Source organism: Nesoenas mayeri, assembly GCF_963082525.1.
Source record: "Nesoenas mayeri genome assembly, chromosome: 1".
Taxonomy (NCBI): Eukaryota; Metazoa; Chordata; class Aves; order Columbiformes; family Columbidae; genus Nesoenas; species Nesoenas mayeri.
The window spans coordinates 49,375,386-49,447,474 of NC_137541.1; the positions used below are offsets into that span (position 1 = coordinate 49,375,386).

A 72,089-nucleotide genomic window follows, 5' to 3' on the forward strand; every position below is an offset into this window, starting at 1 on the left:
CAAAACCATGACCTCTCTGAAGATGGATCACCCAGTTTCCTGCCTTTTAGCCAGTTATAATCCCAGCACTGGCTCTATTGGAACATTTAGTCTAGTGTCTTATGTTCCTGTACCTGGCTGCACTTAAAGCAGACGCTAATATTTATGGTGATTTAAAACAAGGGAGGTACTAGAAGCAGTCTATGCGTAGTAATCTAGAGCAAAGAACAGGCAATTTATCCTTTCCTAAGATAATTTTTGCTGCTTCCATTGAGCTGCTCACTGCTGCAGCCAGAGTGAAGTTACACAAGGTGGCTGAGCTGATCCAGCTGCTCAGGGCTGCTCAGACGGGACATCTTCTTCCCACATCTCTCTGCCCACACTCTTGACCACATGGTTCCGTTTCTCTCCTCACATGCCAGTCCTGTCAATTGTCTGGCACCTCAATAAGCCAATTTAAATAGTTAGCCCAATAAAAAGATTGTTTATTCACTTTCCTGTGTCAGGTCAGGTTTCTATCCATTTAAAAAGTTGAATGGTGTGAGCACAAAGCCTGTTGACAGCCAGACCTGGCACAAGGAAAGGATCTGGAGTCTGTGGCCAGTGGGAGAGGAATGAGACCTCCCCACTTTTAAGGACAGCAAATCGTTAGATTGGATGAAGTAATTTCATGTAAACCCACTCTCAAAATAGGCTTAATTGAGCTGCCAAGCTGCCCTACAACACAGCCAAAGGTCGTCTTGCTCCCTTCCCCTATTTCCAAGTCTTCCTTTCACTTTGCTTTCTCTCTTTTCGTTCTCTTAGTCCTGCTTGTAGTACAAGTCCTCCCTTGCATCAATTCTGGAAATCACACTGTCTGACTGATCTTGTCTGATCCCAAGGTAAGCCAACTCACCTCAGCATTCAGCTCAAAACAGAAGGAACAAACTTTTGTTACTGGGTTGGAATTTCAATGAGGTACATCATCTTACTAGGAGATCGAATGAGATCCCAGAGACCTTGTAAGATAGGCACTAGAACCAGTGGTGGGTAAAAGATGTAAGAAAGGGAAGGAGAGAGCAGTAGCACACCCGCTCCTTGTTACCTGTAAGAAATTAATTTGAAACTATAGCCGTAGACTGATATGGTTAAAGCTGGTTTTTAAAGCTGGGTTTTAAATCATTGTTATGCTGCAGTGTTTTTGCCAAAGAGATATCTAGAACTTTCAGTGTGAGCTGCTTTGGAAGACTGTAAATGAAACATTTCAATTTATTAACCTTAAGCTTTCTGATCAAGCACCCAAGATATGCATCCAGATCTATTGTTCAGTAAGCATACCAATGTGGCAGGTGAAACTCTAGTGTCTATAATTCTCTTTCATTCTCCTTTAAATACTAGAGTGGACTGTTGACGTCTTACTGATGATTTCAAGTTCAGTGTATATGTATTTTATGGAATGTTTTCAAAAAACAAGTCCTTCAAATTGATCTATCTGCCTTTCATTCATTACTTCTCCTGGGGGGAAGATACTGCATAAGAGAACAATTTGACTGAGCTTAACAGCTCATGGGTGAAAGACAGGATATTACCAGCTATTCACCTTTTACATTTTTTGCATGAAGAAAGCATGATTAGAAGGTGATCATACTCAAGATTTGAGCAGTGATTGCTTTTTGTGCCCACGTGGCACGCTTGGAAGTGCCAGGGCCCTGGTCTGGAATGTTGGCCCAATATTCCTGGAAGATCAGAGCTGGAGTTTAAAGAAAACTAAGGACATGTACATACAGATACAGATAGTTTGAGGCACTTTGGAAGTTTATGGCCAAGCTAACTGAACTGTTATGTCAACAGTGCCTGCAAAATTAACCTGTCCCCCTGAAATGTTTTGCTACTATTTGTACGCTATTCAGAGACTGGTTTATGTGCAGAGGAATGGAATTTCATGTCCCTTCTATTACCAAGAGAAATATCCATGTATTTTTATGTTTTTGTGTATGTATTTGTATAAACTCGGTAAGCCTTTTTGCCCTCCGTGAAACATTTGTTTGGGTTCTGCGGATTAACTTAATACAAACTGAAACAGCATGTATTCACTTCTTTATGGAATACTAAATGTCCTTTAGTCTTGCTTTTAGTAAAGAGCAATGTTCCCCTTTCTTAGGATTCTTTTCTTTATTACTTTGTAAAACTTTATTATATGTCCACTTACTTTCTTCCTGGCTTTGGTTAGCCTAATAGTAAAAGTGCATAGACTGAAAGGTTTCTCTTCTCCCTCAGCTGTGGGGAAAATGTCTGCTTACTATACTGGAATCCTTCCAACAATTTTTTGCATAGCTACATGAATGTAAGAAGCATTTTGATTTACTTACATACAGGTATCTAGTTCCCACACTACATATCTTTGGTTGAAAATTATTTTGCATTTGCTAGTAAAAGAGGAACAATTTACATGGTATTTTAGTATTTGAATTAATTAAAAATGTGAGATGACTATTCAGAATAAAAACAGCTACACATATCGTTGAGTTCCCATTTATTTTCATAATGAAAACTGAATATTATTCTGTAGATAAAGCTATTTTATTTTACCGCTGCCAATAAAAATAGTTATTTGAATAGGAAATTTTACATTAATCTATTTTTTATGTCAAATACCCCTTGAAATATACTGAAAATTTTCCTGGTCCTTTAGATATGAGAAAATTCCCTCTTTGTGGTATGTATTAAACTGATTCAAAGCAAAAGGAAAGAATTCTATGGTCTTAACATGTTTGGGTTTATGTTCATAATGTCAAAATCAGACTGCTTAAAATATCCCCTGGCATCAGGATAAGAAATCTGAAACTTGTTTCATTTCAGCTTCCCTATTTTTGTGTTATTTGGATGATTACCCAAACAAGGCTTTTAAGAGGCTCCGGTCTCTCTCTTTGTAGTTACAGCTCAGAGAATTTAGAGGCGTGGGACTGAACTGAAAATATGTGGGGTATTCCCAGAGCTGCCAGTAATAGGTAACCCATGGAATGGGCCTTTGCTTTGGTTTCTTGAGGCTGCTGTGACTATCTTGACTAAGGGACAAAAAGGGAATTTCAGAAAAAGAAAAAGCCTTTTTTTCAGATAAGTTCTTACTCTAGTAAACTTGTATTTAATCATCCCCCCCTGGTTAATAAAACAGTTCCTTATTGTGCTGCACCTTTAGGTGGCCACATAAAGAATCTGGCCTATAATATGTGAGAAACAAACAAACTAACAACAAAAGCAACAAAAAAAAATATATATATAAAAAAAAGAAGTGTTTTTCATCCAATATGTACCTGTTGAAATAACTAAATAGAGGGGTAGTGTGGATGAGGGCCATGCTAGGGACTTCTCCCATCTGCCCCTGAACATTGATCCACCAGCATCAGCCTTTGGGATGTAATGGGTCCACTTTCCCTTGCTCAGGTCCACCTTGGAGCATAGGGGAGGATTTAAAAAAAAATAAATAAATTTTAAAAAACCTTCTGAAGCTTTAAAAAGTTTTTCCTTCTGAAGCTTTACTCTGAATCTCTCATTCCCACGGGGTTCCAGCAAACAGGAACTGTGGTGTGTGTTCATTTCCTTTCTGGTGAAGCCAGCTTAAAATAATAGCAAAAAAAAAGGTCCTGCAACATTGCAGCACCAAGTGAGATTTTCGTGTTGCTGCCTCACTCTGCTAGGCCACGCTTAAGAGGTTTTCAGAGGTGCTTTTAGTCTGTGGAGGCTTTAATGCAAATAGCTCATTTACTTACAAATCCAGGGAGGGCAGAGGGGCTACAGCGGTCTGATTTTTCCCTTCATCTTCCCATTACTTGTTCAACACCTTGTAAAGAAGTACTGCAAAGGCAGGTTATTATGCACTGAGAACTGGTGTGGCAACTGTTGCTTGCCCTTCATTAATGCTAGTGTTTAGTTGAACGACTTGACCTAAAGTAGCTGGAGCCTGCCGGGAAAAGTTTTCAGCCCTTTTGTTGTGTGTTTTTACAAAGTTCCCCACCAGAGCAAAACCCCTTTCTTTCCCATTTGCTGGCTGATGCCCTGAGGGTGACGAGACTGAAAGTTTAGCAAGTTTTGTGCATAACTTCACATCACAGGAGCAAGTGCGTATTTCTCCCCTCCTTTCTTTTTCCTGCTCCTAAAACGCCTCCTTCAAGTTTGTAGCTGGGCAGGACTCCAAAGGTGCAGCAGCAGCAGCAGCTGCAACGAGCCGGAGTTCAAAGTTAGCAGTAAATTGCACAACTTCCAGCTCATCGCTACGCTCAGTGACTATTAACAAGCTGGAAGGCGGTCAGGGAAAAAATAGGAGAGAAGGGAACACCCTCGAATTGTTTGGGGATCGCTGATGTTATGCTTTTGCCTCTGGAATCATGGCTCCCTTTGGAAGGAATTTATTAAAAACCCGGCATAAAAACAGGTAAAGTGCGTGGGTACGTGGAGGAAAAGGGAGGGAGATACGGGATGGATGTCTTTTATACTTTTTTTTTTTGGTTCTGGAGGAAGGATGTGTTGCTCTGGACCCATGCCGCTCCCAGGAGCTGTAACTTCGGGGCTCACCTGCGAGTGGGATTCGGGGAGGAGGGAGAGGGTCGGCGTGTGCGGAGGGAAGGGGCGCTTCTCCCCCTCCCTTTCCCCTCTGGACCTGGCTCTCACTTCTTCGATCTGGCTCTTATGACTCCTGGGCAATATTTTCAGTGAGGGGAAGATAACTCCCCCTGACTTTGAACCTGCCCCGTCTAAACCGAGGCGAACATTGGAAATCCCCCGTGTTAACAAGGTGAGACTCGGCCGGGGCTGGGAGGAAAAGCTGGTGGCCCCCGTGTGCGGGTCCTGCCTGCGGCGGCCAGTGCCGACGGCCGGGGGGGACCTGGAGTCCCTCACCCGCGCTGGGGAAAAACTCCCCGAGGTTCTCACGGGGGCTGCGGCGGACCGAGCCGCGCCGGGCCGGGCCCCTCCGGGCCCCTCCGCTTTCCCCCCGTTTGTCTGGGAGGGAGAGCCGCAGCCTGCAAGCACTTAGGGTCGATCCTGTTCCTTACCCCGTCCGCTGGCTATTAACCTGGCAGGTAGGAGAGCACCGATCTTCCAGCGTGGGCAGAAGGGGATGCTTTTTTTTTTGGTTAGACTTTAGCTTCAGCTGAACTTGAGTGTTTTGGTTTTGTTTTTTCCTAGAAATATGTTCAGGGTGGCAGCGGTGGTCCCCTGGTTGGTCCCTGCAAAGTTTCTTTGTGGGGACTTTGCCCCTCATGTCATGCATGCTTCCACATGCCATGCACGCCAGCTGTAAAAAGAAAAAGAGTTATGTAATAATTTTAAGTGCTAGGATGGCATTAGTTTGGTTTTTGTTTTGTTTTGTTTTGTTTTGTCTTGGTTTTTTTTAAGAGTAAATTTGCTTGGAGTGTAGCAAATTTGCTTGTACACTATGGAATTTACAGTGGCCGAACCCAACTAGCTGAGACTGAACTTGAAGCAGATCACTGAAATTTTGGCTCAGTGAGAAACTCAAAAATAATTTGTAATCTCTTCCACACTTTTACTGGTGCTTTCCACTGAAGTTTACTTCGTATTTAAGGAAATACAAGGGAAAAATCTTTTTCAGAGGGATTCCCTAAAAAGTCAAGTAAAAATGTCCTGATTTTTTTTTTTTTTTGGGGGGGGTTTCCCATTTGATATACTGAAAGTTTTTCTGGAGGAACTGCATTTGTTGGGATTGTGTGAAAATATTAATTTAGCAAATTCTATGGAAGAGAAATTGGAAAGACAGTTACAGTCAAGGTTTAAAAAAATAGGATACTATTTTAGAGTTGTTAATGCTGTAGGTTACTGGTTAAGCAACGTGTTTTGCTAACATATCTGGAAACAAAAACTTTGATGTACTTCTCATGTGGCCATTTTATGTTCAGAAGATCTAGAAAGATGAGCATGAACTTTTACATGAAGTTACTTTTACATAGAGCTGTAAATTTATTACTGTTAAAATAGAAGCTTTGCTACTGCCATCAGTTAGCTGAATAGCTGTATTAAATCACAAAGCACAAGTTTCACTCCATTCAATACTGAAACTGTTTCTCTTTTGGATGTTTCATACTAACTGCAATCAATCTCACTGTGCTTGCTGATGTGAAATTTTATTCCTCGGGAAAAGCAAGTCATAATCCAAAGCTTTAAATAGCCAATAAAAATTAAAATACTAAAGGAGCCATTACTGTGAACATCTAGCACTTTCATTTCACCCTCTCTCCCTCCTCTCATGACCCCACCCCCACCAAAAAAATAAATTAATACCTTTAATGGCAGAAACATATTGTGACAGTAAGAAGGGGCTGAAAGTCTTGTGACTACAGAAATGGAGATGGGGGGATCGTCAAGAACAAAGCAAACTACAGAATTCTTAAGATGCATTATAATATATTCAAATATTTTACTTTCTGTGTATTTAACATTAGCTTTTGATATTGAATTTTGAGAATTAAATTCTGCTCATGCAGTTAGTAAAAGGGTCTTGTAGTATGTTTGAAGAACTATGTAATAACTTTTTTTTTCATTATAATTGTATCTTTGTTAATTAATTTGAAACCTTGAAAAGGAAGTCATGTGAGTTTAAAATCCTTGACTGTGTTTAGAGCAGTAGCTGAGGAGTCAGAACTTGTAGCTCATTACCCTGTTTTAGTTTGCCTACCTGTAAAGTGGAACCAAAAAGGGACAAACGTACATGTATATATTTAATCAGCTGCTTTGTTTATTAGGTCTACTGTTTCTCTTTGAGAAACTCAGTTTTGAAACAGAAAAAGTATTGCGTAAAGGTGGAGTACAAGAGGAGCAAGCACTCTCCTTCCCTCTCTTCACATGTTGCTTTTCCACTGGAAGTTATTTAATGACCATTAACTACATGCAAATATAACTCTTGAGAGTTATCAGATAAGCAAATGAGGAATAAAATCTATGTTTGCAGGAGGAAGGCATAAAGCTAAGGTAGCTGGAAGAACAGCCACAAGGAAAATGAAGGCATTATAGTCGTTCACACAGATAAAAAGAGGATGCCTCTATAATTAGTGCTTGTCTTGTAGCATTGCCCAGAGGTCCCAGATTAAGGCCCTGTTTTATAGTAGACTCTTCACATCCAGATCACAAAATGTCAGTCTCTACCCCTAAGACCTCAGAGTTTATACAAAGATGCTATTCTAACTGTATCTGTCTGCATGAGGTATTCGAGTGAGAGGTGGGGGATTTTGGCTGGGGTGCCATGAGCCTTCAGAGAAAGAAGCTGACATTAAACCTCTGGAAAACAAACTCTGTACTGAACTGCTTCTAGTAATTGAAAGATCTTCAGCAGGTATTGCTCACTTGGGCTGCTGAAATCTTGCTCATGCAGAGAGACAGCACAAGACCTGCGTAACCATTGGTTCATTGTAAGCCCTGATTTGATTTCAGAGAAGCAGCCACTAGGAATGTGGCCCAAACGTATTTTTATTGGCCAGAAAGAGAGTGATATCTCAATATCTTTTTCAAGAGTTATGAGGAGTTTTTATACTATTCTTTGACCTCCTGTGACAAGCAGAACTAATTGTATTTCCTAGAGCGTGTATGTGCTTGTCAGGGTGTCCCCTGGAGAACAATGCATCCAAAAGGTAGCAAGGCCATGCCCCACCCTGCTACAAATCCAAATGTGCTCAGCAGGGACAAGCTGTACCCTTTAAGGCAATAAAGGAAAAGGGACAGTTTCCTGAAAGACTAAGTCTCTGCAACATGAATAAACTCAAGGGGATATATTTTTATTCATATCTCTTAAAGATGCTGTTCTCTGGAAGTGTGAGGAATGCTCAGCTGACATCACACTTTGGATGTGTGTTAATATGAGGAAATGCTCAGCCAAAGAAAGAGAAAGGGCGCTCAGTTCCTTGCAGATAAGGTCTAGTATTGATCTAACACATTGCACTGCACAGAGACAAAACAGCTCTCTATCCAAATATCAACAACAAATACAGAGTGTATATACTTGCAGTTTTTATGTACCGGGGTTCCACATTGTATAAAATTTCCTGGTTACTAGGTAGAACAGGAATTTACACCCCTTTGATTTTCTGCAAGTTTAGGACTTCTCTGCTCGTGCTAGATTTGGTCCCTTCTGACAATCAGTCTTCTGGTTCATTTAAATGCTTCAAAATCTACTCGTCATTTCAAGGATATCTGGATCTGTCATTGTCTTATCTGCCCAGTGATCTCACATTAACGAAGCTGACTTCATTGCTATTTCTCTTTCATTGAGGCCACTTCCTGGGTTTTTCACATAAACCTTACCCAAACTTATCAACTGTTCCATGCAAGTTATAACCAGGGAAGTAGCAATCTGAAAGGAAGAAGATACAGAAAGTCTGTCATCTTCACATAGTTGTCCTTGGTGCTGTCGTGCTGTCCTGTTAGTCACAAATAATTTGAGAAATATTTTTTATCAGAGTAATTCATGTTGTTTCTAGGTTTACCACAATCATTTGTATGCTCTGTTGAAATACAACACATCTGAATGCAGAGTGCTGATTGATGATGAAACAGTTGTGTTACAAATATATTATTATTTAATTGTATTTATGGTTTTTGCGTTTCCTTTTTTTTTTTTTTTTTTGACTCCCCTCCATTTACTGTCCATGTCTCAGTGCCATAGCAGTTAGCAGAGTGTTTCTGTATAGGAAGCAATGATTTTCTTTGCCTACACTTTGCCTACTCTTTATGTCTGCTTCTTTTTCATCAGCTCATCCCTGGTTCGCAGGTAGAAAGACCATGTATACACATTAATTTGTACAGATATAGAGAGAGTTCTTCCTGTCCTGACAGTCAGAGGCCCCTTCCCAGTGAGAGAAACATTCAATTATTCTCTCAGTTTTTATATTACAAGCCCAGGTTAATGAATTAGATTAGAGACTTCATCTATCTGATACTGACTTTTCATTACCATGTTCCCTCCCTTCTTCCCTCCCTCCAGTAGTTTCTCATCATACCTAGTTAGCACACTGATTTGAGTATTACTCTGAACATCTCTACTACTCTACGGTTGAGTACACTGCTGTGCATTTAAAGCCTTGCCGAAGCAAAACTGCAAATACTCAGCATTTAGGTTTGGACTGGAAAATCTCTTGGAGATCAGCTGCTTATGTGAATGAACTGTGTATGACCCATACTGTGAGTCTCATGGGATCATGTGAGTTGTCCAATACTTCTCCTCTTGGATGAGCATACCTGGAGGAAAGTCTATATGAAGCTATAAAGGTCCTTTTGATTCAAGACTACTAGGCATTTGGTATGTATGTTGGAGTGGGTAGATAAGAGCTTATTTAGAAGTAGTGTTGCTATCTGTGTTAAATTTTTAGATTGAAAAGATGATGCTTGTTCAGTAATGGTGGAACATATTCTCTTTATTTTTGCTTTTCTTTGACTGTGAGATGTATTAGTGAACTATCAAAGAAGGAGTTTCTTTTTGAGCCAGAGATCATACACTGTAATTTCTTTTCTGGTCTGGCTTGTTAGCTTTGTCTCAGGGGTCAAAATGGTTGCATACATTTTCTAATAATCTTTGTACATATTTGTTCACTTCATTTTCAGGAAGAGCTTTTCATCTAACAAAACACTAACCTTATTTCTAAAGAGTTAATTATCTACTCTTCCAGGAGGGCATACATCAATTTCATTCCAAAGGAGTAAATAAAATAAGTAATAGATGTGTGTAATACTACACCATCTAAGGAAATAGCGGTGCTCAGGTTACGTTGAAGTTACTCTAAAACACTAATACAAGGTAGAGTCAGGCTGAGAAGATACACTTCAGACTTTTTAGTATTGTGGAAGAAAACTCTTGCTAGTGTTGATTCCCTGTTTTACTGATGAAAAAACAGCATTTTACGTGCAGAATAAAGACACACGTTGCTAAATGTGTAATGATTTCTATAGAGAGATATAAGTTTTCAGAGACGGAGACTTTTTTAAAAGTCAGTGATAATCACAGAGGGGTACCTCCTGATCAGCCTGCAAAGGTACACCCTTACGCTCAGAAAATATTATTTTGTTTGTTGGTTTGTTTTATATGATGAATAATAACAACTTAAAAGAATGTTCTTAAACATTATTATTTGCAAGCATTACCATCACACATGCTGTACAAGCCTTAATTAGTTCATCCAACTTCTATATTTAGTATGTAGATAAATCCTTATTAATGGTGACAGTATGGATGATGCAAGATAAAGTTTTTGTTTAACACCACACACTAAGTGAAGCCTAGAACTAAATGTTGGACATGTTGGTACCCAGTTGTCTACATAGGTGACTGAGCTGTTATTGTCACTTCTGTTGTTTCTCTTACTTGTTATGATGGTCTCAACATGGTGACTTTCTGTTTTCTTCTGCAGTGTTATCATGCTAGCAGTTACACAATATCACATAAGACACAACAGATAAGAGACAAATGGTTTCAGGATGAGCAGAAAGAGTGTTCAGCCAAATGGAATTAGACGGCAAAATAGATGACTAAATTTACTTATGCAACAAGGGCCAGAACCATCCTCTAAGGAATGTAGGCACTTTGTATTGGACATTAGGAAAATGTTCTTCCCCCAGAGGGTGGTGGAGCACTGGAACAGGCTACCCAGCGAGGCAGTCATGGCCTCAAGCCTGACAGTGTTCAAGAAGAGACTGGACAATGCCCTCAGACACATGGTGTGAACTGTGGGGTTGTCATATGCAGGGATAGGAGTCGGACTCGATGATCCTTGTGGGTCCCTTCCAACTCACGACATTCTATGGTTCTAAACAAATACAGCTCAGTGTAATTTTCAGGTAGGTAAGATACTCTGTTACAGACAAATGCCATGCAGAGTTCTCTGAAAATTTCTATCAGATTAGTTCGTGTCTGGTCTGTGTTTTAATCAACTATTCCATGCTTACATCTCCCAGCAGAAAAAAATTACTTAGAACTGAGTGTGGTATAGTTCTCATGCAAATTCCGGTGATGGCATTTTACCTTCAAGGGTTGTCAATTTTCCATGGACTTGCAAAATTCTTGCAATAAAAATGAGAATTTTTCATAAATAATTTCTCATGCATATGTGTTAAACATCAGTATAAAATGCAAGAGCTAATTAGTGATTTTGGAAGGTGCATTTTTTGGGGAGCCTTGCCCAAAAGAAACATTTTTTAGCACCTTACTGGAACTTGCCTTGAAAAGGCATCAGAACCATCCACTAGTCACTTTTTCCTGTCTCGACCTATCCAGAAATGCATTTAAGGTTCACGTGTTGTAATAGTGATAATGATACCAACTTGTTTGTGACCTCAGACAACTGATAAGCATACTTAGTTTTCCTTAGCTGTAATATGGGTGATAATATAACATGCCTCAGGAAAATAAATAGGGAATGACTAGACAGTGTAAAATCTACAGAAGTGCAGAGTGCGATAGCCAGTTAGTGGGAGAGGTATGAATAAAATCTGGGAGTTGCTTGTTTCTAATTCTTGTACAGTCCACTAGAGCTGGCTGCCACACAGAGAAATGAGAATATACTGCGGTTTGTTTAGGTTTGATTTCACATGATTCACTGAGGAATTTTCAACGGTCTGAAACATTTCATAATGTTAAAAATGGCTTCTGAGAAGGGTTGTAACGTCAGAGAAAGAAAGTAAGTTAAAAAATATCACGTGTGTCTTAACAGATTTTTTAGGTGTTTTTGTGTGGTGAAGATAAGGAAAGAAAGTTAACTTTTGAAACCAAAAACCAGAAAGGAAGGTTTGAAGTTTTTCACTGATAATGATAATAAGGCTGTTATGTAACTATATTTTTAATGCTATGATACCTAAGTCCTGATATCATGTGGAGAGTAATAAAAAACACTAAACGTGAAAGAAAATTTTTCCAGTGCAAGTTTGGCACACCTCTCAAATACACTTTATTTAAATACATGTTTATCTTTCACTGACTTTTTCCTATTTCACTCTCTCGCCTGTCTGCCTGAGTACATATTTGCATCTGCCAATTTGAACCATTTCATTTGTAGTCTGGATGGTTGCTAGACATACATTTTTGAGCATTAGCATTAGAAGAAGCCAGACTTCTGACTTGTTTCTCATGTTGTAATCTTGGAGGTGATGTAAATCTCTGTTTTCCTGGGTTGGGACTTTGTTGTTTTGTTTTGGGGTTGTTTTTTTTTTTTTTTCCCTATATTTATTAGTCAGCTACAGTGTAATGATAAGAGGAAAATATCTTTATACAGAGGTAGGTATTTGCTGTGAATGAAATTAATAAATATATTTTGATTTTGAGGGTCAAAACTGTCAATGTGATTTTCTTTCTTAATTTGCCACCCCTGTTTGCATTCATTGATATAAAGAATTTTGAGTTGTGAAATTGCCATCATGACAGCAAATAAAATCAGCCACCTTGAAAAGCATAAGATATTTATTTTGTTCTCCTTTTAATAATACAAAACTAACAAAGCTTAAATATATAAAAACATAACACTCTCTCATTTGGGGACAAAATCAAATTTATTAAAATGTAATAATCTATTAGACCAAGTTTTGTTTTGGTCAGGTATAAATAAGTTTACTTTAACTTGTAAGGATGCATGGCCTCAGTGGAATAAGGTAGTTGAGGGAAGACTACTAATTTTTAAGAGAGTCTGCCTTTGGATCTTGAACCTGTAATTTGCTCTGTGTTAATAGATTCCTTCATCCATGTGGAACACCTTGGTTTGCTTTCCCCAACCTCCTCTGTATTCAAAAGGATTATTTCTACAGAGCACAGTTTCCATTGTGAAAGCACTCTTAAACCACAAAATTTCTCAGGGCATCAGTTGGGGCACTGTTTTGATGACATAAAGTGTGTCTCATTTGTCATATGAAGTTATCAGATTCACTAATCAAAGAGTGGGTTAGTGATATTTATAAATCCAGGATCAGATTCTGACTTTCAGGTGCTTTTGTTTCTGTTGGCTTCATAATTGGTGAATTGGTGTTCTGAACTCTTGTTTCACTTGGACGTTACCTGTTGACAGACTTCCTCTGCACTGATTGCTAAGGCACTTACTATACTCGTTTAACTTGATTATTGCCTATATCTCTCAGGGCTACTTTGTTGTTAGCATCCTGTTTTACCGAAAAGCTCTGTACAAAGCCAGTTTTCTAACAAAAGTTTAGGATTGATATTGACTTTACTGCATTTTCCCAGACTTTTGGTAGTTTAAGGTCTAGGCAGGCATCTAATCATCTTGACAAAAGTCAAGCTTCATTTTACTCAACTTGAGCTATTGAAAATTTAGGTATCTAGTCATCTCAGTAGTCTTTGTAGTTAATGGGTACATCTAAACACTTCCAGAGGGCAATTCATTCAGCCTTAGACAGGTTTTCAGTATGGGATTAGTCACCCTTTTGGAGGTGCCTATCTTATGCCACTGATTACAGAGTAAGGTCAGAAAATTATCTTTGACAACACATCTACATTTTAAATAGCTTAAGGTAGATTACATGAGCTCCACCCCGATCACTTTCAAAGGGAAGGTCTTCATGGAGCATGCTCAGACTTTGTAGACCATCTAATTAACCATCTTTTGTACCATTCATTTTATAAATTAAAAAGGGAATAGTGAATGGAGAGGTGAATTACAGGTGGATAATATATGATTAAGGTAGAACTATCCTAATGGCGTGGATGTCTTCCCTGCCCCTGCCACGAAATTCCTACGTGATGTTGGGCAAGTCACATAAACCATAGTTTACAAAAGTAGTTACTCAGTGCATGTTCCTCATTTGCTAATACAGTGTCCTGTAACCTGTTTTGCACAAGGGCTGAGCAAAGGATGTTTATGGGTACCCTGCTTTGGACATCTCTATAGATACTGAATTCAGTTAGCCAGGATAAGAACTTAAAGAAGAGGATAGCTTTGGCATAAATCTTTTTGAACTTTGGTTTGTAAAAGGAAGTTCTGTTCCCTCAGCTTGTGAAGCAATTGCATATCTGGTGATAAAATATATATAGCAAAAGATTAAATTTAAAAAAATGTGTCTTCTGTAAGGGGTAGTACTATACATGGGAGAGAAGATATAAAATGGACACATATTGAACAAATATAAGTAATAAGGGCTGGATTTATGAAGGAGACTTTGGTATCTAGATGTCATGGTAGTCACTAAGATAAGCTTTAAGAACTTCTGATGTTCACAAAATTATGATTAAATCCTGAAGTAGTAACATTTTGATTGGCAGCACTCACCAGTTACCTATACTCCCATCATGTCTCACAGTGGTCTTGAAAACCCTGCAGTTACGTGCCTCCCTCACACTCTACCAAAATTAAGAAAAAGGCCATCTTTTTGCTTTTTCAACCATAAGATCCCATCTAATAGCCCTGTTCAGAGCATGTGCAACAACAGAAAAAGTGTAGCCAGACATCCTGATGGCCAGAACACCCCTGTGAGATGCCCACAGTGGCATCCTCAACATGTATTTGTCAGGACAGTTCTGTCAAGTTATTTTAAATTGAAAAACAATATTTCCTTTTGAAGCTGTTCCGTTTTTTTACAGTAACCCAGAGAAAGACAAGGATTGTGTTGGAAGGCTTCAGTGGGAAAAGGGGATCAGTCTTTTGGTTACTGTTCTAATTCATATTGTGTTTTTTATGCAGTGAACATCTAAATCTAGTCTAACAGTACCTAAGACCTGCCCTTTTGTTCATGTTTCTGACTACTATAGGTCAGTTCCTGCTGAACTTGCTGGTGTCAGCAAACCCCATTTTTAGGAGTTGAACTCTTCCATAGTACTTTTTTTTGTGGAAGTTTAGGTGTCCAAGAGGGAATTCTGAATTTCAGCAGTGGGGAAGACACCTGAAAGTTGTAACAGTCATTGTCTGCAATGCTTAAGTATCTTCTGTGGCTCTAGCAAAACTGAATATTGTCTCTTGAATGCATTCAAGCGAGGCAGGGGTTCGATGTAATGGAAAGCATTCATCTCGCTGTGGATATGCTTAATCTAATTCATTTTTGTTGAATTAAGTAGCATGGAAAATATTAACACCAATGTTTGGAATTTTTGAGTGCTTAACTGCAACTTGAGCATATTTTTTAATGCTAAAGCATTTGTGCATGGTAAGCATATATTCAGTATATAAATGCAGATATGACAGTTTGTGTTGTATGTGATCATGTAATGAATATGTATAGCACATGAGATATACTTTCACATATCTTATTATAGATCTACCCTGTATCATCTACATCCAACATACAATAAAACATATTACAACCCCCAAATCATTATATATATAAACAATATGTGCCAAAATAGCCACTTCTGTAGATTGCATACATATTCATCTACATATTACAAAACTGGGTGTGTACAAGAGTTCTTTAAAAGTCAGAAGTGACAAACAGAATGTGAACATGCCATAGAAGAATGATAAATATGTATATTTCTCCAAACATCACAGAGTTGTTCGCATGGCAGAAGGAAGAATGCCTTCATTCAGCTGTCACCACAGTATCCATTGAGCTTATGAAGTTCCCTGTTAGAAGTAAACTGCCTTTTTATCCTCCCTGAGCTATGAAGTCATCTGAATTGCTCATATGTTGAAAGGATCCCCACCTGCAAAGACATTTGGATATGTGAAATAAAAAAACATTGGATTAATTTGAATGTTGAGTCAGTCTGACTTTCTGTGAACTGAAGACAACAAGTAGTTTGCAGTGTCTTTCTGGTGTCACAGCCCTCTTGGCATAATTGCTATCCTGCCATAGATGTGTCTCGCAAAACTAACCCAATCATTTCTTGGGCCTGCCTAGGTCTTTGGCCACAGACACCTCTTTGAAGCCTTGTTTGTCTTCAACTGAGCCCAATGCAGGTTTTTGGACCACACCTGCTCTCACTGTTCATCACAAATCCTCTATCAGGGTTACCATCTTTTCAGCTGCATCAAATTTGTGAATGATTTCTCCTTAAACTGTTCAATCACATTCAGGTGGGTTATCTTAGATGGCTTAACAAGGCCTTTATCTTTATGATCTATTTCATCATGACTCATATGGTTTGGAGGTCAGACAAGCAGCTCAGCTCCAGTGAGAGGGTTGTGATAGGCAACTGAGAAGGCTATGAGCCTCTTCAGGTGGCCCCAGCTGGAAACTCACTATCTGTACTCATTATCCCTGTTCTGGAACAGTTTTGGGGCTTAAACCATGATCATTCAAATATTTTAGGATTCACATGGCTTTTTATCTGAATCAGGGAACATCTTTCCTCTGCAGTCAGTTTCCTTTATCTTCTCACACCTGAAAGTATTGAGTGTGTGCTACGGAATACCATTCTCTGTTTCTCTTTCTTGCCTACTCTTTCTTTTTTACATCAGTCCAGTGGATTTCCCATCACTCTTGATCTTTGTGGTCCAGCATTAATCTCGCTTCCAGACAGCAATTCCTTCCTTCTTACCTTCCCTACCTCTGTTGCTCAGCTGGCTGGAACTAGTTTTGCAAGCTCCTGTGCCTTCTTTAGCATATCCATGGCTAGGGCAGAGCACAGCTGGTTAACAATTTATTTCATTTGTTCAGTAGCTTCTTCAGAGAGGATGTGGTGATATTTCAGAAGCCAAATCAGCCTGTGTCTGACTAACTATGTATTGAAGCATTCATTGATAAGCAAATTTAGAAAATTACTTGAAAGCACAAGCTGCATAAATCTCTCAGATTGTCAATTCACAGTGAAATGCTTCAGATTTCTTTTTTCAAAATTTATGTCCACTCTTCTTGTTAGCATAATTACGTATCTTGTACTTAATTTAGCTCTTCAGGGTGAAGATTTTTGTAAGGGTCCACTTCAACATCTCATCTTCTTTTCCTTTCAGCTCTTCAGATACTGTAAGTAATAGAACACATTTGTCATTGAATTATCTTTTAGAAAGTTTGAGAAAGAAATTAGGAAAAAAAATTGATTGTAAATTAGGTCTTGATAGAACCCCATTTGAGATGACATCTTCAATATAACTTAATGAAAGCAAATGAAACTGGGAAGATCATACAGTATCATTTCAAATTGGGATGGTTCACTCTCTGCAAAATTTCTTGCAGTAAATACAGAAGAAAATTAAACCAAATCCTTCCTTTCTCACTCCTGGCAAACTGTAAAAAGATACTCAAAGCAGGTTTTATGCTACAAAAACCCAATATTTTGAAAAATCACTGGATACCAATACGTTAAGAAAGAGTGAAGTTTGGTGAGGTGGCTGAACATATCTAAAGGCTTGTTGTTGCACAAAGGGAAGTCCCAAGTCCGCTTTCCAGGCTCCTGGTCACTTTACTGTTTTCTTTGCACTGGTAATATTCACCTGACACCATGGAACCCAATGCAAGGAGCACTACTCAAAAAAAACCAAAAACAAAAACAAAAAGAAAACCAAAACCAAACAAAACAAGTGTCTTATTTATTTATTTATTTATTTCTTTATTTATTTATTTTCTGCCAGTTTATCTAGGTGGAAATCCTTTGGTTGAGCTAGCAGAGCTGGCACGTGCAAGGAGATAGGAATGTCAGGGAGACATCAAATTGCCTAAATTACTTCAAGATAATTTAAATAATACAATTGCTAATCTATAAGATTAGATACAGCAATAAAATATTATTTAGGACAATAACTTTCCTAGGATAGTTATTTTGTAAATAATTTTCTATAATTTGGGGATGGGTCTGCAGAGTGTTGGGGTTTTTAAAAAAAAGTTAAAAATAGTGATTCCTACAATGTTCCTTTTCAGAATCAAGAAGTAGAGTGTCCAGACTCTGAAACTCACCACAGGCTGCTGCTACAGCAGCTGCAGAAGTAGTTAGAGTAGGTAGCCATCAGGAAAAGACTATAAGAAAAAGCAGAGATGCTTTGCTGAGCCTGACCTCAGCTTGAGGACTGGTGAAAAGAAACCTGGTCCATCTGGACTTTATTTCTTCCCTTTGTGAATGAGGTTCGCATCTGCCTCACATGGTGCTAGCAGGAGTAGAGAAGTACACTGAGCTGTTTGAGCCACGCAGTGTGTATAATTGTTCATAAGAAGGTAACCATCCCAGCCTCCTTTGGCCCAGGGAGTACTGGAAAGCTGGCACAAAATCTTATTATTTCCTTGTCTTTATCTTACTCCTTTATTCAGCTTACCTTATTGTCACTGGTCTCCCTATAGTGTGCTTTGTTCATGTTTTGGCAGTCCAGACCCAGCCTCAGAATGCTTTCTGTTTATTTCTTTACTGAGCAAGATGTCAACAAACCCAAGGGAGGGCAATAGTATATGTTTGCCTTTCAACAGAAGCTAAACTGAACTCATGGAATGACAACAACCACAAAACTCCTGCTTTTAACCCTTGGAATTCCCCATGCTTCTTTGATGTCAAAAGCTTGTAAACAACTAGGCAGCTTCTAAAAGGCAGTAATAAAAGTTGTAATGAAGAAGCAGATAAAAAAAAATCTGTTAGCTGTAATAGCAGCTGTGACTTTGTCATTTAGAACCATGTGTTCTAAATGAGGTATAAATTTTTCTAGTTCTTATGTATTATTTAAAGTGATGGAATTTTAGACACATTCTGTACATTATTAATAGGAGGCCCATAAAGCTTGTATGGTTTAATCAATGCTTGAATATGCATAGGCACTTAGACACTGAAACAAAATAGAGAATTATATTTTTACAATGTAGCAAAATTCTTTTGGTAGATGTAAAACAGCAGTGACATCTTCATTTATCAACTAGTGAGAACTACCCACTGCACAAAACCAAGATGTAGCATTTGCAGTGTTGATATTCCTAAATTTTGAATCTTGCTTACTAACACTGAGGAATTTGAAAATGCCCATCTTTGCATTGTCCCCATCAGCGTCTAAATAATTATTACCGATGAATATACCAGTGTTTGTTTTGGCTCTGGAGTTTTTCCTGGATCTTCCATTCCTGTGTCACAGCTGCTTCCTTGGTAGCAGTTGCAATATACACATCAAAGCATGTTTTCCTAGTAAAGCAAATTGTTAATGTTATTGTTGCTCATCTTGGAAAATATTTTGGTGGACAGCTAGCTCTCCTCTGTTCTCAAACCTCCACAGTTTCAGGCCACCAAAAACACAGACCTGAAACAGTGAACATGTTACCTGTCATGTCATTTTGTGTATACAGCACACTTGCTGATATTACTCATCACAATTCCAACCATTTTTTTTGCCTAATATCCACTTACCAACCTTTTGACTTTGAATATACAGTGGAGAAATGATGATTTGTCTGACAGGAAGGCAGATTTAAAGTGTAGATGTAGTTCATAGAGAATGTATACCCTTAGGGGGAGAGTAGTAATTTCAGAGGTAAGACAGGAGAAAAGGGCAGGGGCAGATGCAGACTTCATCTGAATGGAGACTGCAGCCTTTTCATTTGCTTGTAGGTTAAGTGGTTGGGAGCATAAGCATGGTACAGGGCAGATGTAATAATTGAAGGATAGGACTTGGTAACCTTTTAGTCACCTCTGCTGAAAATCTACACTAGAACTTTGCCAATGAGATTTTGCAAAACAGTATCTGCCACTGCAGCAATGACAGAGAGTTATGTCATTATTAAATGAAGGGGTGGCAGGAGGATGTTCAGGATAATCAGCCATAATTATCACTCTTATCTACTGAGCAAAATGTATAATTCCTCTTACAATGTCTTTCATTTCTTTCTAGAAGTGCAACATGCTGTGTTAGTGCAATCTCTTGGATTATTTTCTACCTAGTATAAACTCTGCTGTCTATCTTCTTATCAGATGATGGAATTATTACTGTCAGTCCTCCTTGGTTCTTCTTGTTGTATAATTTTATTTCTTTTATATCTATTTTAAGTAGTGCCATTTGTTGGTTTGTGTTTTATGTTTTTTTCTTAAATATTGGAACCTGTTCAGGCACCTCTGTGCAAGCAGTACCATTATTAGAATGAAACACACAGTTTCCCATGGGATTTTTACTGAAGTCTGACATTTTAAGTCAACAAAAAAATGGTGTGACTGACTTATTTACCATAAAATAATTATCATAGAGATTTTTTTTTCTAAAACTGATATACTTTTAATGATATTTATTCTACGACAGAATAGCACTATCGCATTCCAATTAAAAGTATTTTACTGAAATATGTCATAGAGCACTAATAAAGTGTAAAATGGTTGGATGTACAAAAATTTTCACCATAGGTCATTGCTGAGTTATAATATATGCAATATTGTACAGTAGCTAACTGAGGTGATGGTATTCCTCTGCAGAAGGGATTAAGAAACTAGTTATATTTTTAAGTGCACAAATGATAATTGATATAGGACATAATTGTCAACAGCTGCTGCTAATTAAAATGTTTCATAAAGGCTTCCTGACAGTATGGGAGTCTTGCTGAGTTAAAAATTTATTCATTTAAAAAGGAATTACAGCAAGAACTCAAACTTAGACTAGGGGAAATGTGTTGTACATAGCTAGTTAACATAGCCTTTGTTTAAATTGTTTTTTTTTTTTCCAAATATTTGAAATATTTCAATTAGAACAACCAAACCACTGTGTATATGTGTATGTTTGAAAAATGTCACATGAACATTTAGATGCCTAATTTTTTTTATTATTTTTAATGAGTGCCTAAGTACATTTCTTTAAAGGAGGAAGCTTTATTATAGAGCAACATTAAACGGATGCAGAACCAGATGGCTGAGAGAAATTTAAGTTATTTGTTTTGAAATAATTGTTTTGTTTTCACAAGTTCTATGGTGTTCTTTAGAAGTCTTCCTGCAGTATCAGGACTACTCTGCTTACCTATGTCGAGGCGTTTTATTCCTATTAAAGTACGAGTCTTCCCTTGCCATGATACTTTTTAGCTAGACATTACCCTGACTTTCATGTGATGCAGAATGGAAGAAGGACCAAGTTTCTGACACATCATATATGGAATTTCTATCTCCTGTATGATATGGACATTAACTGTGATTCCATTAATATTGTATTTTAGGCATAGGTGAAGGAGAATGGGAATGCAGTTAGTAGGCTGTCTTGAACCCTAAGGCTTTGGAGTAATTCCAGCTTCAGTGGGTGGTGAGAGCGAAGATACTTCCTCATTGCTGCCCTTAGGAAACTCAGAGCATGTAATCTGCTTAGGCAGGAGGCATACTGAGTAAGAGATTTGGCCTTTATTGCCTTCTGAATAACTTTACAGCAGGTGACAGAACATTGAGAAAAAAAGATGGATTAAATGTGGATAGTTTGAATAAACTTGGTGTGAACTTTTAATATGATCCATTTGTGCCTGAAAGGTTGAGATACCTCTGACCTCAGCTTTCATATGGGCTGTGTATTCTTTATAGCTTTAATGTTTAAACTCACTGTCAAAAATCCATTTGGATCACATTAAGTTAGAGTTTCTTCCAAACAAGGGCTGCAACACATGGCACCAATAGCTTTACGTTTTTCCAAATTTCACAGATAAAAATCCCACAGAGCCAGAATATGTTTTGATCTTTTCTTTTGAGAATGTTCTCCCACTTTCATATATGCTTTTATATATATATATGTATATGTATATATGGTAACATGCTAAGATTTTGAAAAATAAGTAATAAAAGCAATATTATATTATCATTTCTAAATGGAATGTGCTGACTGATAAATTAATCGGCCCTTATATACCCTGACATGTAAATATCACTAGTATCAGAAGGTCTCAAACGACATGGACCATGCGTCCTATGCTACAAATGCAGATTGTTTGTATCAAGCACATGTACCTGTAATTTTGTCCTCTCCTTGTTTCCAGCAAGTAAATATAATTAAAAGCCATCAGATTTACTTGATAAGTAGTTATGTCTTGGATCTGAGACACAGAGACACAGAGGTTATTATCTCTGTGCTTAAACAAGGCATGTGCTGTCTGGGCCTTTGCACATGAAAAAAAAAAACACACAAAACCAACACATTTATGGATGCTGAACAAAGAGAAGACCATAGCACCAATACATACTTACCGAAATCCAAGCGTGCAGATTAGAGTGCCCCAGCAATGTGTTTAAAGACCATCCCCCTTGAAAACACTAGATTATTAAATGCTTTTGTGGCAGACGTCTCTTGTTTTCCTAGGATCTTTTACGCCATTGTGTCACACCAGTTTCAAACAAAAGTGGCTCAGCAACTGAGTGTGCATGGCTGGGGGACTGTGCAACTTGGTAGGAAGCAGATGAAGGTCTCAGTGAGGAGCTGTGAGTGAGCAGCCTGAGAAAGGGCCAGCCTGCTGGGAGCTGCAGGCAGCACAGACCCTGCCGGCTTCTGCCTGGGAGTTTCATCCTTCTTAATGGACTCCAGGAAAGCACTGAGATGGCAGACACTGAAGCTCTAGGCAAGGCCTTCACTGCAAGGGTACAGTAGACAGCAGGAGAGCCGTCTCTTAAAGTTTTGGTTTGTTTTGGTTTTTTCTCTGTTTTCTTGCTTTTGGTTTCTCTACTGAAGAAGTGAATTGTTCTGGGTAGTATCTTGACATAATGTCAGGGTTTGTTTCTTAGAAGTTTAGGAGCAGTTTGGCCTTCCTCTGGGAAGGTCATGGCAACAGCATATCTACCTGAGAGCTGCGGTCAACTGAGGACCCCGTCATGGCAGCTGGTCAATCATAAACCACAATTATCATCTGATGTGCTGCAGATTAGACTATATGTTCAAATGTGCTATTGAAAGGGTTTATGCTGTCAATAGGAGACTGTTTATAAGTTGCTGTTCTGTTTCCTTTCTTTTGCATTGCAAATTATAGCTGTGATGGGTGGCTTTCTGGGTCCTATATATGCTGAAATGTATTTATGCAAGCACAGCATCAAAACAAACAAACAAATAACAGATGAAGAGAATAAAATATCTCAAAAGTAGAAAATTTGGTTCATTTTCTACATTAAAATGGAATAAATTAGTTATATCATCTGCTAGCACAAAACTAGGAGCACTCCTTACATAAAACATAATTAATTACAGACTATGTGCCATTTGCAAATGCAATGATGAAAGAAAAAAAGGTGATGTTACACTAAGAAGTATAAGAATATTCCAACCCACAAACACTTGTACTCTCTAACAGATGCAGCTATATAAAAACTATTTAACAGCAATTTAATTAATATATAGTAAAATCTCTTCCACTTCTGAAAATTAAGATTATAAAATATGATTTCCCCTATAAATTGGTGAAAAAATGACTAAGCTATTTCACATAAATGGCTTTCCAGCATAAAATCTTTATGTCAAACTTGTAAGCTATTAAGTTGTATGCATTTTCAAACAAAGGATTGATATATTGCTTTGTGTGCCATTTATTTTCACCTGCAGATTTTTTTACTCTGTATAAATTATTTCAGTCACTGGGAGGAGACGATTAATACAATTTTTGATCATGAACACAATCTATCCCTTTCTGAACACAGAAACATTAATAGTTGTGTTGACTTCATATTGGTTCAATTGGTCATGCTGACTTAAAATAAACGAAGCGGTACACAATAGTGCTAGTAAGGGTTGACAAAAATGTCTTTGTTATGAAACTTCTAGCTGTTATCTAGGTATTTTTCAGTTACTGAGTTTGATTAGTTCCTTGGGGAGAGTACATCAAGAAATATGGGAATGTTGAGAAAGGAATTCCATTTTATTTTTCTGTGAAAGTCTACAAAGATTTTATTACACTTAAGGGAGATGAGAGTTTTATCTGTGTTTTTTTCTCAATAGAGACAAAATATTGTTTGAAAGTCAATGATATTTCAGAAATACTGTATTAATCTGCTAGTAATATAATATCTAAGTGATCTAGTCCCAACAGAATGTTTGCTGAAATTAGTAAGGAAAATGTAACATCTTGTAGATGTATAGATGAAATTCTAAAAAGTAGGAGGATCTTTTTATTTGATTGAAGTGATTGGTTGTAACACTATATATTGCATACTTAGGAAGAATGTTAAAATTTTCAGGAAGACAAAGAATTACATGTTTGGTATTTATATTTTTGTGCCTGACATCCCATAAAGCTAGTGAATATCAGAAGTGCTGCTTCTAGCATTTAAGCTATCTCGTATTTTGACTTTGTGAAACATAAGTACTTGTTTTTGTTTTGTCTATGCATTGCTGGAATGTATTACCTTTCTTCCCTTAGGCCTGCATAATAAATTAATGAAGTCTATATCTGACATTCAACAATCAGCTTGTGCTGGCACAATCAAGACTTTGTGTGAGGTCTATAAAGTGATTAAAATGTTTTTTTGGGTCATCATGAAGAGAAGCAAAGAGTAGAAGGCATAAAACTAGCGATAAAAACAAACAGACAGAAGTGATTGGAAATGTAATTTTGACCATTCTTAACCTTAAATTCTAATCTGTTCCTGAGAAACAAGCAACTTCACAAAAAAGGTAGACCTGCATGTTTTCATTATTGTCAAGGCTTTAAAACCATAGATAGATGAATAGAATATTGCAGTGGTCAGTTCAAAGAAACAGAATTCAAGCCAGAACTGAAAGCTTTAAAGCCTGTTTACAGCAAAAGCAATAAACTTTTGAAAAAATGGAGGAGTTGTCTAGCTAGTTTTTAATAAGTTACAACTGAAATTATTTTTCAAGAAAGTCAAACATTCAAACTGGATAAACACCTTAGGTATTAGAGACTCATTAATTGATATGTTATTGAAAATGACAGTTCTTTTGCTTTCTTTACAAAACTACAAGATGTCAAGGCCAAGGAATCAGTAAATAGAAGTAGTTTGCCTCTTCATTAAAATGACCAATTAAAAGTAGATCTTGTTGCCCAATATTGTCATTTTTAGTATTAAATTGCAGGAAAAAAAATCACTGTCAATGACCAACATTTACTTAAGATGAGGAATTACAAATTCAATTAGATCTTCCTTAGTATTGAAATTACTTTATGGATTTCCTTATGAGTGATAGTAATAAATTGAACAGCAAATGGAATAGTGAGCATCTAATCTAAGATATGAAGTCAAAATACATAGGTCCCATGTTCAGTTATCTTTATTAAATATACTGCTGTCTGAACCATTCCAGTTACCTATCTACCAGACAATAAATCAGAATCTGATTAGATTACCATTACCTGTATTTAGCTATCTGGAAATGAGCTATTTAGTGAAGGTGGCCACTCTTCTAGTTAATGAAAGAAAGAAATAGCTTCATTTGAAGATTCATCCCAATGAACATAGATAGTTCAGGTTGTGATGACTTTCTCCTTGGAGGTCTACTCTCCTCCCATGACAAGGAGGAACTTTGATGGTGAATTTATACTAAAATATTAACTTCCAGGTGCCTAAGGAGGACAAATTCCACTTCATATATGCAGAATCTGCTCTCCAGTTTCTATGAGGAAAGCACAGCTTAATGAAACATGGTTCCTTTTACCATCGTCTTGCATCCTGAAAGCAACCATCATAATTGTTATGCTGTGACTGACATGCTGAGGCTTCATTTTTGTTTGGTACTATCTGAATTAACTATGATTTAGAATTAGAGGATAAATTTTACCTAAAAGGTCCATGGTGGGCCACATCAGTTTACCATTTTATAGTGGTAGATAATAAAGAACACTTTTGATTTTTTTACATGACAGTAGGATTCCACGGCACTGTAAGATTATAAATGACTCAATTCTTTTTTATTAAAAAGAAATACCAACAATTCAGTGAGGTTACTGAATAAAAATGAAGATAATGTATGTTGTGACAAACACATGGAAAAAATAATGAAAGAATTTGCACTTTACAGTTCTGGTTTGATCCAAGAATTACATTTCTTCTTTTCTGATAAAGGTGGCAATATAATTACAAGGTGTATGTTACATAAGTTATACATACATATATGTGTATGTATTTTCATGTATAAGCTACTTGAGTTCTTTGTATACCTACATGTGCATTCATTATCCATTCCTGCAGTGGTACTACTAGTTTCAGACTTCAGTGTATTAATTATGCTATAGACAAGGTAAAGAAAAATTCTTCTCCAAAAAATCTCAATGTAAAGTCTGAGTAAACAGGTGCATCATAGCTGAAAAAAATAATAGAGGGTGATAAACAGCTAGAAAATTATTGAAAACAGTATTTTTTAAATGTGATTTTATATCCATATTGTTTGCAGAGATCCTGTAGGTATGACTTTACAATAAACAGTGTATTTCCATCAAGACCTTGCTTAACTCAGTGCACCAATACTATGGGGCAACTATGGGGTTTTCAAATTACTTTGAAGGTTTACTAATATCATAAGCTATGTTCATAGGAAAGCTTTAAAGGGGCCAGGAGGAAGAGAGACAGTTAGCTTCTGCTTAGCTCATATAATCTGTTACATGTTTAAAACAGTGACTAGGAGACAATATGGCAATCAACAAAAAAAACAAGAAAAAGAAAACAACAGGAAGAGTTTCAATGTGAAAACAAATTGTGTAAGACTCTCAGAAGAATGCTAAAAGACTGAGATAACTTTCTCTGAAATGTAATTATTGGTTACAAAAACAACAGCAAAGACATGCTCTGAGTTTACTTCCTTACAGTCCCACACTAGTATTTCTTATGTTTTTATGCCTAGTTAATTTTTGCTTTTCTGTCCTTTTATAAGTTGAAATTCAATGACTGATAATATACTTTTATTTCTAGGTCAATTATTTATGTATCAGTAGTGGACATTGTTTGAGATATTAGATTTTTCATAATTCATTTTGCGTAATTTTATGCTTAACACATAATGCAACTCTGTAGTTTATGTGGGTTTTTTTTTCTTTTTATGTCTGTAGTGTAAAACAAACACTGGGTTGACAGTCACAGCTGACTTACCTTTCGATTGTCTATTTATGTAAGTTCCATTTAGTTATCAACCTGTCAACAGACAAAAATATTTCTATAGCATCCTGTATTCTGTAAAAGTAAAAAAACTTACAGATACTGACTTAAGGGTAATGCCATTTAATATGGTATTGTCTTTCACTCCCCCCCATTTAAACTTTAATATTCTGTTTCTTTGTGCCATTTTGCCATTTTCTGTGTGTGACAAAGCTGTCCTATTTTGGGAAGTAGTCTGTGAAAATATTAATCTTTTCAACACCAGTTTTAAAAATATAAAATGCTGGCCTGTAAGAGGGAGCTATTGAAGCAGCAAAATGATGTCATTACTCAGACTAATCTACCAAAACACAAATTTTAAAGAGGAATGTTCCAAGACCTGGACCAATGCAGTTAGAAAGAGCTCTCCTGTGCGATGATACTCATAAACTCCTTCTTGAAGGTTTTATAGTATTCATTTGCAGTCTCTCGTCTTTTATGGGTGATTGCCTCCTGGTCAGAGTGGCACCTAGAGCTGAGTCAATTATAGTTCAATTTATTGGCCTGCTGTTTGTCTCTTGTGGTGTGTAGTAATTTTTTTAAAAAAAAAAAAACAAACAAGTTGGATCACTTTAATAATCATAGAGTCCAACCCTAGTTAAGTAAAACTCCATTTCTACTACATCTTAAAAGGCTAGAAAAGTACTACAAATAAGTAGTCCCGGATGGAAACAAATGTGGTATTGAGCCACTAGAATATTGTCCAAATTGTCATTTTCAAGCTTTCTCTGTCAGACTGGGTTAAATCTCATTCATTCAAATGAACTGGAAGTGATACTAGAAAATCCAAAGACATGCATTTTTGCCCGGGGAGTTTATATTTTATCCTTTTAGGCAAGAGGCCAAATCACCAGGTCTGGGCAAGTAGCAAATTATGCATGTGGAGGCCAGAGAACAAGAATATCCTGGACAGGTTCCACAAGGCCACCCTGGCAATATAGGCCTATGGCCATCCAGGGCTACTCACATGGGGACAAACTTAACTGTAAAGTGAACTTCTGTATTGGGTCAGCTGAATCACTCTGTAGATTCCACAGATTATGTTGATTAGATGGCTATAGTAGCCATAATGGAATCTTAGACATCTGAAGTTAGGTAGTGCAATGCATAAGGAGGTACCAGCTGCTAATGTCAGGTTAATACCACATGCATGGGAATTCATAAAAACATTTTAAAAAAATTAAAACTGGTTACATTTTTTGAATTTCTGTATCATTACAAAGGTTATAAAATACAGACCATTATATGTATTCTGTCATAGTTGGTATTCTCTCACAACTCACTGGAACTCAAGCTATTTGGTATTTCAGGAAAAGCAACAAATTTCTTGAGACTTTTAAGTGAAAAATCACAGTGGAAAACAATGGTGTTTATGCTTGTGTGGGTGCAGGTGTGGCAAAAGAGCTATAGATTTATCCTATCATCAAGTTCTTTTAACTTAGACAGTGTTCAATCATCTTTTCTCAGTCCTTCTATGTTCAGTGCATATTTGGAAGTATGATTCTTCCCTTGCTGATATTAAGAGATGACAAATGTTTGCGCAATGTGTGATGAGAACAGATATGCAGATTTGAAAGTTATGTTATCCTAGGACAGTCTGGAAATGTAATGCAGACTGCCAAACTTTATCACTTATTGTTAATACAGATTTACTGTGTGTACAAGAACTAAATTTGATAAAAAACTTTTTATGTGAGATTCACGGTCAGCTGAAGTAGTAATAATAATAAAGCAGTAGCTGAAATGGGTGTGTATGTGTGTTACTTAATCCAAAGGTATTCATGTAACAAATATATTGTCTTGTACAGAAATACGGGGATTTTTAAAAGTGGTAGTCGTATCAGAATTACAGTTATTATTCATACAGTCTGTGACATTGATATGTAATTTATAGTTGGTCTCTTCTTGTTTTCCAGATCTCCCAACAAAGACATGGCTTCAAATGAAAGAGAGATTGTGGTTTGGGTTTGCCAGGAAGAGAAGATTGTATGTGGCCTGACAAAGCGCACAACTTGCACAGAAGTGATTCAAGCACTGCTTGAGGAGCATCAGGCAACATTTGGAGAGAAAAAAGTCCTTTTTGGAAAACCAAGTGATTACTGCATTGTAGAAAAATGGAGAGGCTCAGAGCGAGTCCTTCCTCCCTTGACAAAGATTCTGAGACTTTGGAAGGCCTGGGGGGAAGAGCAGTCTAATTTGCACTTTGTGTTGGTGAAGTCAGATGCTTTCCTCTCATTTCCATTGTGGAAGACTGCTGAAGCTAAGGTAGTACAAAATATAGAAAAACAGTGGGACCTCAGTCCAGCGAATTACATGAAGATGTTGCCAATAGACAAGCAAAAGAAAATTGTCAGGAAGACTTTCCGGAAACTGGCCAAGCTTAAACAAGACAGTGTTCAGCAAGAGAGAGATAATATGGAGACACTTATTCATCTGATCATTTCTCAAGATCATACCATTCATCAACAAGTCCTTAGAATGAAGGAACTAGATATGGAAATTGAAAAATGTGAAGCGAAATTCCATCTTGATCGTGTAGCCAATGACGGAGAAAATTATGTGCAGGAGTCCTATTTAATGATCAGTCCAAGTGAGGCTGAGCAGCAAGGGATTAGGCCAGATGATCAAAAAGATGTGCATGACTATTTGAGTAAAAGTGAGGGAATTTTACAGGTTGAAGAGAGACTGAAACATCACAAACAATTAATAGAGAAGCTGTGTGCTGAAATTGAAAGAGAGGTACATGGTATATGCACAGAAAAAAATGGAGATGATGTTTGCACAGAAGGAGCTGCCAATGCTGAACCGGAAGACTCAAATTTGGAAAGTGTAAAATATGAGCTGGAAAAAAGTATGAAAGATGGTCTGAGAATTAACTCATACTTGAGCTGCGTTCAGAAAGAACTTACATACAGGGACTCACTGCTTCAAAAGAAGGAAAAAGAATATGAACTTCTTACAGAAGAATTTAATTTACTACATGTTAAAGACAGCATTGAAGCTAGGCTTCCTTCAGACGAAGAGCCATCCAAGGGCAGTGGCATCTCCAGTAACAGCATTGCTGCTCCTGACTTTGTTCATAGAGTGACTAATCTGGACATAAATGATACAGACTCTGACACTGGAATTAGCTCTACACACAGTCAGGACTCTGAAATAACTTCAGGAGACATGGTACTGTTGTCAACATAGTTGAAAACAGTCACACATTCATGAAAAATCATATTTTGGAGAATATTTATAAGAATTAATAAACCTTGTTGTCTTGAGATTTCAGCTCTTCAAGATGTTAAAACTGTGGCACCTCTGTAGCAAAGTAAACAGTGTCTATTTATGCGCTTAATAGTATATTTGTGCTTAAATGCATGGGCAGTCTCATGAGTTAACTAATAGGTGCAAGCTGTTGGCTTTGCTAAATCAGGATAGACTATTCAGACCTTGTATGATTGATACTCAGTGAAACATGAGGATTTGGACTGGCTTGCACCAAAAGTCTGGAGATTTGATATCCCCTAATCTTTGGGTCCACTTCTGCATCTCTGACTTTTTAGGAATGTGAATTAGAGATTAGACCAAACTAAACAGAGAGCTTGATTTTCTGCTCTGTTACATTAACTTTATTCAGATGGAGTTTCCCTGCTATGAAGCTGATGTAAAGGAATATATAATCGAGCATGTAATCGAGCATGTAATCTGTTAAAAATAGTTTTTATTATATTGTAGGACAAAAAAAATGCAATTGCATTTATGCTTTATATTTAAATATAGTTTTAAGTTATCAGGATTATATTTTCAAAACCACCTAAGTCCTGTTTTAAAAATTATCTTACACACGTAGATTTTTAATTCCCATTCTTTTTCAGCAGCATTTAATTGCTTCTAAGATCCTTAAAGCCCTTACTTATCTGTCGTTACCCTGTAGTTGCCCCAGTGATGCTTAAGTCCATGTAGTTTCTGCCAGTGGGCATGTCAGAACTGCCTACATCCTGCTTGTGCCAGGCGCTCAAATCCCAAGCTCACACCCAACCCCAGGGGCATTTTCAGCAAGGCTTTCTCCTGCCTATTTCAGCAGTTGGATCCAATGTCTTAGACCTTCTCAGATCATGACTACCAAATACAGTATAACAGAAGGGACAGGCAGGAATCGGACATTTTTGGCTCTGGCTGGGCACTGTTTCTCAATAGCCAGGTAGTTACCATTTTCACGTAGCAGGTAGGCTGTCAAATTGCATCTCACTCTGTTGTGGAACAGGGATATGGACCTGTAAATCCTCGATGGGGTCTTTGGGATACAGCTAAAGCTGATCCACTTTTGATGTGTACCTAATTAAATATTGGACCCCAGGAAAAAAAGGATGCATAACACAAGAATTTACAACTATGTGATTAAGTCAAGTGATTTCACTTAGGATGTAGTAGTTTATCTCAAATCCTTCTCCAGCACATTGCTATTAATCCAGAGTGAAGGTATATAACTAAAGTTTCTCTTCAGTTACCAAACAAGATTTCTAATTCTGAGCTAGAGACTCTGCGAACAGAGTACCTGAGTATTTTCTGGGTTGCCATGTTTATATTTTGCAGATTGACCTGTTTAACACTCATGATTAAGGGACTTGAATGGAGAAGTAGTTACAGTGTTTCTAAAAGATTAGCTCTAGTAAAATTCAAGCATATCCTGGAATTAAAGGCCTACAAAGTAAATTAATGGACAGGACCTAGAAAGTATAAATGTAAAATACTTTCAGATTCACCGCTTTCTCTTTCTGTATTTTTATTCTCTTAAATGTCTGTCAACTATCTGTTTTCTAAAATGACCAAAGTGCTAGAATTCCTGATTAGCACATATTTGATACAGAAAAAAAAAAAATAAAAGGAAAAAGGCAAAAAGAAAAGCCTTTTCTAAAATTTTGTCTTTTTTAAAAGTTTTTTTTAAGTGTTTTTGATCCTTGATATTATAAATAGGGTGGTGTGGGGTTTTTTTTGTTTGTTTGTTTTGTTTTATTTGGGTTTTTTGTTTTTGTTTTTGTTTTTCTGGGAAAGTGTGCTAGTTGCCTTAATATATTTTGTGTTGTGTTGTTTTTTGTCATATGATGTTATTTGAATACTTCAATAGTAATGTGTCATATTTAGACTCAGCTCCTGATGGAAACACAAGTATGTATCAAATGTGTGATCTTTGTAATAATTTATTAACGCAACTCAGCATCATTTGAACCCTGTGGCATCACTCTGACAAGTAGTATGCACAGAGCTCTTAATGTTGAGAGTAGGCTGATGTAGTCTATGAGTTCTTGTGAATTTAGCTAGCAGTTTTTTCTAATGAGCAATTTTTTAATATAAATACTTAAGGGATAAAGAATTCAAACAGAATAATATTCACACCTGTGCAGGCAAGTGTTATACAAGATCAGTGGGGAAAAGAATCTCCACTCATATTCTATGAGATTTATTTCAACCATAGAAACTTTTACTGGTTATCAGAGCTGATCTTTATCCACACTACATGCTTGATTGTACATCCCTTGCAACGTGTAGTTCTTAAGAGTATTACTGTATTTTAAGAAGAAATTAGGAAAAATAGGTTGGGAGAGAGTATTTCTTAAAAAATAAAATAATATTAAAAAATCCTGTGTTTTGAATCTTATATTTGAAGCTTATAGTTTGAGATCACAAGCCTACTTGTTTCTTTCAGAATTTAGATAAAGGTACAAGATGATTAAAGACTCTCTGCACTCTTTGCTGTTTATCTACCTCTACACTTTTCATATGCTTGTTATGTCTGTTTTTACAATACTATAACTATACTTTATGAACCTTACTTGACCATTCTTCTTTTTTCTCAACTATGTATGATTTGTTTTTTAATTCTCATAAGGAAATGCACAATAAAACATTTTGACTCATTTCATGTCATTCTCTTAAGCCAGTTCCCTGTCCACCTTCACTTTTTTGTTTTATTTTATAAATTTTTCCATGGACTATGTTATACTTACCAACAAAGAGGAAGATGAAAGAAGTCCTACGTAAGATGAGAGAAAAATTCTACTCAGGGAATGGAAATGTGAAATGTCAAGGTGAAATGAAAGGAAATCCAGTCCATTACACTCATCCGCACAAGGGTTTTTTGATAGAAAGACAGTTGTTTCTTCAAAGTAAGAGGAATATTCTGGTGAGTAGGAGCCAGACTTGGCTTGTATCATGACTGTTTTGGGGTGGGATATCTAGGCAGATATCTTCAGTGACTGTCATCCAGGCTAACAGTTCTGAAATGAATGGACTTGCCTAAGCCAAAGTCTTTGGATCCTGCATACTTAAATAGTTTCACATGTATATTTATAACCAATATAACTCAAAGTTTCCAGGGAACACAGTGTATACCCCAGTCTCATGTTTCTGCCTGACTTTATTATGTACTTTTACAAATTTGATGAAAGCAGATGAGTCAATTTAATTAGCTATTTCAGTTCCTTGATGATTCTTTCAAATATAAAACATAATTATCATTTTATTATGTATAAATTTACAGTATTTACCATCCATTTATGTTCTTAAAAATTACTATGTAATTACAGAATTATTGCTTTTTTTTTCCCCTACAAAACTGAGCAGTCCCAAGAACTTTTATCCCTTAAAAATTACAGATTATATATTTGTCTTTGGATTGTGCATTTGGGGATTGCTTTACTGGCTGTCTTGTGCTTCATACATATATACATATTGCTAACACAGAATATTCAATTATATGATGCTGACAGATTGAAATTCATAGAGAGCTTCAAATTGCAGCTTTCGTCTGCTAAAATTAATAGGCTTTACATTTTCCTACATGCCTAGAATCATAATTTGTTAGTTTCTGCGTATTTCCAACTGTGTAAAGACATAAATAGATGTAATTAAACAAATAATTATTACAAAATCATATCATTTCTATCTCTGATTGTCTAATTGTGTTAATTGCTTTGGATAAAGATTTAGATCCATGCACCTAATTCAGCAAAGTACTGATATCTAACTTCAAGCAAATAATATTTAGAATTATTTTCTGTTTGAAACGTATTATATTTTCTTTAATAATATGTGAACATTTCTTGTTATACTTTTAGTATTTTTGTGACTGTTCATTCTGATAAAAACCAAAATCAAACAAACAAAAAAACCCCGAAGTTATTATTTTTATCTCATGAAACACTGAGTTCATAATAAAAAATATTTTTCATTTTCATTAACTGTGCAAGAGGAACATCCACTTAAGATTAGAAGTCTCTAATCCAAAGGGTTTTTTCTAAACCCACCTTAGACCATCCCTTCCTGTTTCACCAGTTTAGTTATCTTGAACAAATAACTGTTTTCTTCCAACAGTAGTATGCTCATAATGATTGCACACGTAATATTTTTCTTTTCCTAGAGCTGTGATGTTTATTCTTCTGGGTATTTTACTGCAGAATTTAAGACAATCAGGTTGTTTAGCATTTTATAACTTCAAAAATAAACTCTTTGTTTTCTTTATCAGGCCTCCATCTGACAACATAAACATACTTCAAAACAAATTGACTAAATTTCCAGTGTTCATAATATAATATTTTTTCATATATTAAAACCATTAATATTTTCCTCAAATGTGTTTAAATTGTTGTTAAATGTGTTTTGAAAATATTTTATTGTCTTTGTGACATAGTGTTTTGGAAAATGTGATAGTCTCATTCCAAAGTCTGTTGCTGTTGGTGTTGGTTTTGTTTTTGTTTTTGTTTTTTCTGAGTTTTTTTGTTTGTTTTTTGTTCTTAATTTAACAAGCAACTCAGAATATATTATACTATGTCAAAATCTCATAGTCCTTTCTGAAACAAAGCTGGTCATGACTGAAATTATTTTCTTTCAAAGAGAGGACTGCTAGGACATAAAATACAGACATCAATATTTTCTTTCTAAAACTTTACAGATTCTAATAATTAGTTAATATGTCTTACATCAAACATAGCTTTTCAGATGGATGATTACAGACTGTTTTTCTGGAATCAAATTTGTGATTGCCTTGCATGTCTGACAGATCAAGTCCAACTTGAATCCAGACACTAATTTCAATAGAGACTGTTTGTTATGGTTCACAAGCCTTCAGGTTTAATTCAGGGAACATTCCTTAATAAGAACCTATATCTATGTTTGGGCAGTATTTCACTTTTCCTGCATTATATTTTCCTGAATTGTGAAATAAGTGCTTACATTTTATGATACATTCATTTTTCAGGTGTAAAAAAAATCCCAAACTTCAAATCTGACTGGAATTCAAACTAGCTTTCTGTCTTATTCATGTAGAATTTGAGGATTTTCATATCAATAACTCATTCAAAAACTAAATTATCATTCAATATTCAAAAATATGTACAGTAAGAACTGTTGACTTCTAGCTTTGTCAGATGAATCCCACATAAGGGTGGGGAAATTTAGAGCATGTAAATGCAAGTGTTTGCTTATGCAATGACTATATGCATATTTCACTTGACTAGCTTGTTGGTTGAGATTATAGTTCACCTGAATATTTGAAAACTTAACTTGTGATGTTCAATCCGTCCACTGACATGGATTTCTCAGGAAAGAATAATTCTTCCTGAGGAATTGTTTTGTCAAGAAAAATACAGGGATCATCTTGTTAAGATCCAAATAAGATAAAGTGAAAAGCCCAACTACTACAAAGAGTTCATGTCAGCTAGAAGCTCAGTTTTATCCTACACAGTATCAAGTTTGGATAGATTAAATAATATTAACTATGGAGAAAGTAATGCAGTTACTTGCTTTGATAAAAAAATTGTGTTGTTCCACAATGGAAAGCACCAAGGGAGTCTACAAAACACAAAAGTATCTGAGCACTTTACCAGTGCATTCCTGAGGGTACTACGTCAGCAACTCTGTTACAGATTACAGGGAGAAAGTGAGAGTTATTTGCATGATGAAGAACCTCTTAATTTCTTTCTATCTGTATTCAGAGTTTTTGTTAGGCATACAGAGGAACCTTTCGATTTAGAGCTTTTGTCATTCCTGACCTAGAAGTAATGTGGACTTTTTTGTATTATACTATAGCGACAGAAAAAATATACTGTTTATGGTAATTTTAATTCTTTTACAGATTGCTACAGACTGTGAGAATGTAAAGCTTATTTGACCGTTTTCCCAGATTCTGATTTGACTCCATAGTTTATCTAAATAATGTATTTACAGTTCCATGCAACTTCTATTATGTTCATATCAGCACTTTTTTGAGTGGTTAGATCACATTTTATTCAGAATTTCTTCCAACATCAAAGATCATATTCTTCTATTTTATGTTCATTCCTATTTTGCTTCAGATCAGCTGTATTTCCCTTCCACCTTGGTATTCTAATAGTATGTTTCTGTGATTCTTATTTCTGAGTACAAGGATTTGTTTTAAACTGCAGATTAAGTAGCTTCTGCTTCATAGTTTACTTTGCTTAAATATTCATAAAAGAGATATACATACTTTCTTGTGGAAAGAGGTTACTGCTTAAATTTCAGTTCACCAAGTTAATTAACCTCTTAATAGTTTGCATATAGTAAATTGCCCTTTCTTTTGCTCTTCTTTATGTATGGAAAAATTTAAATGGCTCAGAAGATGTTTTTATGTAATATAGCAATATCATGATTTAAATATTTCCTACATTATTTACAGTTGCACTAAATTCTGACAGCAGAGGAGTTATATGAAAAAGAATTCTGAACTGGTATTTCTTTTCTGGTATTTTTGTGTCAAACAGGGCCAGGTCAATCATAAACCCAGGACTGCATTACACAGTCACACATTTCTAGAAGGACAGATTAGCAATACATGGATTAGCTAATGTTCACTAAACTGTTCTGGAATACTTAAAGCTGAGAGCTTGAAATAGTTGTTATGAAACTGTTACTGATGATGACCCTAACAGGCATAGCTTTCCTCTTAACATTAGCAGTTATCAGGGTTGCTTATTTTTGCCATCTGGATGATTATTTTACTATGTAAACAATTTTGTTCTGTGTATTTGACCCCCCACCCTTTCCTTGGGAAGGATTTTGTATTAACAAGCAGATCTTTAGGCCTTTTGATTTCTATTTTTTTGCACAAGCGGAATGATATGAATAAATTATAGCTCTAGTGTTTTAAAAAAAAAAAAGGTACTATTCCTTTCTATACAGATTAGTCACTTGCGTACTATAGTTTCTCTCAGTATTCTTTTCCAAGACATGTTTCATATATTTGGTTTTGATGTCTAAAATTACAGACTGAGAGTGTTTGTGGTTAAGTCAATATTTGAGCTATGCAACACAGGCATTTAGAGAAAGGCCAAGTCCTGTGCTTCTGTAACTGTTTCATTGCTGTAAAGTTCCACGAGATTCAGGAAGGGGAATTTGTTTGTATATGACTTTGGAGTGGAAGCAAATCTATCTCATAGCATGTGTTATAACCCAGGTGTTCTACAACTACATCTCAGTGAAGATGGCAAGAGAATGCTTTATGAACTATAGTTACCTGATAAGCTATTTTTTTTTAAATTTTGTGATTAGATGAGACTCTGTTTTTACTAGGAGAGGGAAGGGGAACAAACTTCCTGTTCTGGCTTTGCAGATTGCCTGAAAAATGATCCACACGTAATTTTTGCTCAAACACAAGAAGATAGTTCAAAACCAACACATTTTTATGATCTTTAAGCTAAATTCCTGGTCAGGAGGTCTTGATAATGTCTTGCAATTCTTGTGTTGGTAAAATTGTAGGTTTAAAGCACAGTTTTGCCTGAAAAAATTATTAACACTTGAATTTACTGAGCAACAACAGAACCTCAGAGTTGTATGTAAGAAAAGCCTCCATCAAAATATCCTGATATCTACCATCTGAGAAATTGCTTTGATTCCATCACTGGACTCTTCCCTAAACTGTACACAAAAAGTATAAGATTTTCCTCAGAAATATGTTACACTCTTTTTTATATTGAATGAGTGATGGAGTAGTTCAAATTAATGCTATTAGTAAACTCAAGGGAATAAAACAAGGAAAGAACACTCTCATCTGTTTTCTAAAAGTAAATATCCTTATATTTCTGCATAAAAGTACAACAGTTTGTTGTGATTCCCTGATAGTTTTCCAATTTTTAATAGAATTCTCTATATGACTTCATTTTACTTTTTTAAACATAGTGTGTATGGGCATTTTTTATACATTACTAGTGTTTTGGGGCAGTTTTTATACACTACTAGATTAACTAATCTTTTATGTTCTTAAATAATAATCTTACAGTTTGTTTGTATCTGTACTTTGTTCATTAAGATTTGCTTTTCCTTCATTTTAGACAATGACTCTCCTCAAATAACTTTTTGACCCATAATCAGTCCACGCAGCTTTAGACACTTTGGCTTGTTAGTGCAGCTACTACAATATTTTTATCAATACTTTTAAAAAAAGTATTTATAAAGCAAATATGTGATTTTGCCAATTACAGTATAGATTGACACTGAGAGTAGAAAATCCTCAGCACACAAAGAGTATAAGGAAACTCTATTTGTAGAATTTCCTTGTGGGAGAGGCTGGGGTTTTTTGGTTCTCTTATTTTTCTTTCTTTCTTTTTTCTTTTTCTTTTTTTTTTTTTTTTTTTTTTTTAAGTCAAAAGGGTATGTAAATACACTGTTATGACTTGTTATGACTTATGTATACATATATATATCTTCCTCCATTTTCAAGTTTTCCTCTTACAGCACTAGTATTTCTGATATTCCCTGTGCTGACACTCTCCTACTCCATGATCCTATGTGCCTGATGCAGTCAGGCAGGCTGTAGAGATGACCAGCTGCATCTGGTAGTTGAGTTCCCAGCATGATTTATGCAGAAGTCGGTGCGTTTATGCTTGGCAGCTGCTTGGCTCACAAGGCCGGTAATTCTGAATCTTACAACTGAATCATGCTGCCGTAGTTTTTCTCCTAACACATAATCTTATATGAGTAAAAAGCACCATCATCACACAATCCACTGTCTGTTACATCCTATGACATACCAGATAATTCCCTCTTTCTCTTTTCTGTGGTCTGGGACAGCTTTTGTGAGCCTGAGAGAGGAATGAATTTAAGTGTGGTTTAGCATGAAATCGGATAAAAGTAGAGTAAGAGTTGAACTAGAATCAATCATAACATAAAACCCTTAAAACATAGCTATAAAAGGTTAGCAGAGCAAGGACATATACACAGATATAAAGCAGAATATTTTGTCCCTTGTTGTGGGTGTGACAAACTCTCAGGCCATACCCACCCATATCATATGGCAGCCCTATATTTGTTTCTGGTTCAAAATGAAAATTAGAAACAACTGTTCTGCAGTGATAGTAATCATCCATTGCCAAAGAAGAAGGAAATTCATCATCTCCAGGGTTCCTTAAATTGAGACAGGATGTTTTTATGCTCTAGTAAACCACAAGTTATTGGACTTGACAGTACTCACTTACATTTTAGGTGAAGATGATATGTTCCACTACAAGAATTATTGGTGAAATTTTATGGCCTGTGTTAGGAAAAGATCAAACCAGATGATCCTTATGTCTTAAAATCTGCCTTTAAAATTTACAGCTGCTCAGAAAAAAACAACCAACCAACCAAGCAACAAACAGACAAACAAAAACACACACAAAACCCTCCACACCTCATCAGAAAATGGTGAAGGGAAAGAGAAGGTTGGATACAATGATCTAAAATATTTTCCTTATTATAAAACACCACTGTTTTCAGAATGGGCAACTCTGCTTGTTCTGGAATTATGCTGTAGTCATAGCCTAACTGAAAATTTCATACACAAAACAAGCAAGCTGGGAGTTCTCTTCTACTTTCCCTTCTGACAGCTGAAAGAAATATTGCCTGTGCTTCCACAGTGTACATCTCTCATGTCAAGCCATGTAGAGATTTACCTGCCTGTGCAATGACTGTCTAAGCAGACAAAGAAATAGTGTCTTTACTGAGTCATTAAAAGTTTTCAAGTTTCTGTCAGAGCCAGGGAATAAATAGAATAAATAGAATTAGGTGTGGATCTATCATGCTACTAATACTTAAGACTTGCCCTCCTATCTAGTTTCTGCCATCTTATCTCACATCATGGAGCACTTGAGTGGAAGAAGAGAAACAGAAATGTCCTAAGGAACTAGACCAAAAAAGCCCTGGCACATGTTAAATCTTTCCTTCTTCCTGATGCTGAAACTGTAGTACTACTACAGAGCCCAAAGAATGGGAGTATTTTGTGTGCAACATCTGACAAGTGAAGAGATGGGGAGAATGGATGAAAGAAAAGAGAAAATAGTTTGCCATATAAAATAAATGAGGGGAAGCTTCTTTTCTTCAACAGTGCAAAAGATGGGAAAGGGAAATACCATAGCCCAAAGATATTAATTCTGTCTTCTGCTTTAACTTTTGACTGCATGCCACATCCTTTTTAAGACAAATTGTACATTTTCAAACTATTTCAGCTTTAATTCTTAATTTTCCATTCACTATTTCAATCTAGGCTTGGGACAGTTCTGCTGCATGCAAGTGTACAAAGTAAAATTATGAAAATGAGACTTCGTCTTATTTTATTAGGGTCAAAATCTGAGCTGGTTTAGTCTATTCAAACTTTCTGTCATGTAATCACAGTGCAGTTGCTCTGACCTGTTGCTATAATATAAAACTATAGCTGCAAAGTGACTTCTGCATTTTTTCTCTTTACATATTCACTGTAAATCATCAATTGCATGAACAGAAATGCTGTAATTATGTTGGGCTTGCACTGCCAGTTACATGTCTTGGTAACTCAGTTGTTTGTAAGCATGGAATAAGAGGTACATTGCATGGGCTTGGAACAAATGTCAAAAACATGAGAACACAGTGTCAAGGGGGTTTGCATTGACATATACCCTTTTAAATTACAAACTATTGATCTGGTCTCTTGAGCTTACATGGATAAAAAGAACCTTGTGCCAGTAAGGGAAAAAGAGTTGTTCATCTTTTTCAGAATGTTTCTGGAAGTTTATACACAGTGAACCTTTCAGATGATCACACCCCAGAAAACTGTAGGAAAAAATGTTCTTCCATCCCTTCTCCCTTTCATTCCAACTATGTCTACATCACAAGCTGGTCATGGCTGGAAAGGAACTGAAGGTGTATTTGAGAAGAATAGCATCTGAAAACTGATCCTTGATAAGAAAAGTGGTGGACCAGAACACTTAATAGATAAGATATCGGACCTAATGGCTGGGTATAGTTGAAAACTTGAAAAAGTGATAAAGGATGTGAAATCTGGGGTGTTTGATAAAGTCCCTTCACAAAAACATTAAATTTTAACACCCCCCCAAAAAAAGTCATGCTTTAAGATGCCCGATGGACCATGACAATGCGAGTTAGACAATAAAAGGAACAGATTGAGAAGGATCAGTCTGTCTTTCAATATTTTTAACAAAAATACACTGTCCTATGTGGTATTCCTACTCAAGGCCTGCAAAGCATTTTATGAAATTATTTCACCAGTAGTGATCTAACTGAAATTCACGTAGTACCAATACCTGATCTCACTTTCTTGGTTCTCTACTGACACTTCTAATATCTGTATTGAAAGGAAAAAGTATTTTAGTCAAAAGAGGCAAAGTGAACCAAACAAACCAAAAGCTTTTTCATCAAAGTATGAGTTTCCCTGAGCTCAAAAAGCAGAGGTTAGCAGAGTCTACCCATCTTTAAAGTATCAGCAGAACTTAATGGCGACAGCAGGTTTTAGTAAACACTTCTTGATATACAACTTGTGTTTATGCCTGGGCACTGAACCACAATTCATCACGTATTGTTCAGGGTCTCACACACAAAGTACTCAATACAATAGCAGTTCATTATAAGAAATTTTCAGTATAATTGCATTTACCCTGATTGACAAAAGTAAGATGAAGGATCTCATTTAAGGTGTGAAATCACTATAAGTAGAAATGCTCCTGTGCATTCTTCAGCTATAGTTTCAGCAAAGGCACCAGATAATGAAATTAATATGGTCCTATATGAGACATCATCTAATTACTGCACTCTATTTGTTGTGATGGGAATTGGATAATTTACTATATAACAAAGTTGATAGACTCTTGGTGCAAATGTGGGTTTTTTTCAATAGCAGCCTCTGGAAAGAAATTTTTCGAATAGCCTTTTATTAAATAATGTTATTTGAAAACAGCCTGCTTCCCTGCAGAACTGTGTGAATCTCTGAATATACACACCCATGCTGAGCAGCAAATTACATGTGAAAGAATAAGAACATCTGCAATTTAAGCTCAATTTATTTCTTAAAGGAATAGCTATTTCACATGGAGTTGCATGACTTTCCTCAACAATAAGTTAAATATACCTTTCCTCACCTAACTTGGCAAATGATACAATATTCTTGGGAACAGACAAGTAAACAACAAAAGAAGATCTGGAATTGCTGCTTTGAGAGTCTCTCAAAGCCCAAATGTACTTGGAAACTGTACCATGAGGCCTGCAAAAGCCATGAGGCAATGAAAAAAAAAAAAAGGAAGAATTGCTCAAATTTTATCAAGGTGGAAGTAGTGATCTGACTGGGAACCTGGTACACTTAGTTCTCAAATAAGCAAGGATGAATCTTCAGCAAAAATTATGCTGCATCTAAAGCAATTTCAGGGATGATACAGCAGCCAGAGTCATAATGAAAGCTGTATGATACTACAAGCATCAAGAAGCAATTTCTCTGTTGTTCTGTATGAAAGCAACACATGTTTGTGCAGGATGCAACACAATGGTCTCCCAATTTAGGATGCTAGTAGTCCAGAACAAGTAATTTATGACATTGGGTCATTCATGAGCCTGTGCTATGGACCTCTTGTTACAAATGGAAAACTCTCTCGTTACTTTTTTTTTTTTTAATAATGAGTTCCTTGGTTTTGCATAGTCTGTTAGGTTTTTATAATAAATGTCAGAAAATTTGCATGTGACTTAGAAGTGTAAAATTTTGCAGGAACATTGACAGTGAAGTCATTCATAGCAAATTATTGCTGCCAGGCAAAAGAATTTGGGAACATAAGGTATTTTATAAATACATCAAAGGGAGGAAGTGCTAGAGATAAAACTGATCCAGGAATAACTATTGAAAACTAGTTATGGCAATGCAGATTTCTAAGAAAAAAACATTTCACAAGGGAGAAAAGTAAAACAGATAAGATAATGAAAAATACTCTTAGTTTAAAATCTGCCCAACCTCTTCAGTTGTTACTAATTTTAGACCTCCTCATCTCATCTTGTAGAAGTAAATTGTTTAATAACAAGGTACTGTGCAAAGGTCTATGCTACAAAATCTGAATCAGTTATAATCCAGACATCCAGCAGAGCATGCTTCTGTTGGACTTTTTGGTTGGAATTGGGGTTTGAACTGCAAAGAAGAAATGGGAAGGACAGACGAGGGAAGGTGCACCAGCAGTGAAATTCTTTCCATGCTGTCTTGCTAGCATGAGGATGTGGGAGAGAAAAGGAGAATAAATCTGTTGCACGTGGACTTCTTTCTTTAAGAATGGGCTCCCCCAGCTCACAAGAGGCTGGGAAACTGAGTGAAGCTTCTGTGTTATGTAGCTGGCAGAACCCCTGGTTGAGTGGAGGAAAAGTCACTCTCTTGCCTGGTTTCTTTCTATGGTTCAAGCTGGCATTTTTCTGTGCATGGAGTCTAATGTCTGAACAATGGCTGATCATGGGCAGCAGGAAAGCCATGCACTGAGTATCAATTAAGTATGAAATAAAACAACCATCAGCTTTACAGTAGATCATTGCTTCCTCATGCCAAAGGTGCTATTGCACAAAAATTGTCAGTGTTTACCAATAGTCATTTTTAAAAAACAATAGCAAGGGTTTGGCAAGTGTGCAGAAGTTATGCAACAGCCTCTGTATTATATTTGTGGAACTGCTTAGTTTCACACTGCAAAGGACATGCTGTGTGTATGAGTTAGGAATAACATCTAGGATTCACTTTGAATTTTTTGTTGTATGAGACATCATCTGGGGCATAGTCAGGAGTTTCCTGCTGTGGCAACAAATCACATATGGTCTGCCATCACTATCAAATATAATAGAATCTCATTGCTTTTGTTATCACTATAGGATCATATCTTGAAACATGTTCAAAGCGAAAGTAAGAGACAAAATGGCTAGTGTTAGGATCATTGCCACTTGTGACTGTGACTTGCCTCTATTAAGCAGTGACTCGAGGGGATATGTTTTGAAAACTTTCCTTCTCATATACTATCTGAACACAAAAGCCATGTTGTTGAAGTCTCTGCTAAGAGAGCTGAGCCCTTTTGTAGATATGTACTGGGAAAGCCATTTGACCCACAGGAATGTGGGGATGGGTTCATAAGCAATGTTTTTAGATGAGCAAAAATTATGTGTAGGTGTACATTGTGGAGGAGGAATGAGGAAAAAAAAAAGGTAAAAATCAGAATATCTGAATTTTAATATGACATGCAGCAGCAATTTAATATAACATGCAACAGCAATTTCATTACATCTGACCATGTTAACCCTGTCTTATTTCTGGAAGACTATTGCTTTCTAATCCAGAGACACAGTTAACAGCAAATAGAACAATAGCTTCTCTGTGATTCAGGGGATTATATAAAATAAGAAAAAAGTCTGTAAAGAAACTCAGGATTTCAAACATCAAAGGTTATTTTTTTTAAAAAAAGTAATTTTATGTACTCTAACAATGAACATATGTTAAATGATAGTTTATAGCATTCATATGAAAACAAAAACCAACCCCTACAGTGTTGCCTTTTTTCCCCTGTCAACATGCAAGTACTTTATATAGAGAAAGCTTTGTAACTTCAAAAGTGACATTTCCTTTTGTATAATGGAAATAGTTCATAAATCATTAAAATTTGGGCTCTTTAAATAGCTTCCTATTTTTTCATGTTTGTGGTATTTCTACATGCAGATTATAGAGGCATACCTTTTATTTCAAAATATACTATCCAAGAAAACTAATTTAAAAACAAATAATTTAACTGCAATATCAAGCACTCAAATGTCAGGGTAGTTTCCTTCCAGAAAATGAATTCACTTCCTTTGACTTCATGAATTATGATATGCAGGCACCAATCACATTAACATATGATATTTTTCATCAGGACCCTCCTTTATGCAGTGCAGAAAACGTTTCTATCACATAATGGACCACTATTTCAGGTATTATTCTCTCCTTGCTCCCTGTGTGGCCTTCTGTTCTGTGCATTGCACACTATTCAGACATTAAGAAGACATTAATTCCCTCCTGGATTTCACTGTGGGAAGCATCCATGGAATCAAAGGAAGAAAATATTCACAAAGACTCACAAATTTCTTGTCATACGTCACTCTCAGAAAAGAGGAAGCTGAAGCAGAAAGAGCTTAAGGTCAGGCATTTCCATTAATATTGTATGTTTAACAAGAGTTCTTTAGCACTTAACTCATGCCATTAACATACAGCCCTCAGTGACAGGTACAAGTTCAAAGTCCTGGTTTCCATTTATTTCATTTACGTTTCATTGAGTCTTCAAGATGCCCCTCGATTAGACACTGGGTTCTCACTGGAAAAAGTGGTCCAGATTTTCCTTGTAGTCCTAGATTACTTCTGCCACTGACAGTCCAAGTTTCCTCTTCCAGATATTCTCAATCCCACTCATATTCCCTGGTTTCCTTGTACCAGTCTTCTTGCCTAGTCATTCCTACCTTTTAAAAAGAACTGAATTGTTTCATTTGGAGTTTTCCAGAAGAATTTAGCCTGAGGCAGCTATGAAGCATATGGAATTTCAGCCTAAATGGTTAAAGTCTGGCAAAGTTTTATGCAACATAAAAGGTCTTTAATAATAAGCAGTGCTACTGGCCAAATCTGTATAAATCCAAAAGTGGTTCCCTTTGAAGTCAATAGTAAAAGTCCCAATGGGACCATTAATGTTTAAACTTTGTAATATAGTAGGCAAGTAAGTACATGCTTAAAGTGCTTATATGGATTGGATAGCAATTAAAAATGAGAATGTACCACTAGTTACTGTGAACATGAATATATTATTTGCATTCTACTATATATATATGTATTCTACTATACTTGCATACTACTTTCACTTGTATTTTATGAATGTATCCAGTGAATTTGTGAAATTTCTGTTTGAAATTTCTCACTGAATAATGTGGTAATGTGTGCTGGACTTCCAAAGCAATGGACAATGAAGAAAATTGATAAACTGATGTTTCTGCATATTACACTTTAAGTGGCTTTCCACTACACTTTAAAAAGTATTGTTCTTTGTTGTGGCTGTATTGGGTAGCAGCATTTCAGTTTGTAAGCATTTTGAGCATGTGTTCAAAGTGGCATGGGAGAGAGAAACATGATTTTTTGCCTTTGTTTTCATTTGTTGTTCCAAAGAACACGAAGGATTCTTTCATGATTTTCCTATGGAGTACAATGCTTTTGAAATTCTCATACAGGTTAGAGTCTAGTAGCCTTTGGCGATATGGTCAGGATACAAAACTTCACAGAAAAAAAAAAAAGAAAAATAAAGTGAGGAAAATTATTGAAGAAGCTGGAAAAAAAAGACAGTGGCAACTTGTTTCAAGGTTGTGACGCACGGCCTGTTCAAAGTTCAAAAAAATGAAAGCAGGGCTGTGCGAGTCTCATGGATTATGTAGATGCAGAGTCTTCTTTTGAGGAGAAATCCCTCAAGACCTACAATCCTCTGTACACATCCTATTTCACCAACTGTAACTCAGAGACCATGAACAATAACAGTCAAAATTTCCTTTTTTTTTAATATAGTGATGAGATGTCCAGCTGTGCTATCTGTGAAGTTTGTGCCGTAGTACCTAGTAAATCAGTCTGTGAGCCACACCAGTTTAGGCTGTCTTGGAACTTTCCAATTAAAAAAAAAAATCCAAACTCTTCATTTTGCTTCTACACGTTTACCTCAGATAGCATTTTTTGATGTATGTAAGTTAATATGCTGTAATTAATGTCACCATGAGAAATAAATTATGTAGGCGTGGAAACAGTATAAATAGTATCTAACAACTTTTTTTTTTTTTTTCCTGATAGGAAATTCAGTTTATGTGATGATCTTTGGGAATAACAAACTACCTTTATTTTCTATTCCAAATTCCATAGTGACTCTTCTGAGCAACATAATTTACACAAAGAAGTAATTTTCTTTACTACTCACTGTGATCTCTTCCAGGTATGTCTTGCAGTTTGAATGACTTGTTTGTGATCTGACTTTTGCACTGGAAAACCCATTAGCAGGGCTAGCTTTATTCATATTGGTGTAAATAAAATCAGAATGGAGTCCAAAGCATTTGCTGCTTGTTGTAGTGTCTCAGTTTCTCATTAATCATAACACAATCCCCTCCAGATCCCTCCTCAACACAATATTGGTTCCTGTCTTTCTGCCAGATGAAATTGTTGCCAAGTTAAGTTGACCTAATTATATTAGACAAATTGTTAACTGATTTTCTTGTTCCACTTTCTCAGGTATCAGGGTACAAATTGAATTGCTTCCTACCTTCTATAAATTGACCAGCTGATTTCTGACATTTTCACATATTTTTTTAATATATGTAAATTTCCTTGTTACTTTTTTAATGGACTGTTTTCTCTGTTCTGTTTTTCATTGCCACTACTTTCATATTCCCACAAACAGTTGCTCTCTTGTTCTGTAATAGGCTGCAGATTATTTTCCTAGCTGTGTAGTAGCTTGCCTCATAAGGTATCTGGTCCAAAGTTACACAATGTACAGGGCTGTTATTCTCCTCTTTGGAGAGGCCCTATTGAAATTCAAAAGTGCTCACTTTCAACACCGTTCCCAACAGTGCTACCACTGTTTAGAAAGCAGTAGGTTTTTTGGGAAGATTTTCCAGTCATCATTTGCTTCTGTGATAGAATTAAATGGAATGGATCAAAAAAAAGCCCTAGACCCATGCCATTTCATTTCTATAAGCTGATCCTCTCTCCACTCATTTCTTTTGCCCTGAAGCTTTTTCCCAGCCATCATTATCTTCTCGTATTGTTACGATTCTGCATGTAACTTTTCCTGCATAGCAAGAGGCCTGTTTTTCTTATGCTTTTATGTTGCCGGGCTAACATTGTCTTCTGATTAAGTGATTCAAAATGGAAATAGATATTGCTCTTCACTGCAGTATAGCATACAGGGGAAACATAAATGCTTCTTACATCTTTTACAGAAAGCCTTTCCAAGAGACAGGTAAAGCTGTACAGTTAATTCTCATGGCAATTGTAAGTGGGACATCCTTAATTATATCATATTATACAATATTGTACAATTATACAGAAAAGCAATGAGGAAACATCACTAATATCAAAACACAGTAACATAAATGCATGCAAACTTATACAAATGTATCTCACATTCCAGCATCCTGCTGTTAATTTGCAGGACAGTTGTTACAGTGACTTTAGGCAGACATGATCTGTCATAGATACTGTAGGGAGAATCTTCTCTGTGGCCTGCTATACATAAACCTTACTATAGGACTGCTCTATCACCTAATGAAGCCAATCAGGGTTCTAAAATTAACTTGCTTGGAGGTAAAAGCAGGCCTAGCATGGCACATATAGAATTTTTGCAAGGTAGAAACTAATATAAATCCTCTAGTAAATTGCACATAGCAAAGCCTATTAAAAATACAGAGTATTTCTTTCTTGTGAGGACAGGAAATGAAGGGAATTTGTATCTCACAGTGAGGTCGTGTAACCAAGACTTTTAAGACAGTAGTGGAAAAAAAAGTCAAGTGTTTATAGTCCAGACCCTGAAATTAGGTAGGGACTTAAACTGATGGAAGTTAGGTCCTGAAACACTGTTCAGGCTAGCTACTGAGTGTTTACATACCCAACTGCTTTCAGTTTCAATACCTGTGCCTCTGAAAGGCGAGGCCTACAAGATGGTAAGACAGACCTACATTTTCAAACAGTTTTTCTAATTGATAGCCATCTATGTATAACAAGGTACATGCAGACTCATCAGACAGGCAAACCCGTAAAGCACAGGCTGAGAGTGATCATCAAGAAAGCTACTGCTGTCTAAACAGTGGTAGCACCTTCCTATACTGGGTTGCAATATACTATTTGTCTGTACAAATATGGAAAAAAAACCCCAGCCAATACTTCATTGTCTAGAAAAGGTAGTATAGTGTGAGGTTTTGTTTGGTTTGTTTGTTTGGTTCGTTGATTGGTTGGTTGGGTTTTTTTGTTTGTTTGTTTGGTTGGTTGGTTGGTTTGTTTTGGTTTTGGCTTGGTTCTGTTTTAGATGAGGACTTGGCATATGTGGCCATTTCCAAAGGAGAAAGTGGCCCTTGTGCAGGCACCTGGGTGCTCTCTGGCTTTCCTCTTGTGTGAGCTGGAAGCTGAAAGGGCTCAGAGAAGCTGCCAAAAGCCAGGGAGCCGCGAGGTGCCAAGGCAGCCATGAGCTCTGCAGCCTTTGCAGACACTATGTCTTTAAGGCTAACTTTCCCAGGAGCCCCTAAGGAAATCTGCCAAAAATGACTGTCAGTAAAACTGTGTCCAGCCTTAGTGACTCTTTGAAATATTTTGATCAGATCTCAACTGAGATACCAAGGAAAGAAACTTCCTTTAATTAACAATGGTTGGATTTTACATAATTTATAACAGGAAACTTCATCCTTTATTTCAACGTACATGTAAACAGAGCAGCAGTGCTGTTATCTACAGCTCATGAAGCTAACTTTTGCTCAGACAAAAGCAATCAACAGTTGATTGACTCTGAACACCCTAGCTTGTGTTATTTTCATTTTGAGAAGTATTTGGGTTTTAAGATATTTTCCTATTACAAACTCTAACTCTTCTATACACCCAAATTCTTGGGTAAGATTCTCCAAATCATAGAGCTCTAACAAATTGCAATGTGATTGCATTTCACCAACAAGTTTTGTTACTCTTCTTGCAAGTTCTTTTTCGTTTCAATGCAAAGTGAAGTAGAGAGCATCCTTTCCTGGTCCTACATTTTTAGTAAGTGTACAAATGGAATGATTTCGTCATTCTCCTTTGTTATCATTGGAACCTAAAATGATTTTGAATGGGTAAGAGATATTTTTATTGGTAATGTGTTATATCAAAAATATCTCCAAGTGAAATAACCAGGACAAAGGATAGAGAATATTTAGTGTATTTCTAACCAAGAAACAAAGCTAGATGAAATGGTATACCAGTCAATATAGGTGTTGGTGAGAAATTGTTTGGAGTCACTGAATAAGACATTATATGTGCAACACTGCAATTTAACATGAACAGCAATGGAAAGTGTAAGCTATCATTAAGCTATCATTTTCTAAACTCAGTAAGCCAAGTAAACAGGAGAAGTTTTATTCTGCAATCTTTGGATTACCAAAAAAAAAAAAAAAAAAAAGAGAGAGAGAGAGAAAGAAAATTAAAAAAAAAGAGGTATCTTGGCTCTCAATACAAATTTAGTTTAAAAGATGCAAAACACAAAGCATCTGGACCTTAACCAAAATAAAAGGGTACATTGACAACTATGTTTCAGTTTGGGTTCCAGTTGCAAACTATTTTCATGGAAAAATGTCCACATGCATTAGAAGAGGCAGCCATGTGGAAACTTAAAACACTTTGGGTAGGTCTTACTAATTATTTTAAAGGGAAAGACCATACTGTAATAAGTCCCTAACAGACACACAGAAAACTACCTTATTCTCTAAGAACAGAAGAATTCTTCAGTTAGTGCTAAAGAGAATTGGATTAATGAGACTAATGTTTCATGGACACACAATAATTTCTTGCTGCCAGAAGCCAGACTGGCTTCAGTTGTAGCATTCCTATGCTGGGTGATTCTGGCCTATAGCCCAGGAAGCAGCTGGGGACCAGCTCCACTAGCCTCCCACCCCAACAAGAGCCTTCAGATCAGATTCTCTCTGCTACAGCTCAGGGGTGTGCTTGAGAAAGCTAGGATTTCTAAATATTCTCCAGATTGACCTTATTGAGCTCAAAAAGGTAAATGCGTTATGGGCAGTCAGTCAATTTGATTTCAGAGTGGACACTGAAAACAACAGCGACTTCATCCTACTCCCAGTCATTCCTGAACAGCTTTCATGTGCCCTTACTCACAGTTCAGGTGCAGGAATGAATCACCACTGGTGCCCCAAGGCTGTTCTCTGAAACTTTGCCAAGAGTGAATTTGCTCTGGTATGTCAGAATTTGCTCCTGTCACAGAGGCTGATTTAGGTTTTAGATGAAGCCTGCAAGTTGACAGCAGTCCCTTTGCCCCTTGACTTCTCTGCTCAAGACCAGATTCACAGGCTATACAAAGTCTGACACAATGTTAAAATTTTTATGGCTGTTGTTCCCTTCTATTACATTTTGGTTTCTAAAAATGCACTCTTATATAGGAAAAAAAGGCAAAAATTATACTGAAATTGTCAGTCATAACTGTTATCATGATTTAATAGGAATACAATAGCTGTTGTATTAAATGAATTATCAATCATTCTTCTTTTAAAAGTGGATTCTGAATCTCAATATTGTACTTTTTTCACTTTTAAAAAAGTTATTTATAATTTTTCAGTGATGGCAGGCATTATTTTATCAAGGTGTGATATTCCAAATCACCTACAAACTGATAATTAATTTTACTCCAGTAAATCTGTTGGGTTGACAGTTTAGATGCACTTTATGACTCTACCTGTCTAGTCCCCTTTGGATGATGAGTTGCCCACCTGTCTGTTTTGCTGAAGACAGGACATATTCAGTCTACTGCTGTATAGCATTAATGAACTGCCTGTCCATTCTAGGCAGAAGGAAAGTACTGCTGCTCTTTTTCTACATGGGAATCTATCTTTCCTGTGACAGTAAAGTGGTAATGGAAAAGAACAGAACCAAAATAATTCTTGGAAACCCATGAGGATTAACTAGGAGAATGCTATTTTTTGGGAAAAAACAAACAAAAAAAAAAAACAACAAAAAAACCCACCTATTCTATTGGAACTCCCAGGAGCTGCAACACTGCTCAGCTCTGGGGCTAATGAAGTTCCCTTGTGAATCATGCTGTTTCAGTTATGTGGGGCATAACTTGATTAGCATATGTTTCTTCTAAAAATATGTTTTGATACTCCCAGGACTTGCCATTTGTTTGCAAGCAGTATTAAACTTTCAACTTTGCATCACTGATTTTAGGACAAAAACTTTACTTCTAATACTTGTGGAAGAAGCACTAGCTTTGTCTGCAATTCTTATATCCAGTGAAAGCTTAGAAAGGCTATTAGTCCTCCTCCAGAACACAGCAAAAAAAAAGGAGCTTTCTCAATGTGAAAGTGAAACAGAAGATTATTATCTAGCTTTGACTTTGGAGACAGTCTAATTTGGAATTTCCTGGGGAGCAGAGATTTTAACCAGAATTCTAAGCGTTTTGTTTGTTGGTTTGGTTTGTTTTACTTGAACTCCAGTCCTTTTCTTTGATATCTAAGGTCCTGACTGTAAGAACATAGGGGTTATAATGTCAGCCCTGAGTCTAAGAAAAGAGTACCAGAAGGGGACACTGCCATATCTTGTTCTTACAGATTTGAAACGTGTATTGGTTGTACACCACCCCTATCTGTACACCAGACTCAAGTGGACAGCTAGGCACATGTTGTGCCTAACACAAAATTCTCTCTTAAGGATTTCAAAGCATAAAGAACAGTCCTGAATTGTGAGCTCCACCCCTAATTGTCCACAGAGTTTGTAGAGGCAGTGAAAGTGAGGCTACCTACACTTCTTTCCAGAAACTTCTTCGATGTGTTTTCCACTGGTCCAGAATCATCATGCTCTGAACACAGGTCACTCCTGGTAGCAGGGACCATTTGTAGGACAGCACAGTGTGGTTTCTCAAGAGGTTCCTCAATGAAGGAAGTTCCCAGTGGTTGCAACCAGCAAAAGATACGTATGCCACAGTCAAACACGCTATTTTTCCCTTTCCAAACCTGATGTGCCCTTGTTTCTTAGCCAAGCCACTGTGAGGCAAGAATGTAAACACAGATTATACCCTCTTTTGACATTACTTTTCATCCTAATCTAACCAGGTTTTCACACTGCCTGATCATCTTCTTCATGCCCTGGAAAACTAAATTACTCATTTTCTTACACTGCAGGTAGATTGATACTTCAGGACTTGCCTTGACTAAAATGATGTTGAAACAATGTCTAAAAACATTTTTAGGTGTTTTTAATGTAACTGTAGTTCTGCCCAGGTTTTTGTTAAAAGAAAAGGAGATGTATCTTTTTGAAACATACTTGTCTTTGATTTGGATATACTTTACCAACAAGTTTGATTGGAAAATGATACACAGGAGAGTATCATGTGACATTAATCTATGTATTAAACTGTGACTTTGATCTTGTAGCAGAACATGAAGTACACTGCAGGCTTTTTTTTCTTTAATTATATGTATAGCATATACCATATTTGCACCATCTCTGTCTTTCAAGTGGAGGAACCATAATGGAAAAAGAAAGTCTTACTTATATTATTTCTAAGCATTGTATGATCAGCTTTCAGTGATTCAGTTAATATTTTCATTCACTTGCTAATTTTAAGTGGATGAACAGAAGGCCATTGGTAGTTGTGCTGCTGCTGCTGACCTTCCTTCAGGCTAGAAGAGCCATTCTCCAGGAGCTGACTTTGGTTTCAGACATAATCCTATCTGCTACTGGTAAACTCCATTTAGCATCATTTAACAAATCTCTGTTTGGTTGACATTTCTGTGTTCCCTCTGCCTGTCCCTGTTCCTCTAGCCCTTAGTTTTTATGGACATTAGTTTTTAATCTATCAACATACCTATTCCATATACAAATCAGAATCAAAAAGCCATTCTTCAGGGGATCCAAGATTTTCTCTGCATATGCAGAGATAGGAGTGCCTGAGATACAAGTAGCAATGACTCAAAAACATTTATGAGTCTGGGAAGAAGAAACCTACTACCTCTCAATGTCTTTGTAAACCAACTCTTAGAACATTTTGGTTAATGAGGCATTAGGAATTTTAAGATATTCTCCCAGAAGGCTAAGTGTCAAATCCATGAAGCCTTGCATACTGAAGTGGACTTGCATGTCTGTGCTAAGTGGCAAATACAACTCTGTAATATTGCTTATGGAAACAATTAGCTAACATAAGACTCATGTGCCGCACAGATAAATGCAGTAGTGAATGTGTATCCTGAAAACCACTTGGTTTCCTTTCTTGAGTGAAGAGAATGGAAACTTTCAGACATTTGAAATAATTTTCTACAGTCATACAAAGAAAATGACATAGCGTCATCTGAAATCTTTTTCAGATGGTGGTGGTGTTTCTAAGTAACCATCCTTCTAACTATCATCATAAATCCTTTCTACTTCCACATCATTAGACGTGACTAAGTTGTTGTAGAAGTGAAAACAGAAGTGTTTCCAAAAATGCTTTACGTAATGAAGAGCAGTTTGATGGAAAGGATGTTAACTGATTTATGACATAGAAAGTCACAAAAATAATGGTGGTATCATTAACAGCATTCACGTTTACAGTTACTAGAAATTTGCACCATGTTTAGGCCTTGCACATGGATATAGTAGATATAGAATTTTACTGCTTTGTGAAAAATCCTAAAGAGAAAAAATGTTACCAGCTGTGTACATGGCAGTGGACATTCTACCTCCTGAGTCTGCGCTCCGTTGTTGAGCCTTTTGTTTCCTGGGTGACTGAAGTAGTCTGGGTGAACTTAAGAGCAACCTGGTCCTGAAGCTTTGTTGGTCTATGTATGTGTTAATAATAATATTTTTTTTTTTTAAAGTCAGTCCTATGACCTCTTCCTAGATACAGCTATAGTTTACCCTGATAAATGATGTTTTACTCTTGGAGTTAAAATAAAACATTGTGGAAATAACTGAGATCTAACAAAGTAAACCTAGCAAAAAACAGTACTTCTGTACAAACTCTTGAAAGATTATATTTATTACTTTATGTGTCTTGACTCATTAATTTCTATTTATAATCTAATATGATGTGTTTTTCATTAACAGTACATTATTACTAAATCAAAGATGATATAAAAGTCTTACATAATTATTAAATTCTTTTTTTTTTTGGTCAGTTTCAGTGAAAATAAAGAAGACTTTTGTCTAAAAGCTTGATTTTCAGGCTTAGTCAATTAGTTTAATAGCAGTTCAATTGCCTCTCTGGGATGTGCTCAAAGTAATTTCAAATTTGTATTTAATTTACAAAGAGTAGAAGATCATCTTAGATTAGCAGAGCATTTCAGAGAGTCTACTTTTCATAGAAGATTTGATAGAGCCACACAGTGTTGTTTATATGCATGTTGAATTACAAGAAAGTAAAAAAATATAAAAAATGGCACTTTAACTTAAGTGACAATTATTAGACAAAATTAGTTCATCTGAAATTACTACCCCAAATATGGATATACTAAAAAAATGTGATTATGCCTATTTCTAATTCATATTCTTGTTATTAAAGTCTCAAGAGGCCCCTTTTAGACTGCAGTTATGCAAATGCAACCATTAGCTACGCAGGAGAACATTCCTGTGGCATTGTAAACAGAAGAAAAAATAATGGAAGATTTTATTGCAGTTGGTGAAGTGAAACATACTATATGAAAAGCGTTTTTCAAAATTAATTACTGGAATTAATCCAGAGCTATGTAGTCAACTGAGATAACCAAACCCACAAATGAATATGAGATAGGTCCATGAGGGTGTGGCGCTGACCAGTATCTGTAACCTTGAACCTCATACTGTTCAACCATCTGGAGTGGGAAAGTAAGTTTTATTCCACATATAACAATGTTGAAAATGTATTCTCTGCAGTGGTCCTGGAGGTGATGTGGATGAATACTACAACAGACGTTTCTCCTCCATCCTGCTCGAGGAAGTCATCATAACCCCTCCATGTGCCTCTTGCCTGATGCATCTAGCAGTGATTTCTGCTTCACCACCAAAGGATGGATCTTTGGGAAAGGACAAGGGCTACTTTTTTAAGAAGGCTATGTGAGTCATCACCCTTTGCCAGCCCCCTGCTCTAGCAGTTGTCCTACCATACTTTTCCCTCCCAGTGCTATCTGCAGTCACCAGGATGAAAAGGCTCTTTGACTGGCAGCTGTCCAAGTTTTATTCCCTGATAGCTCAGCTCTAGCCAGGCAATGCTCCTGCACAGCAACAACTATGTCACTGTTTGACTTCCCTCCAACCAAGACCAAAAGACATAGTTGTGGCTCACTTTTGCTGCAGCCACGGCTGCCAAGGAAAACTGGGCCGAGTCAACCCCTGCCATTATTCCTGCAGGAAACAGATTACATGGTAAGGCTGTAAAAGCAGTGCTGTAAATGCTTGAACCAAAAATTCTTCCTTTTGTCCAGAACAGCCACAATTGGAATGCTATTTGTCTGGCATTACACTGATGAAGAAAAAAAAAATCCCCAAGCTCCTCTTGCATGTTTCTCACGCATCAAAACATTTCTAGTTACATAATAGACCAATTCACTTCTCAAGATGGGCAGTTGAACATGGTGCAGAAGCTCTCACACATCTCGACTTCCTTACAAAGACACTTCAAGCACTGAAACATACTTAACCACCATTTAGAGGTGATTGCAAACACCCAGAAAAGATCACTCTGTCCTTCACCTGTTTATCTGTACTTGCCAAACAGCTTTTGTTGAAATCTCAAGTGCAGATTGTTGTAAAGTTACATGTCACTGGAGCTTACCTCAAGATCCCATCTTTCCTTGAAGGTTTAGATAGACTTCCAGGTTACAAGTGAAATATTTTCTCCAAAGCTAGAAGTCCTAATGTGACAACATTTGCAAGTGAGTTCTTCCAGCCCAGACATGCTGCTCTGCAGTGGAAAATGTGGGTTGTTGATTTCAGAGTAAGGATGGCTACACACATGCTTCTCTGGGGCCATCCAGAGCTCTTCAAAGAATACTGTTTACTATATTTGGATCCAGAGATTGACTGGATGGAGAGTTTCTGGCGCTTCTTGCAACCCATCATCTTCCCTGCACTCTAAGTAGGACCATGAAAAAATGCATAAATAGTAATTTTTAGAAAGCATTCTGTCCCAGATGTACGTTATATGAAACTGCTGGAGAAGCAGCTTCAACTGCAACAGAAGTGGTTCTGAAGACAACATAAGCAAGTCCACAAAGTATGAGGAGGTGGTGCATCTCAACCAGAAATGTCCCTAGGAGCAGTATGAAACTGTGAAAAAGGACAGTGATCCATAATGTAGGTCCCTAATTCAGTCCAAGGGGCAAAAACTGAAGACATGAAAGCAGGACTGACAACTATGAGAAGCAAGCTTCTGTCCATTTCAGGAGCAATTGTGGTTACCCTAATTAAACCAGAAGTACAGAAGGAGGCTTTCTTGTCCTCTCATTGGTTGCAGATGCCCATGACCACAAGCTTCAGGGCTTGGCATTCCAGACTCTGTATTAGCCTTCACTCTGGAGAGGCCCACTCAGTGCCATCGTGGCCTCCATCTTTCACATTTGTTAGGAAGCGCAAGGAGGAGGGTTATGGAGGAAAGGGGAAATGAAGGCACTCACAGGTTTTGCTCCATATAGGAAGTTTCAAGGAGTGGATTGTGAGACATATGATTATATTGAAGTTTTGGTTTCAGTATGTTCTTATGTACATCTTATTTGTTTGTTGCAACAGTATGTAGTATATTCTTTTATTGTTATGCTGAGGTTGTCCTGCAAAATCTATTGCTCCTCTATTCCTCTTCTCTCACATTCATTTTTACACGTTCTTTCATCATGGACCATATGCATAGTGTAGTCTAGTTCGGCCCGCATCTTCCTTCTGCCTTTAGAACTCTCTTAAGGCAACTGTTCTGAATCCTTTCCTAGCTTTGTTTTCTTTCCATTAATTACACTCTACCCTATATTTGCATAAACAACTGTCAAATGTATAGAGTTTTGGGGTTTTTTTTTGGTTTGTTTCTTTATTGGTTTGCTTTCCCATAATCTCTCTTTGTCTATAAGATTTTCAAGAAAGCTACTGTCTTTCTCTGTTTTGCAAACTGTTTTGGCCATTTTCTGAGCTAAATCAGTAATTTGTAATCATGTACTAAGGAGGAGATCCACAACTCATTTACTTATTTTCCATTTTTCTGCCTGTCTGTATTACATGTTTTATCTAGCTGGTATGTTTGCCACTGACTCATTAATGTGTGCAGCTCATATCATGTTAAACTAGGTCCCTGCCAAGCTTTTTCCACCCTGATGCTATCTTGTGGTATTTTAGATTAATTGGAAATTTGGACTGAGTGAAAGCCTGAGGCATTTAACTAACAAAATGAGATTAACATAGGTTCAGACTGTTATTGACAATTACTAAACTGAAATCTGAGGTGTCTGGATTACTCATTTTTTTCAGCATATGTATGTCATATATAGTCAGCATACGGTTAACTATTTGCAAATAATTAACTTTACCTGCTACCATATCTGGCAAAACTTTGGAAACTCCATCACTCCCTGATCCCTTTTGCTTTTGGATGTATCATTTGCACATGCTGTTTCCTGATCTATTCCCTCTCTCTGTTCCATAAGTTATGTTTGTTCCACTAATTATGTGTCCCCCTTTTGATGTCATCCAATCACAAAGCTGTTTCAAAGCATTGAGCATCTGTTGCTCAGTGTTCATAGCTGTTGCACAATTATCATAGCTTGCTCTTTGGCTGTGGAAAGCAAAGCGAGAAAAGTGAGAAAAATGATTCAACAAATATTGCTGGCAGATGCAAATACATTTCCAGTCCTCACAGGAATTTTTCACAAATTTAGGGTAGGAAATATAGTGACCACTGTAGGATTTTGAGGAAGAAGTTGCAATTCTGTTCCAGCTCTGTTATCGGTGTTTTCTCTTTAATACCAGAGAAATCACTAAGGGACTGTTTTGTTTTGTTTTTTCCCTCTTTACATCTTTTTGCTACACCAAAGCTAAGGTGCTCTGAAGACTTGGTAACATTTAGACCAGTTAATAACATACCATGTATTTTTGTCATGTACATTTTTCCCAGTAAAATTACCATACTTTCCATCACAGCAATGCTAAAATCTCCTGATTTCTTTTTAAATACATTTTTGGAAGGATTTGGTTTTGTTCCTAGAAATAGGAATCTGAGTCCTGACCAAAAATAAAACAAAAAAAGGCAAATAATTAATTATGTATCATTGTTATTATGACTGTCTTTGTCCTTATAGTCATTTGGTCATCAATTTTAATTCCATATATTCACTAAATTATAAGAAAATATTTCTCAAATACTTTTTAGAATCCTTGCAGGTTCCAAAACTGATCAGCTCAAACGTTTGGCAAGTGATTTTGCATAATAGCTCATGTACATCATTAATTATTGTTCCTATTCATAGATTTGCATTTGTAATTTTTTGAATAGGAAACTGCTAAATAAAAAATTAGCATAATAATTTCTATTTAAATTAGTTAAAATTTTAACCTTCACTAAAACTTGCACAGCAATAACTAGTAATGAATGACGAGACTAAAATCTACAAGCAAAGAAGAATTCCTTACAAGCCCTTATTTATAAAGCTGTCTTCTTTTGCCAAAAGTAACCAAAGTGTTTCTGGGAGAGCATTGAATTAAGCTTGTCTTTTAAGTTTATTGCTGCAGCTAAGGGAGGAAAGACTACTTTGGGACTGGTGTGGCTTCTGTAAGAATTTACAAACTTTTAATTTAGAATAGGACTGGGAAAATATGTTTCTCTGTAAAAAAAAAGTGGAAAGTAATATTTCCTGCTTCACTGTAATTGTCTTTGCAAATGTTTAATTTTTGTTTGATGAAAAGCCAAATCAGTACAAAAGGGTTTTTGCCAGAGTTCTACATTTTGTTTGAAATGTTCGATTTAAATTATTTTAGCCAGTAGTAGTAGTTCAAATATGTCTAAGGTGAAGGAATGAAAGCAACATTTATATTGGCCTAAAATAAGAACCATAGGTCATATTCTTAGAAAATAAGACCCAAATATTAAACACTCAGCAAACCTCATCATCTGTTCAGCAAACTTGATTTTTTCTGTTTCCTGAGAGATGGGGAAAAAAAAAAAAAAAAAAAAGAAAATTTTACCTGAGGACCTGTGACCTGTATGGTAAGGGTTGGGTAGAATAACAGTCTCAACCTTTCCAGGGACTGCTGAACAATATAAAATAGCATGTAGTCCAAAACTGAGGTGAGATCTAGGCTTTAGATTATGGTAAATGAGGCAGAAGGGCACTGCACTCCATTCTCCAACATGTTTCAGGCATCTAAAATATCCTCAGAAAACATGTTTTGCAGTAGTACAAATTTTCAGCCAAGTGTACATGTCCATATGCTAACACCAATTCAACAGCCTGTACTCAGATTTTACAACCGCACAGGCCCCTTACATCTCAGAACCTCTTATTTACAGACTGTTTTAAGGAGTTGATCATAACAAATGGGTATCTCTGTTAGACTGGGGAGCAGAGGTGACTATTAGCATTTCTGTATTCTCATAAAGTTTCTCATTTTCAGATTTGGAACACAATCCCAGATCCATTTCTTTAAATTATTCTTTTCCTGTTTGGGGCTCTAATTTTTTCTGCCTTTCCTCTCATCTGAGACAAGAGGTCTTAATCTCAGGATATACCTAAACCTTATGAAGTTTGTTTCTTTGATTTTGAAGCATACTCAGTATACGTTTGAACCTCCTCTCCATACTAAGAATCTCTTCTCCATTTCCTCAACATGCTTTTCTAGGATTATGTGTCTTTGTGGGTGGTGTTTCAAGTCCTTTAAATGTATTTGAGTTGAGCAGCTGCAGCACTGGGATCCCTTGGATAAAAGACTTAGCTTGTAATGTATATGTAGCTGGGTACATATTTCTAATTATTGCTATTCCATGCTTTAAGGAACCATAGAATCATTTTGGCTGGAAGACACCCTCAAGATTGAGTCCAGCCATTAACTGTCGCTAAACCGTGTCCCTAAGAACCTCATCTACATGCCTTTCAAACACCTCCAGGGATGGTGATTCAACCACTTTCCTGGGTAGCCTGTTCCAATGCCTGACAACCCTTTCTGTGAAAAACCTTTTCCTAACATGCCACATAAGTCTCCCCCTGGCACAACTTGTGGTCATTTCCTCTCATTCTATCACTAGTTACCTGGGAGAAGAGACTGACACCCATCTCGCTACAGCCTCCTTTCAGGTAGTTTTAATGAGCAATAAGTTCTCCCCTCAGCTTCCTTTTCTCCAGGCTAAACAGCCCTCAGCTGCTCCTCATCAGACTTGTGCTCCAAACCCCTCACCAGCTTCGTCACCCTTCTCTGAACTCTCTCCAGCACCTCAATGTCTTTCTTGTAGTGAGGGGCCCAAAACTCAACACAGGATTCCAGGTGCAGCCGCACCAGTGCCAAGTACAAGGGGATGATTACTTCCCTAGTCCTGCTGATGCCACTGTTTCTGATAGAAGCCAGGATGTTGTTGACCTTTTTGACCACCCAGGTATGTTGCTGGCTCATAATCAGATGGCTGTCAAACAACATCCCCTGATCCCCCAGGAAGACAGCATATTCTTGGAAGTATCTTTAATTCCTGCAGATATAAGGATATACACTAATTATTATTAAGTTGTAGTTGAAGGTCTTGTCAAACAGAAGTTTGACATTTGATTCTTGGTATGGTTTCTTCTGTAGGGTCAGTCAAAACTTTTCATTTGTCTCTGTCTCACAAACTAAAGTAAAACTTTTGACCTTAACTTTGTATGTTCTGTTTATGGTTGTTCTCAGGTGTGTTTATCACAAACTCAGCCACATGTTGGTGGAGTAACAGTTATATTTGCACTTCCAAGAGGAGGCATAGTGGGGAGACTTGTGGGAGGTCACATTCTCAGGAAAAGGCACTGCAGTTGCCTGTTGCATAGATATTTAGACCTGACATGGAAGGACAGTCCAGTGCTGGGATAAGAATATGTATGTCCTGAAATATAAAGAGTAGCATGCTTTCGTCAGAGGCCCAGTTTAAGGCATTTGGAAGCATTTGTTTGTCACAGGAGATAAGCAGATCATTTGATCTAAGCCAGCAAACATATGCACTGCAAAAATATTTGTCAAAGATATACAAGCTAGGGGTGATTTACCATGAAATACAGTGTGCATGTGGGAAAGGCTTAGTGTAGTGATCTTGTAAATAACAATATACAAAGATTCTTGTACCATATTTTGAAAATTCTATGTATTTTGTGCCTGTATATGGCAGCCAGACCTTCCATTGCTCTTCAATGACCTTCCAGTGTCATTGGGAACTGTCTAATGCTCTTACCATATTGTCTGATTAACTCCTATTCAAATTCCTATTTGTGTGTCAGGAGTACCCTTTCACATGCATCTAAATTTTTCTGGATTTCATAGCTTAACTCTCTGCTTACTCAAATTTAAATGTGTTCCTTTGGCACTCTTATGTGACACTAAAGCTAGATACATAATTTCTGTGACTGAGTACAGCCATACTTTCAGACTACCAAACCTTTCTGGTGATTAAGATGATATATGAAGTTACAACCTTAAACTTTCGCAGAAATATGTGGGACTAAAATGAGAATACTGGCAAAAAGAAGTTAAAGATTGCACATAGTTTTCACCTGTTGCTTTAGTGACTGAAATACTTCAATTTAACTTTTTTTTTTTTAAACTCTCTGTGCATATACAAGAAGCAATGCCACACTTTATTCCATTTAAGTTTACTTTTGTTGCACTTTTGCTATACTTTTTTTTTTTTTTTTTCATTTAAAATATTGCTGACCTCCAGCTAAAACCAAACTGAGGATACAGAGGAGATGGAAACCACTATAACATTCCAAACTACTTTGGCAATTCTTCTTTTTCATTGCATAGGCAGTTCCTTTCTCTGCAGCATTTTTGAAAGCAGAAAATTTCCCTGAGGTGTCTATGATCTTCTTTGTCATTATTTTCAGCTATCCAAATCCTACCATTTGTACAGATGCTCCTGAAACCAATTGTGTTCCTCTCTGAAAGTCTTATCTTTATCTTTGTTAAACTGAACTACATTGAGTCCTATTCTTTTTGAACTTTCATTACAACCCTCCAGTCTTTTTCATAAGATTGTATTTAATGATAACTCTCAAGTGAAGAATTCTATTCATATAGCTAAAGAATATCATGTCATAGAGAAAACATTTTCTTGCAGTTAAAAAGTAATCCAGGAATAAAGCCAGTTTGATCCTTTGTGTTCAGAATAATAAGAAGTGTGATGTTAACAAATGATCACTTGGAACAAATGGACTAAGAAAAGCAAATTTATTTCAGCCTTCAGATTGTAATGACTTTTTTGGTTGTAATTTGAAACAGAGATCTGGAGGTGAAAAGTCTGCTACAATTACCTAATTTATTCAGCTCTTTCACTTCAAATCTTCTCTTTGAACTCTTGTTTTGGGACAGAAGTTTTAAAGTGCCCATATTCTTGCATTTCTAACACTGACTAAATAATTTATTTAAATATTTAATTTAATCAGTGAGTGTCTCATGACTGTGTTGATGCCATCATGCAAAAAAAATTAATTTTCTTGTTATATTCTCAGTTATTTTGTAATTTTTTTTAATGTTTACATTAATCTTCCTTCTCATGAAATTATGTTTTAGGTTACTACTCCAATTTCCTAGACACTAGTTTCTTCCTTTTCTGACACCTTACCAAAGATTTTCACTTGCTATTTATCTTCTTCTTCATTATTATCACATCTATTTCTTATAATCTTTAAATATTTGGGGAAATACCCGCCCCAACCTATTTCATTATTTGTAGAGTTTTTCATTAAGTATTTCATTAATTGTAAAGTTATTTTTATATATGTATATATAAATAAATACATGTATACATAGAACTTAAATTAAGCTTAGAATGTGACCTGACCTGTACCTTAATGACCTGTTACATATAACTAAGAAAGTTCATTCTTGTTTTTCCAGGTAAGCTGACTGGCATTTCTCTCTTGTGAAAATAATTCATTTATACCAAAACACTGTGATTTTTTTTTGAGGCAGATATAGAGTAATAAGACATGAAAAATTAAAATGTAAATTTTTCAGATGGTCAGAATTAGGTCTGTGTCTGTGTGTAAGTCAGTGAATGTATTGACAGGTGTCATTATGTGGTGTCATCTCTGAGCCTTGCCAGGTAATCAAATGGACATTTGAAGGGGATTAAGCTATACAAAATTAAATTTTACTAGAGATCATGTTCAAGAATTATTTTCACAATTGTCATATTTTCATACTTCAACCATAAACACACCAGTGATAAGATTGTTTACATAATACCTACAATGCAAATTTACCACTTCAATGGCATATAAAATGTTGGTATTTTTGTTAAACAAGAATATACAATGGCTGCAGATTGTGTGTAAATTAACCGATAAAGATATGTACTAGCCAAAGCATTCAAACCATAAATAGCTCTTTGCTTAAAGTAGAGAGAAAGCCACCTTTTTGCTTCCAGCAACAGTAAAACCACAATTTACTTCGTGGTTCCATGAATCTCTTTATCGACTTGCAAGGAAAGGTTTTTGCACGTCTCCAACCTAGTATGTCTTGAAGTAGGGCAGGACTCAGACCATCTAGGGTACTGAGTGTCACAATACCTGTCAGCTTAGACACCCAGCTTCTGAATCGTAGAATGATAGAATCATTTCAGTTGGAAGAGACCATCAGAATTATCGAGTCCAACCATAACCTAACCTAAATCTAGCACTTTTTGAGGAAAGGACCATGGCCAAAATGAATCAACACCTTCACAAGGACTTACTTGCTGAGGCAGAAGTAGCCTGGTGTGCACTTGGAAGTGGAGGCCAGATCCCTACCTCACAACTACAGGAACTGATCTGTGAAACTCAGACATGCCAGGACACTGTCTGCAAACTAGACACTGAAACTTTTATGTCCAGTCATATAGTGGTCGTATTAACTCTTTGATTTAATAGTCCTGTAAACAGAATGTCCATCACCATACTGTAAGAAACTGGACTTCAAATCTGTCCTCTATTTGAGCCCCTACTAAAAAATTCCATTTTTATGGATATTATTTCAGACAACTATGTTGTTTTGGAAGGGAGGTTTGTTTTTTGTTTTTTTGGAGTTGTGCTGATTTCTAGTCTTTTTACTGAAACTGCATCTCCATACAAAAAGTTATTCATTTTTTTTCTTTATGTTTATTTGGTCTAATAAAAATGATGGGAAGTGATTTTGCTGTAGAGATGGTCATATTAGGATTCCTTCTTGAATTTCAGCTTCTTGTTCATGTAAAATTGATCTCTATTTTCTTTTAGAAGGTTCATTAAAGAAACTCAATTACCAGTTGAGAGTTTATTAAGTTTCAAATTAGCTGTACTATGTGTGCAGAGACACTGCAGATACCTCTGTACACTGCCTACTGGGATACAGGTGCTTATGGACAGCATTGCACAAGTGTGGGTTCAACATTTGGAAGACTGCTTGGACCCTGAAGAAATGTATATACTCTCCCACCATGTGAAGCTCTAGCTAAGAAGCCTGATGGAAGCCAGTTTAGGTTTTTTTCACGTAGTGTTTCAATTACTCTGGCTCCTGGAAGCAACTGAGTCATGCTTCATGTAACCATCTCTAGTCCAGCATGACTGGATATGAGCCACAGCTAGCAAACCCACAAGACTCCAGCTGACTATTCCCAGCTGGGCAAGTGCTCTGATTGCAGTTCCAGTGGCACAGAAGTTCCCTCAAGAGAAAATACAGCAGCTCTCAGTACTTCAGGCACTGAGAATATATCCCAGGATCCTCCGTCAAATCATCCACTACTCTCAGACTGCTGTCTTCAAGATTAAGAAGGATTTTGACAAGCTGAAATACAACACTTCATATCAAATTGCTACGTCATATCAAAAATGGTATGCGTGCACACTGTGCTTAGTGCAGGTGTGTGGCTATGTGCCAGTCTTGAGTGAGGCTGATTCTTTATGACTTAATAGCTCATATGCTGCAATATTAAAATTTGTCAAGAATTGTCAGTAGCAGCCAGGCAGACATTCTGGGCTAATATTTTACAGTTGGCACAAGAGAGACATATGTTCTGTGATCTTCCAGGAGATTTCGCTTTCATCTCTCCCTTGTCTAAAAACTATCATTTTAGATTGAGAGCATGTGGTTACACAGAATAACAACCTTTAAAAAGCATTTTTTTTTCTTTTAATTTATTTGAGATAGGCAGGAAAGAATTTTTACTTTTCATTTACGTATAAAAATCCAGAGTATATTTTTTTTTAAAGCACGAAAACCTAAAGATTACAATATTCTAAAGATGAATCTTGGTCTAAATAATTTCCAATGGCAGGAGGAGTGATAGCACCTGTACTCTGACAAAAATAAAACTGAACAATTAGAAAGTGAATTCTGATGTGGTAAATGAGGCTTCAGCTATTGCGGCCACATATTCCCTTATTTTCTATATCAGCAGATGCTGATGTTACAAAACCGTAACTAGCAATTGAGCACAGATGGTTATCTCTGTTCAGCACAAAAGCTCAGAAGGGAATAGGCACTTAAACAGAGACCTCAGTCACCTCCCTCAGTAAGTTTCCTGTGCCAACTTTCAAACAATATGTCTCTTACAGTTTTCCAGTTGCACGCAATCTGCAGATCCAGAAAGGTAACCTCAGTTGCCATCAGCACTGACCAGGCAGTAAATGAAAGCTGACCTCACCTGGCTGAAACACAGGTTTCTGTACTCCCACAAGTGAATCTACCCTGGGTTTGAGTTATGAGGACTCTCACTAACACCCTCGGCACAGCTTGCTCTCTCTTCTCCAACAATCAGACTACAGACAGACAATTACAGCATATCTATTTTATTTATTTATTTATTTATTTATTATTCTTTCATCACCACTTTCTTATGTACATATTGCAATGCTGGCTGGCTGAAGTAAGGATATGTTTCAAACAAAATTTCAAATTCCTCATCTTGAGATAAATGTTAAAAATATGTTGTAGTTCTGTGATTGAATCTGATGAACATGAAACAAGAGGTACAATGTCATTGTGGTAAATGAGTGGGTAAAATTATCTTCCTGTTATTCCAGGAAAAACAATAAGGAGAGTAAATTCTGCCAAATTAAACATGGATTGACTCCATATACATGCAATTATATCACTGAACAGGTTCCCTCTGATCCTCTTCTTTAATGAGGAAATAAAAGTAGTTGTATTGAAAGAGAAAAGTTCAACGAAGTTCTGAGATTTTCAGAAACCTTTTGTGAGACTCTGATTTCCTTTTGCAGAGCCATGTGCTGTAAATCAGTACACAAGTACTGTCCTTTTGGGGTCACGAGTAGCGGCAATCGGTGCATGCTGGCCTCCCCCTTGGCACATTGTACAGAGCAACTCCTCTCTGATTGTATTTCCCCAGATTTCTGTGCAGTTCCTACTCCAGAGAAGGATATATATATCATATATTATAAAAATTACCTGTGAAAATTCTAGTTGATCCTAAAGTAGATGGAGTGGGATATACTGTTTTGTGGTACATGAGCTGGTGTCTCTTAAAATGGATGTGGTCAGGATGTGCACAACTGCATCAACTTGAAAATTGTCTTTACCCTTTCTGGATTACTGTATGGATGCAATTCGGACTCACTACATTTGCTGAATTAAGTTTTGTCCAGCTTGGGTTTTTTTTTGTTTGTTTGGTTGGTTGGTTTCTTTTGTTTTTTACTGCCAGTCTTTTTTGCTACTTGTTACCTCTTTAAAATTCTTGGTTACAACGGCTGAAAAAATATCCTCCTATATGTGAACAGATTGGTGAGTGTAAAGTACACATTATGCAAAAAATAGTGGGCGTGTTGTTGGTATGGCTGTCTTTGCCTGCTCGAGATAATTAGTCATGCTGAAAAACTGGTACAGTTGTGTATGATTGCTATGCTGCAACCAAACTAATGCCAGAAACTGGGATAGATGAATATGTTGTGGAAGATATTTGAATTGAGTAGAAGCAGCAGAGGGGAATTTTCTCCAAAATAATGGTTTCTAATGTCCATGATAATGTTGGCAGAATTATCTAAGTATGAAAGAAGACCATATGTTAACGTTGCTTGATTGACAGTTAAAAGAGGAAGAGTTGCTTGTGTTTTCTGGAACAAGATGCTTATAAACTAGTTATGAGGTGGGTAGTGCTGGGTGGTGTCTCATATATTATTGAAAGGCCTTTGTAATATCTTTTATGTTTAACATATTAAATATTGTATTGCACTAATATTCTTTTCTTGTTATTTAAGTAGGTCACTGTTTGATGGAAACTAGAACAAAGAACTACACAAAGCACAAAAAACTTTGCGGTCCACCAGCTATCTAATTACTGACCTTGGGGTGCCTGTATCTTAACTATCCATGGGTTTTGTTTTGCCTTATTCAGTATGGTTTTAGACCGCACAAGAGAAAAGCCTGGCCTAGGTAGACTATCCACATTAGCCAAGGGATATTATATGTCGTAACATCGTAATATCTTTGTAGTATTGGAGGATAACTGGTGCCGAAGGTATCCACCAGCTAAATTCAACATATTTTTTTGGCCTGAGGTATTTTAAAGATTAATCTCTCCCTTTTTCAATAATAGTTTAAGCACAAGGCCATATGTTTGTCTGCTGGGGACATTGAGTGGAAAGGCTGTGACTATTCTATGCAACATTCTTTCTTTCTGCCAGAAACATTAATAAGAAAAATACCTGCTGAATCTGGATCTCACACTACCTCAGCACACCGTGCCTTGAAACACAGTGCTGAGGTGCCTTGAATTAAGCAGGAATGACCAGTGTAGTTTTTGAAAGAGTAATAAAGGACTATGTTCTGAAAGACAAACTTTCAGCCTGAGGTTCTTGAGAACAAAGAGAGATCTCAAACACCTCCACCACTCTTGTACACAGTTCTAGATTTAAGGCACACGAGGGTTTTTATTGATCCCAGCTGATAGGTGTTAACTTGTATTCCCATGCCTTGTGTTCTGAGTATTTCATATTTCATTCTAAACCACATGATTTTTCACTTACTGTAAGAAAAATTGAAAATTCACAATTTTGCTTCAGCTTTTGAATCTAAAGAGTGCCAGAAGCAAAGTGCTCAGCTGGTATTGTAAACAAATTGTTTCAATGGAGTCTAAATACCTAAAGGTACCTAAAGGATTTTGCAGACCCATCAAGTGAAACTTTATTTTTACTAACTCAGTGGGAATAATGCACAAGTTAATTAAGTCACAGTATCTGACTCTGGTTATCCTTTTAGTCTGTGGCAATCAGAGGGTAACACGATTTGGCTGAACTTTCTCTTATTTTATGTCTTAAGAAGATCTATGCAGACAGAGAGAGCAAGTCAGCCATGACTTGATTGCAAATCTGAGTCCATGGAAGTTGGTGAACTTCAGCTGTGACCAATTTAAACTCAAGAGAAAGACTGCTGTAATAGTTCTAACAGATAAGAAAAGTGAAATTTTATTTCAGGAAAAAAATAATAATGCAGAGTTCAGTGTGAAAGAGATTAAATGATTAAAAAAAAACCAAAACCAAACAACTTTACTTTGTGATCTAATAGTTGCAACTGCTTGTTTGTCCCTTAGGTTTCTGGTGGTGGTTTGTTTGTTTGTTTGTTTGAAATATCCTTTCCTCATATGTAGGACTTAGCTTGTTAGTAGAGAATCTGCCATTTTGTGGCCTCCAGCCCTTATCACTCTGAACCTTTCAATAGCATTTGGAGCAGATTTTATCTTCCTGTGCAGTTGCTACCAATCTAGTTTTTATTTTTCTTTCAGACTTTCTTTAAAGGGAATAATTACTAATAATACCTGGTGGGAATATCTGAAGCACTTGCTTCAGGTAAAGAAAGCACTTTGAGGTGACTTAATTGGTCAAAATACAAAATTCTAATAGATTATGAAGTCCCTTGCTGGTTGTGGCTGAAGGAGGTTTTAATTATTTGCAGATAAATGGAAACAGAGGTTTGCTATAAGCTGTGACTGTTTTAAAAACTTCTCAAATGGGAAAAAATAGAAAAAAAGGCATTGCATTGAGTTGAAAAAATGGTGTAAAATGTTTTTACTGCAGTTGACTTTATTGGTCACCATTAGTAGCAATCCTGCCATGCAAATTAAAGGAATACTGTTGACCTCAAAACGTCAGCTATGTAATGAAAGGGTTTCAAGAGTTTCTAGAAGAGATGAAATGAAACCTCTAAATTACAAGGTGAGATGAAATATGTTAGAAACAACTAACATTACTTTGCAGTCTTATGGAATGCAACATGTTCCACTCTGGAAAGAATTACTCATGGATATAGAAGGAAGTCTCAGGAAAAGACTGCTCCGTTTTTAGTAGAGAGAATGGTTGAGACAGTATGTCAGTGTGGGGACAGCTATACCATATGTGCTCCACCTCTTGTAAAGTTGCTTGAGGAGTATTTTTATGATCTAACGTGAACATACACAATAATGCTAACTATGTGGTTTTTTATAACGCTATTTGAGAATGGATAACATAACAAGCTCACCATAAAGACAAAAATCTTGACAAATGCATTTTTAAATATATATAAATGGGAACAACAATTATGAAGGGAAAGTGCCCCAAGTTGCAAGGACCATGGCCCAAGACCCTGGAGGCACAGACTTGATTTCTTGCTTTCTTGAAAGCTCCTGGTAAAATTGTTTTCCTCATGCTTCTTCCCTGTGTATAAAACGGCTACAAAGTCAAGTACAGTAATGAAGACAAGCAGAACACTTCTGAAAATTATGGAAAAAAATCTATCACAACTTAAAATATATATAGAAAATACAGAATAAGTGCTAATACCTGTAGCCTGACATTTACAGCTACTACTTTTATGTTTTTGAGAAATGAAAGCAACTCTCCTAAGTAGGAGTCATCTTGATCATCACTTTCCTGATTTAATTATGGTGAAGGGAACATACAGTACACTGAAAAAGAAATGGTTACAATAACATAGAGTGCACAAGAAGGAACTGAATGAACAAAAGAGTGAATTTTGGGCAATTGCAAGGACTGACTCATTTTCCAAAAATATGTGCATGATATGTGGCAAAACCCAGTAGACAAATCACCAGCTAGAATGACTGTAAATAAAATGCTGCTTTCACTGCTTCATATCTAAAACTTTTCAGATAACAGAAATAAGATATTCATGTATATTGCTTCATCACATGCTAAATCCAACAATTAATTACTAGACTAGTGTCCTGTCATACTTTATAAGGAACTAAGAGGGAAAAAACAGTATAGCACACAAACATTAAGTACAGCTATGAGATTTTTGTTTTTCACCCATCTCCCTTTCTCCATTTCCATCTCATTGTCTGTAATCTTACCAGGACAACTGTACTTCATTTCTCCATTACTGAATTTATACTTTGAACTCATAGTGCTGCAGATGGCAGTACTATTGATCAAAGGATTGCTCAGGCTTGAAATGGTATATAGGAAAAAAAAAGAGGTTTGCTTTAACTGTAGACATGAAAGCACAGAGAAGAATAATACATTCATATCAAGTGTCATCCAAGCTTAAGAATATGTCTGTTGCTGAACACTGGGAACTAATTGGTGAATCATTTGTGGGGAATCAAGAAAGCAATAAAAGAAATCCCAGTCTTGTAATACTTGAGACATTATGTCTTGAGGTTACTGATGTACTGATAGAATTCACAAATCAAAACTCTGTTTTACGTACATCAGAATCCAGTTCCAGTCGTGGTGCTTTCTTAATAAAGCCTTTTCTCTCATTTTCAGTAATTAACGAGAAAAAAGTTTTTTCTTTTTATCTGTATTGCAGGGGTGCTTAATTGCTATCCTTAAAACTTATGTGGTATATTCTTTTTTATTCTTATTTTAATTTTTAGCTTCTGAGACTTGAGCTAAACACTATAAATTGAAAGAGAATTGTGATTGACTTATTAAGAAATATTATTATATCATGTTTGACCAACTTGATTACATCCTATAATGAAATGACTGGCTTGATAGATGGGGAGAGAGTGATGGATATTGTCTATCTTGACTTCGGTAAGGCTTTCAACACTGTCTTCCGTAAGATTCTCATAGAGAGGCTGATGAAGTATGGGCT

General features: G+C 36.5%; 1 protein-coding gene across 1 annotated transcript; it reads left to right on the forward strand.

The window, feature by feature from the left end:
- Window positions 1-4,340: 4,340 nt before the first annotated feature.
- Window positions 4,341-30,061, forward strand: RASSF9 (Ras association domain family member 9; the record flags this gene model as incomplete). Its single annotated transcript, XM_080349604.1, has 2 exons — window positions 4,341-4,387; window positions 28,786-30,061. The coding sequence occupies 2 exons, from the start codon at window positions 4,341-4,343 to the stop codon at window positions 30,059-30,061; spliced, it is 1,323 nt and encodes a 440-aa protein (XP_080205730.1).
- Between the last annotated feature and the right edge of the window lie 42,028 nt (window positions 30,062-72,089).